This window comes from Chiloscyllium plagiosum, unplaced genomic scaffold, assembly GCF_037043375.1.
Source record: "Chiloscyllium plagiosum isolate Xiang-an unplaced genomic scaffold, Cpla_swu_hap1 HiC_scaffold_9, whole genome shotgun sequence".
Lineage (NCBI taxonomy): Eukaryota > Metazoa > Chordata > Chondrichthyes > Orectolobiformes > Hemiscylliidae > Chiloscyllium > Chiloscyllium plagiosum.
In genome coordinates, this window is record NW_028270147.1 from 6,255,820 (window position 1) to 6,326,960 (window position 71,141).

General features: G+C 44.4%; 1 protein-coding gene and 1 pseudogene across 1 annotated transcript; both read right to left on the reverse strand.

Annotated features, from left to right (window-relative positions):
- The window catches only part of LOC148149080 (di-N-acetylchitobiase-like), a 22,409-nt pseudogene extending 7,523 nt beyond the window's left edge, over positions 1 to 14,886 (reverse strand).
- Positions 14,887 to 26,112: 11,226 nt separating this feature from the next.
- LOC122547557 (di-N-acetylchitobiase-like) lies at positions 26,113 to 54,899 on the reverse strand. The gene is made up of 7 exons (XM_087990307.1): positions 54,702 to 54,899; positions 53,485 to 53,623; positions 41,761 to 41,969; positions 36,765 to 36,933; positions 36,583 to 36,680; positions 30,714 to 30,875; positions 26,113 to 26,298 (listed from the first exon to the last, which is right to left on the reverse strand). Exons 1-7 carry the CDS (start codon positions 54,897 to 54,899, stop codon positions 26,113 to 26,115), a joined length of 1,161 nt encoding a protein of 386 aa, XP_087846433.1.
- Between the last annotated feature and the right edge of the window lie 16,242 nt (positions 54,900 to 71,141).

Sequence of the window (71,141 nt, forward strand, 5' to 3'; positions counted from 1 at the left end):
GTACATGGATGGGTGCTTAAGCTAGGACAAATGTTCGGCACAACATCGTGGGCCGAAGGGCCTGTTATGTGCTGTATTGTTCTATGTTCCTTACCTCATAGAAATGCTCACAAGGATAGTCATAACCATACCACGGGAGTTTAGTACGAGCTTTTTGGGATCAACACCCAGCTTGATATAATAATGCAGACCTAAATGGGAAAGAAATATAATGATTGAGCATTGATTAGCATTGCTATGGAGTGGACACACCTTTCACCAGACGATCATACTTCAGTAAGACACCTCGTCTACCATAATCCTCAACACTGGTGCCCCGCAATGCCGTGTACTCAGCTCTCTACTGTCCTCCTTATACACACACGGCTGTGTGACCAAATTCTGTCCCAACACCATTTACAAGTTTGTTGATGACATCACCATTGTAGGTCAGATCTTAAACGATAAAGAGACAAAAATCAGGAAGGAGATTGAGTGCTCAGTGGCATGGTATAAAGACAACAATTGCTCCATCCACATCAGCAAAACACAAGAGCTAGTCATTGACTTCAGGAAGCACACGGCCCTGTCTGTAACAATGGAGCTGAGGTGGTGATGGTTGAGGTTGCCACGTTCCTGGGAGTGATGATCACCAACAATCTGTCCTGCTTTACCTATGTCAACACGATGGTCAAGAAAGCACAGCAACACCTCTACTTCTGCAGGAGGCTAATGGAATTTGGCCTGTCCACAAGGACTCTGACCAATTTTTATAGATGCACCATAGTTTGCATCCTATGTGGATGCATCACCGTGTGGTATGGCAGGTGTTCTTCCCAAGACTGCAAGAAACAGAGAGTCATAAACACAGCCCAGTCCGTCACGCACACCAGCCTTCCATCCATTGACCCTGTCTGTATTTCTCACTGCCTCAGGAAAGACCTCAGGAATCCTCCCACCCCAGTTATAATCTTGTCCACCCCCCTCCATCAGGCAGAAGATATAAAAGTTTGAATACAGATATGAATAGATTTATGAACAGCTTCCCACCCCCCACCCCCACCCCCACACCCCCTCCCACCCCGATTGGTTATCAGATTTTTGAATGGACCTCTCAAAGATCTTAATTCTGATCTTACTCTCTCTGCACCTTCTCTGTGGCTATCACACTGCATTCTGCACTCTGTTCTGCTGATGTACTTTGTATGGTATGCTCTGTCTGTGAGAGCATGCAAAACAACGCTTTACACTGTCTCTTAGTACATACAACAACAATAAATCAATTATTCAATGTAGTTCATACCTGAGAATGTCTGGTCATAGGGAGCATTTGCTTTTGCAAAGCACTCATCCCACATTTCAAGCTGCATGTCATAGGCCTTCACATATAAAAAGTCACAGGACTGTGCCATTGATGTGTAATCATAGCACTTGCCACCTGGACAGTCTGGACACCAAGGGACACTAACTGAGACCTAAGGAACAAGCAGGAGAAAGTTAATCTTATCTCACAACTTATATCAAGTACGACTAACATTATATGATTTTTTGAAGCACTCCCATTCTGGATGGCGGATGGGGACCTGTGAAATTAACACTTTAGAAGCCCCATGTCTCTTTATCCCTTAGTCCTGTGCTAGCAGTTAGTGAGAACAGCTTTATGCTGTGTACTTATTTATTTTATCTGAACCTGCAACATTCTTCCCCCAGTCTCTGTTGGTCCAACAAGACAACCGTGCTGTTCCAAACAAACCTTACAGTCTTGGACAATTTTGTTAAATTTTCTCTGCACGGTTTCAAGCAAACTCAAACCCTTCCTTCGATGTGATGACAAGTATGCTTTTAATGTATTCATGGATGGGATGTAGGTGTCCACTACCACTACAACAGCACTGCTGATTGACCTGGTCAAGTTCTGAATGACATTGCTGCTAGACTGGGTTTGTGGCAGAACGTTAGGTAACCAAGGAGGGGAAAAACATACTTGATCTCATCCACCTGATTTGCCAGCTGAAGATGCATCTGTTCATGACAGTGTTGGTAAGAGTGACCACTGCACAGTCCTTGTGGAGACAAAATCCCGCCTTTACATTGAGAATAACTTCCATTGTGTTGTAAATCAATGTGATAATTGGGACAGACTTTGAACAGAGCTAGCAACTCAACACTGAGCATTCATGAGGCACTATGATACCTCAACAGCAGTAGAATTGTACTCCAGCAAAATCTGCAAACTCATGGCCAGGCACATACCCCACTCTAGGTAAAAACAATGACTGCAGATGCTGGAAACCAGATTCTGGATCAGTGGTGCTGGAAGAGCACAGCAATTCAGGCAGCATCCGAGGACAGGCAAAATCGACGTTTCGGGCAAAAGCCCTTCATCAGGAATAAAGGCAGAGAGCCTGAAGCGTGGAGAGATAAGCTAGAGGAGGGTGGGGGTGGGGAGAGAGTAGCATAGAGTACAATAGGTCAGTGGGGAAGGAGATGAAGGTGATAGGTCAGGGAGGAGAGGGTGGAGTGGATAGGTGGAAAAGGAGCTGGGCAGGTCGGACAAGTCCGGACAAGTCAGGGGATCGAGTTGCTGGAGGTTAGAAACTAGGATGAGGTGGGGGAAGGGGAAATGAGGAAACTGTTGAAATCCATATTGATGCCCTGGGGTTGAAGTGTTCCGAGGCGGAAGATGAGGCGTTCTTCCTCCAGGCGTCTGGTGGTGAGGGAGCGGCGGTGGAGGAGGCCCAGCACCTCCATATCCTCGGCAGAGTGGGAGGGGGAGTTGAAATGTTGAGCCACGGGGCGATTTGGTTGATTGGTGCGGGTGTCTCGGAGATGTTCCCTAAAGCGCTCTGCTAGGAGGCGCCCAGTCTCCCCAATGTAGAGGAGACCGCATCGGGCTCGGAGATGTTCCCTAAAGCGCTCTGCTAGGAGGTGCCCAGTCTCCCCAATGTAGAGGAGGCCGCATTGGGCTCGGAGATGTTACCTCTTTCTACCAATATTGTTGGTACTTATGTGACCCTCGCACTCCACGTTCCTCTGTAGCCCAATCAGATACCCTGAACCCAGGTGCTAGGCTGGCAACACAGCCTTCAGAACTCACGATCCTGGCCACAGAGAACAGTGTCTATTCCCCGACTGTACTATCCCCAATTACAACTACATTTCTATTTCCTCCCCTCTTTTGAATGACTCCCTTCGCATGATGCTATGGTCAGTTTGCTGATCCTCCCTCAACCCCCACTCTCATTCACACAGGGAGCAAGATTCTCAAAACTGTTAGACAAGCTCAAGGCCTGAGGCTCCTGGAATCCTCTACCTGCCTCACTCGTAGTCACAACCTCCTGTGGGGATAGTACAGTCGGGGAATAGACACTGTTCTCTGTGGCCAGGATCGTGAGTTCTGAAGGCTGTGTTGCCAGCCTAGCACCTGGGTTCAGGGTATCTGATTGGGCTACAGAGGGTCACATAAGTACCAACAATATTGGTAGAAAGAGGAAGGAGGTTCTGCTGAGGGAATATGAGCAGTTAGAGGCGACATTAAAAAGCAGAGCCAAAAAGGTAATAATCTCTGGATTACTATCTGAGCCACGAGCAATTTGGCACGGGATTGACAAGATTATAGCAATAAATGCTCTGGCTCAATGATTGGTGTGGGAGAAATGGCTAAGTCATTGAGTATATTTAAGACAGAGACCAACAGATTCTTGCTTAGTAAGGGGAATAAGGGTTACAGGGGAGGACAATGAGTTGAGAAACAAATTAGCCACGATCGAATGGTAAAGCAGACTCAATGAGCAGAATAGGCTCAACTCTGCTCTTACATTTTATGGTCTTTTGGTCAAATGAGAACTATTTTTTTTTAAATACCCTTCTTACTCAATGTCTAGAAAGCCTGGAAATGTTTTGGAGGCAGATTCAATTGAGACATTGAAGAGGGCACTATAATATTATTCAAATATGGACAATGTGCAGGAGAAAAGGCAGGGGATTGGTAGCAAATTAAAATATCCAGCGGTGCAGACAAATGGCTGAGTCAAAAACTGGGTCCCTTTGGGTCTATAACAATGCAGTAATTCTCCAGCACACACAGTGCCCCCCAACATCCCAGCTCAGAGCGGGTATGATGTGGAGGAGTCGGTGTTGGACTGGGGTGGACAAAATTAAATATCACACAACACCAGGTTATTGCCCAACCGGTTTATTTGGAAGCACCATCTTTCAAAGCGCGTCAGGTACCTGATGAAAGAGCAGCGCTCCAAACACTAGTGCTTCGGCATAAACCTGTTGGACTATAACCAGATCATATGTGTCTGGTACAAGGCAGGATTTGTGAGGTTGACGGAATTGATGCCTTAACTAGCAGACATTTGTGAGTTTGAACTCAAGAACTAAATGAGATTAGTGAGATCTTGTCATGTGAAATAAATTGACAATAATGTTTTCATTACAAACATTACCCAGTAGAAATGGATAGAGTTCTCCCTTCAACATAAAGGCTCCTTAATTTCAGAAGAACCCTCTGTAAATGAATTGTGTAACTCATGGAGGATCATGCAGGGGCTGTAGAAGTAGACTGTTTCCTCTTTTACCAAGAGTCTTCATGGAGTAAATAAGGACAAAACATTTCCTGTGGCTAGAGGGTCAGGAAACAGGATTCACAGATTTCAGAGAAATGTCATAAGCGATGGGAACAATATTTTGCAGAAGGAGTTGAAATGCAGCATGCAAGTTTACCCAACAGCAATTTTCAAAAGGGACTGGATAAACACTTGAGATAAACTGGAGAGCTACAGGGAGAGGGCAGGGAAGTGGGAGTCACTGGGTCCTGCTTTTGAAGAGCAGGCACAGGGCTGATGGGCCAAATGGCCTCCTTCTGTGCAGTATCATTCTAAAACACATATGAAAGTTACAGCTCAAATCTTGCCATTGGTGGGAGCTGTGCCTCTATCCATCGATCTCCTTCAAGGCTCAGTTGCTGCATTATCAGGGTCAGCTGCATCTTCAGCTGAAATTGATTCAACATAAAATATCCTGTGGTAAAAACAAGGACTGCAGATGCTGGAAACCAGAATCTAGATTAGAGTGGTGCTGGAAAAGCACAGCAGGTCAGGCAACATCTGAGGAGCAGGAGAATTGACGTTTCGGGCAAAAGCCCTTCATCAGGAATAGATCACCACCTTGTAACAAGACGATGGACTAGATAACAGCAACTGGAAATCACATCTGCAGAAAAATAGATCCATATTTATTTATAAACACATAATTAGTTAAACAAATGGTTTGTCTCTATTACATTTTTTTAAACAATTATCTTTCACCTGAGATCCAGGTATTTCATTTTGTAAATGTTGCTTAATCTGTGTGACCAGCTGGGGTAGTGCTTGAAAATTTGAAATGTGTTCTAATGGCACCATATGCAGTCCATCCAGAAACTGAAGCTTTACCAAATGCAGAATCGCTTCAATCCATCTCTTTCGTTCAGTTACAAGTATCAAGTGTTTCTTATGCACATTCACTAATGAGGGAGAAAGAAATATCTTATTTTAAAACTTCAGTCAAAGCGCAGATGGTATCACAGCACTTTACCAAACAAACTGCCAACTTCAAGTGGAAAGGAGGAAAGAAAGATTTGTTTCAAACTTATATTTATTTTGTAACTTTTACATCCTCACACTATTCTTGCCATTTATATCAAATCAGTTAGTGGCCACTGTCACTTTCTACTGTTAGGACAATGGGTCAGAATCTCAAAAATGCCACAGGCATTTTAGCCCTTAATTTCAAATGCGTTTCTTGAAAGAAGATTGCTACAGAGACATTGTAACTACAAGTGTAAATTCAGTTGTTTGCTGTGAAACACCTTGTGTAGGACTGATGGAGTGTAATACCTAAAGATGTCAAACTTCTAACAGAGAGAGACACAGAATTCTTAACCAATTCCCAATAGAGAGCAACCTGTTGCTGTTGGTTTATGTGCTTTTCTCTTCCAGGAATATACAGAAAAGAGTTAAAATAGCACATCAACTCTAGTCTATGTGTTGTTATCAGTCTCCTGTGAAATGTCCTGTCTGAAATGTAACTTATATGCAGTGGAAGTCTCAACTTGAGAACTCCTGTAAGCACCCCTCCACCACAGGTAAAACATGGAACACTGTCTCTCGCTCTGAGTGCTACAAACCAGTTAAAAAAGGAATCAAGACAAAGGAATTTGTATAACCAAATTATACAACAAGGAATCTCAAAAATTAACTCTTCACCTGCTGGGTTCCACACTACCAATGCACCTAATACGTCTGCAACATTACCTGAGCTGCTCCTCAAGAACAATTCACAGGGTGATCTGCATATGTTTTCAATATTTTATCTTTTTGATTTGTGTCTTACATCTAATGTGTGTATGTCAGTTGTTTAACATTTCTACATATGTTGTAATCAATAAACTCACTTTCATGTTAATTTAAGAGAGCCTGGTTAAATTGGGCTCCTTTTAAAGCAAATATTAATTTCATTTGAGACACAGACATCCACAAGAAAAGGGAAACTTTTTAAAGTTAACATTGTTGCATCCAACTGAGGGCTGGATGAATAAGTAAAAGGAGCCAGCTCATCCTTTCTCACTTGGGAGATTTACAGATTGGGGTGTCCTATCTGAAACTAGGACAAATTAGGGAATCTCACCCAGTCTGGTCATGACAAACTGGGGGCTCAACCAGAGATTTGAAACCACCGAGACAACAAATGAATGAGAGTAGGAAAATTATTACTTCAAAATGAATTTACATGAAAAAAAAACTGCAAAGATCTTTCATGATTTTGTATTGCTACGGTAGAGAAATGTCTGCACTTGATGTCAGAGTTTTCCCAGCAGACTGAGGTAAGTTACTTTTGAAGATTTAAATGTTCTGTCTCCAAAATGGTTAAAGGATTTAAATGAGAAACTTAGAACTAGAATTTCTTTTGTAAGCCATAAAACCTAGAATTTTAACAAGAATGGCAAGTGGTTTATGGGCAAAAACTGAGGATGGTGAAGCAGACAGAGCAATGAAAGAAATATTAAAATTGGAGCAGTGGAAATTAGAATTTCAAGAATACAAAAATGAACAGAAAAGAAATAGATCCGACAGGAAACAGCAAGATAAACAAGAGAGTTTCAAGAAAAACTGTGGGAGATGGGAGTTGAGGAGGTGGAACCCTACTGTGTCCCATTTAGAGAGGAAAAGATAGATGCCTTCTTTATTTATTTTGAGCAGCAGTTAAAGCAGCCAATCCAACGCTATTCCAGATTGTTGCAGGGTAAGCTTTCAGGGAGAGTACCTGAAGATTATTTCTCTCACCTGAGGAAATTGCCACAGATTACAATGTAGTAAAAGAAATCTTCAATACATACCAGTTAGTGCAGGAGGTGTATCATTAAACATTTTGTAACTCAGGCAACGTCCTGTCCAGACATAACTGGAATTTGAAAGGATTATGCAACTTGCTTTGGAGCATTGGCCCCAGGCAATTAAAATGGAGACACAGAGACACAGAGAAAGAAACTCTCATTCTCCTGAACTCCAGTGAGTACAAGCCTAACCTACTCAATAGCTCCTAAAAATGAAATCCCTCCATACCCGGAATCAACCGACTGAACCTTCTGTGGACTGCCTCAACTGCCAGCATATCTTGGTTGGCTATTAGTCACAGTCTAAAGATATGGGACTGTGATGAGGAGAAATCTCTTCACTCAGGGAGTGGTAAGCCTGTGGAAGTCCCTGCCACAGAAAGCAGTTCAGGCCAAATCACTGAATATTTTCAAGGAGTTAGTTGTAATTCTCAGGGCTAATGGGATCTAGGAGTGTGGGGAGAAAGCAGAAACAGGATATTGAGTTGGTTAATAAGCCATGATCATATTGAATGGTGGAGCAGACCGGAAGGGCTGAACGGCCTACTCCGACTCCTACTTTCTACGGTTCCTTTACTAGGGGTACCAAAGCTGTTCACAGTATACGAGCTGTGGTCTGACCAGTGCCTTGTACAGTTTGAGCAAGACTTCCAAATTTTCCTAATCCATTTCCTTTGAAAATTTAGCCAAAAGTCTGTTTGCCTTCCACATTACCAGCATCAGCTTGGATGCTAGGTTTTTTTTGTGATTCAGGCACAAGGACCCTCAAATCCCTCTGAGCTGTAGCATTCCTCAGTCTCTTTCCTTGAAAATAATATACAGCTCTCCTTTTACTTCTGTCAAAGAGTACAACTTCCCAATTTCCCAATGTGTCTATTTCCCTCCGCAGACTCTTTGGGTCATCTTCACCACTTGCTTTCCCACCGACTTTTTGTGTCATCCACAAACTTGAGTTCTCCCTTGTCTTGTTCCTTCTTCCAAAGTGATCCACCTCACATTTATTAACTTTAACTTCCATCTGCCACTGATCTGTCCATCTGACCAAACTTCCTTCTCATTGTCAACCACCCAGCTAATCTCGGTGTCATCCGCAAACTTACTTATCATCCCTCCCACATCTTGTCTACATCATTTATGAATATCATAAGCATTAAGGGACTAAGCATTGATCCCTGTGGTACGCCACTGCACACCAGGCTCCAGTCACACAAACAACCTTCCCCCACCTCCCTCTATCTCCTGTCACTCAGTCAATTTCAGAAGCACCTTGCCAAGTGACCCAGGAGCTCACCTGTTTTTATATTCTTTATCAGTTTCCAATGGGACCTTGTCAGATGCCTTGCTGACATTTAGATAAACTACATCAACTTCACTACCCTCAATTAATCACCTGGTTACCACGTTGAAAAATCGTTAGACATGCCTGCACTCTAACAAAGCCATGTTGGCCATCCCTGATCAATCTGTGCCTCTCCAAGTGAAGGTAAGACCATAAGATGCAGGAGCAGAAATTAGGCCATTCAGCCCATTGAGTCTGCTCCACTATTCAATCATGGCTGATAAGTTTCTCAACCCCATTCTCCTGCTTTCTCTCCGTAACCCCTGATCCCCTTGGTACTCAAGAACCTATCTATTTCCAACTTTGCTTTCCTAATTGCTTTCTTGAGCTCCCCCTGCACTTTCAATACTCCCCTCAGTCTACTTTGTTCTGCTTCCTTTCTACTATGTTATGTCTCTCTTTTCCTTCTTGTCCAGTCCTGAATATTCCTAGATATTGAGGGTTCTCTGGGTCTGTTGTTCCTACATTCCACCCTAAAAAGAATATATCGCACATAGAACATAGAAAAATACTGCGCAGTACAGGCCCTTTGGCCCTCAATGTTGCGCCGATCCAAGCCCACCTAACCTACCCTAGCCCACTATCCTCCATATGCCTATCCAATGCCCGTTTAAATGCCCATAAAGAGGGAGAGTCCACCACATCTACTGGCAGGGCATTCCATGAACTCACGACTCGCTGAGTAAAGAATCTACCCCTAACATCTGTCCTATACCTACCACCCCTTAATTTAAAGCTATGCCCCCTCGTAATAGTTGACTCCATACTTGGAAAAAGGTTCTGATGGTCAACCCTATCTAAACCTCTAATCATCTTGTACACCTCTATCAAGTCACCCCTAAACCTTCTTTTCTCCAATGAAAACAACCCCAAGTGCCTCAGCCTTTCTTCATACGATCTTTCTACCATACCAGGCAACATCCTGGTAAACCTCCTCTGCACCCGTTCCAGTGCCTCCACATCCTTCCTATAGTATGGCGACCAAAACTGCACACAATACTCCAGATGCGGCCGCACCAGTGTCTTATACAACTGCAACATGACCTCAGGGCTCCGGAACTCAATTCGTCTACCAATAAAAGCCAGTACGCCATATGCCTTCTTCACCGCACTATTTACCTGGGTGGCAACTTTCAGAGATCTGTGTACATGGACACCAAGATCCCTCTGCTTATCCACACTACCAAGTATCCGACCATTAGCCCAGTACCCCATCTTTTTGTTCTCTTACCAAAGTGAATCACCTCACACTTACCTACATTGAAGTCCATTTGCCACCTTTCTGCCCAGCTCTGCAACTTATCTATATCCCGTTGTAACCTGACACATCCTTCCTCACTGTCAACAACTCCACTGACTTTCGTATCATCTGCAAACTTGCCCACCCAACCTTCTAGCCCCTCCTCCAGGTCATTTATAAAAATGACAAACAGCAATGATCCCAAAACAGATCCTTGCAGAACACTGCTAGTAACTGAACTCCAAGATGAACCTTTACCATCAACTACTACCCTCTGTCTTCTTCCAGCCAGCCAATTCCTAATTCAAACCTCCAACTCACCCTCAATGCCATACCTCCATATTTTTTGCAGTAGCCTACCATGGGGAACCTTATCAAACGCCTTACTAAAATCCATATACACCACATCTATCGCTTTACCCTCGTCTACCTCCTTAGTCACCTTCTCAACGAATTCAATAAGGTTTGTGAGGCACGACCTGCCCTTCACAAAACCATGCTGACTATCCTTGATCACATTATTCCTATCCAGATGTTCATAAATCCTATCCCTTACAATTCTCTCTAAGTCTTTTCCCACAACAGAAGTGAGACTCACCGGCCTATAGTTACTAGGGTTATCCATACTCCCCTTCTTGAACAAGGGAACCACATTTGCTATCCTCCAGTCTTCTGGCACTATTCCTGTAGACAACGAGGACATAAAAATCAAGGCCAATGGCTCTGCAATCTCCTCCCTTGCTTCCCAGAGAATCCTAGGATAAATGCCATCAGGCCCAGGGGACTTATCTATTTTCACCCTTTCCAGAATTTCCAACACCACTTCCCTACATACCTCAAAGCCGTCCATTCTACTTAATTGTGACTCAATATTCACATCGGCAACAATGTCCTGTTCCTGAGTGAATACTGACGAAAAGTATTCATTCAGTGTCTCCCCAATCTCTTCAGCCTCCACACGCAACTTCCCGCTTCTATCCTTGACTGGACCTATTCCTACCCTAGTCATTCTTTTATTCCTGACATGTACTCTTCCCAGTACATCTTCAAACATGTGCCACTGTTCTGCTGTACAATTACCCTCTGGTAGCTGTTCCCCATCTATTTTGGCCAAATAATGTTTTATTCTAACAAAATCCACCCTACTCTAATTCAAAACACTTTTTTGATCACCATCTTTTTCCACTGCCCTAACTAAATTAGGACTTAAGGTGGTGTGGTTGTTAAAACTCCATGTAACTACATCTCTGTGATATTGATAAGATCATGCCCTAGGCCCGGCCCAATCATCTTTGGCTGGTTCATCAATTAATTCCCCTCCATCTTAAGGTCAGAAATGGGGATGTTTGCCAATGATTGCACAATATTCAGCACGATTCACGACTCCTCAGAATCTGATGCAGTCCATGTTCATATACAACAAGATCTGCACAATATCCAGGCTTGGGCTGACTAGCAGTAAGTAACATGTGCACTACCCAAGTGCCAGGCAATGGTCATCTCCAATAAGAGTCAATCTCCCCACCGCCCCTTGACATTCAATGGTGTTACTCGACCCAGTTGCCTGGATGGGTGCAGCTCCAACAACACTCAGTCAGCTTTTTCCAAATTCATTCATGGGATGTGAGCATCGCTGGCTAGGACAGCATTTATTGCACATCCCTCATTGCCCAAAGCTAAGTGTCAACCACATTTCTTTGGGTCTGGAGTCACATGTAGGCCAGACCAAGTATGGATGGCAGTTTCCTTCCCTGAAGGATATTAGTGAACCATATGGATTTTTCGAACAATCAGCAGTGGATTTTTGATCATTGTTAGATCCTAATTCCAGATTTTTTGTTATTAAATTCAAATTCCACCATCTACTATGATGAGGTTCAAACCCAGGTCCCTAGAACATCACCTGGGTGTCTGGACTAGCAGTCTAGCGATCATACCACTGGGCCATCACCCCTCCCCCTCCCCCCACCGGGCTTGGATGGCTTGACACCATCCAGGACAAAGCATCCACTCCCTCCACCACCAATGCTCAGGAGCAGCAGTGTGTACGATTTACAAGATACACTGCAGAAATTCACCAAAGATCCTCAGGCAGCACCTTCCAAACCCAAGGCCACTTCCATCTGGAATGACAAGAGCAGCACATACATGGCAACACCATCCCCTGAAAGTTTCCCTCCAAGCACTCACATTCTCATTTGGAAATATTTCATCATTCCTTCAGTGTTGCTGGGTGGACATCCTGCAATTCCAATCTGGATTAGAGTGGTGCTGGAAAAGGACAGCAGGTCAGGCAGCATACGAGGAGCAGGAAAATCGATGTTTTGGGCAAAAGCCCTTCATCAGGAATCTGGAATTCATCCTGGAATTCCAGCCAGTGACACCCACATTCCACAAATGAGTAAAAAATCTCATTCATCTCCAATGGTTAATCACCTTATTCGGTTCTGAATGCCACTTATATCAAAGTAAAAAGACTAACTTAACTCTTTTTTTCCAGCCATTTGACCATGTCTGCTGCTCTCCTATGTCAGTACATTCTGTCTCATCCTGGCCCACTCTGAGGATTGTTATCTAAATGGGTGCAATACCACTTGCTTTGTAAACCTCCTCCAAACCACCCACTCCCCTATTCAGTTTCACACCCTCTCTTCTGTGTTTCTGCATTAGTCTCTTTGCCTCACCTTAACAGAAGTAAATTCAGGGGAATATGCAAATGAAAGTGTGGCTTAGTATCTGGTACATGAGGGAGGGCTATAGATTTCTGGGACATTGGGATTCCTTTGTGGTAATCCTGTGACAACAGCAACACAGCCTGCCAGACGAACTTACTCACAGCTAGAGTTTTGTCTCAAAATTGGGAGAACTGATCATGGAATAGTCAAGCAACAGACAGACAGATCTTTATTCACAGAGCCGTCCTTAGACGCAATGATCCAGACAATATCCCTGGATATGTCCTGTTCCACGGGCAAAAGAGATGTACTAGGGATGGTGGCACATTGGCATACAGTCAATTGGGAGTTTTCCTGGGAGTGCTCAACATTGACTCCGGACCCCATGATGTCTCATGGTTTCAGGTCAAATAAGGGACAAAGCAATCTGCTGCTGATTACCACCTAGTACTCCCTCTTGGCCCATGAATCAGTACACCTCCACACTGACAGTGGCCAAGGCACAGAATATATTCCAGATAGAGGACTTTGATGTCCAACACCCAGGAGTGGTCTGGTCGCACTATTATTGACCAAGCTGGCTTAGTCCTGAAGGACAGAGCTGCTGGATTGGATCAGTGGCAAATGGTGAGAAAAGAGGGAATATAACTACTTGACCTCACATTCACCTATCTACCTGCCACAGATAATCTCCCCAGGCGTTCCTCAGGGTTGTCTCCCAGGGCCAAACATTCTGCCCAACCTATCGATGTCAGCAATTACGTTCCTGTTCAGCCTGAAACCTGTAAACTGTATGTTCCCTTGTGGAATTCTCTATAATACCTCTTGCATTAGGAAGACATATTATTCCATCAAAAAGTGCATGACAATACCTTGCAAGACAATCCGAATGCCGTTTGCATGAGCATGACACAGAAGTTCAGTGGGAAGAGAATGTGTAATCACAATTGTCGTAATCTTTGACCAGTCGTAATGTATCCATTCGGGTCCTTTGTTATCAAAGATAACGACCTGGTGGAGAAACAGAGTAGGTAGTAATTCTGCTTGGACGTGTAGAGAACAGGAGCAGTAGACCATTTGGCCGTTTGAGCATGCTCTAAAATTCTGTATGATCATGGCTGATTCCATTTTTTGCCCCATACTCTTTGATACCTTTTGCCCAAAGAACTGTAAGGTGGCTGCTTCTAGAAAGCATCTGAGGCTGAGGTTATTTGCTGCACCTCCAGTGACCGCACTGTCTACTCAGCAACATTACTCCGAGGTGAATTTAAACCTCAGCTACTGAACAGTTACATTGTCATTTTACACCAAGGATTGTTTCCAGGATCTGGTACATTGTATTCACCTTAATCTGAACCAGATCCTCAGTTTTACAGAGATTGAGCTCAAATCACAATGTACTTCAATATGACCCCAGGACTTTGCCCTGGTGTTTTCTCTCAGGGTCAATATTCTGTGCAAACGGTAATCCTGATCCATGGGATTAAACTGTCAGAATGGATCACACTTCATTCCAGAGGCTGTACATCAGGGACACCGTTTAACAGAAATCTTTTCCTGCTGCTGCTGCCCTTGTTAAATATCTTTGCACTGCTCAGTTTTCCCGAGGCTCCTGTTTCACACAGGCTGGAACTAGCGCAAGTTGCACACTTTCCCATCAGGATTAGAGAGAATTTGATCCTCTCTGCATCCCAACAAGGATCTGAGCTAGTCCAGCTGCCCCTGTCCCTGAGCAGGACTCAGCCCCTCAGCCTGGACCTGACCCTTGGTTTGTGTCAAGGAGCCTTCTCCAGTCTGGATCCCCCAGGGCCCGGAGTGGAGCTGGAGCCTGACTGGGAGGGATACTCTGTTCCCCAGCCGAAGCCAGGCCAGCCCCGGGGAGGGAAAGAACATCCTCCAGAGGAGAATCTCTCCCAACTCACACAACAGAGCGGGGGCTGGGGAGAGGAGCAGCAGCACACGGGGAGAGACAGGAGCTCCCATCCCAATACTCCATTCCAAGTGTTGCTGCTCAATGGCCTTCAAAAGACAACTTCCAGGCAACCAGAGAATTGAATGGTTTGTAAATACCCACCTCGACCTGGTACTGATGGTCGGCGGGCAAAGGCTGGCACAGAGTAGTGGGTGTACATGGGCACAAATGGGCAGGAGAAACAGTGAATTCTGAAAGGATCCCTAGCACCAGCACCGCCAGAAACTGCATCAAAACCAAACTCCAGCGCATCCTCTCGGCCGGAGATGAAGATCCATCAGACACAGTGAGCTGCTTCATTTATACAGAGTGTCATGTGAGTGATGATGCCGCCTCCTGGCTCTCTCTATCTCTATCTCAGTTTGTGTGATAACAGGAAAATGTTGACGCAAACTCCATCCTGGCAAATCTAACTTTGTAAAGAAGTTCGCATCTCCCCCTCCTCCACTCTCTTTGTCTAACAGTTAGCCCTGAACATTCCTGTAGCATTTCCTCCTTGACGTTCTGCTCAGAATCTCTCTCTCTCTTCCTCCCTGCCTTTGCTACAGTTAATCTCAACCTGATTTCTGAAAGTCTGATTTCCTGCGAATAGCCCATGTCTTAGTGTCTCAGTAGAAACATTTGTGGGTGGTCCCTGCCCTCTGCGCATTACTCTCTACCTCGATGTTCAGTCCTGGAACCTCTGCTCCCTCTACGCCATTCCCCTCCCCCATCATTTTCTTCTATCCCTGCAGCAATATCAGCCTCAAATATTTCTCATAGAGTGCTCAGTTTCTTTGAAACATTAATCTTATCTTTTAAGTGACAACTGGCTACATCCTCATTTCATCATCATTGCCAGTCATCAAGTGATAGTCAGCATTGTTGCTTTGTTTAAGAAGAGCATCATAGATCAGCCAGGAAATTTTCGGCCATGTCAAAATATTATTGAACAAGGTGGCACGGTGGGTCAGTGGTTAGCGCTGCTGCCTCGCAGCACCAGGGTCCTAGGTTTGACTCCAACCTTGGGTGACTGTCTGTGTGGAGTTTGCACATTCTCCCCGTGTCTGCATGGGTTTCCTCCGGGTGCTCCAGTTTCCTCCCACAGTCCAAAGATGTGCAGGTTAGGTGAATTGGCCATGAGGGAAAAATGGGTTTGGGTCAGTGTGGACCTGTTGGGCCGAAGGGCCTATTTCCACACTGCAGGGAATCTAATCCATCTAATTTAATCAAGATTCCTCGGGACATGATTTGCTGGCATTTGGAAAAAAAATAGACTTAGAATCATAGAGATGCACATCATGGAAACAAATCTTTTGGTCCAAATCATCCATGTTAATCAGATCCCTAAATTAATCAAACCCCATTTGCCAGCGTTTGACCCACATCCCTCTGTTAGGGTCTTTTTCTTCAGATTCTTACACACTTGATGCAACTGCAAAACACCAACTTTGTGAACAGCCAAAATTTATTAAGCAAGTACAAGCTTTTGGAGGAATCCTTACCAAGATTCTGGGTAATCCAAGATGGAGGATGGCAAACATTTCTGGCTGTAACAGGCTGCTCCTTTTTTGAGGGTCTTTTAAGTGTTGGAGGTGATTTTCTCGAATTCCAGGAGCAGTAATTATTGTTTTATATGCTGTTGCATTGTTTTGGAACTTTGGAGAAAAAGAAAGTCAAAACAACAGCACTTTTAAAAGGGAGAGGTACAGACAAAGGCAGCAAATGGTGAGGTCAGTGTAGGAGAGAGGGAGAGAGAAAGAAACCCACACTGCTAACTGACACAGCAGTGAACCTGCACAGTTACTGTCTTTTCTGTTTGAATTCATGTATGGCTGGACATTGAAGTGCGTCTAGAAAAATTAACAAACCGTAAAATTCACAACTGATCTTGGAGGAATCTGTTTGGGAGAGATCAGAGCACAGAAACAGATAAATGAATAGTTTTAAGTGTGGCCTTGCTGTAGGTCTGCAGGAGTGAGTAGAGTGGGTTGTTTCTTGATTATATGTTTTATTGAGATATGTTTCTTGATTAAACTTAAAAAAAAAAGCCATAAGTATTAAGTTAGCATGGAGCAGTGTTTTGTAGACAATAGACAATAGGTGCAGGAGTAGGCCATTCTGCCCTTCGAGTCAGCACCACCATTCATTATGATCATGGCTGATCATCCTCAATCAGTATCCTGTTCCTGCCTTATCCCCATAACCCTTGATTCCACTATCCTTAAGAGCTCTATCCAAGTCTTTCTTGAAAGTATCCAGAGACTGGCCTCCACAGCCTTCTGGGGCAGAGCATTCCACACACCCACCACTCTTTGAGTGAAGAGGTTTCTCCTCAACTCTGTTCTCAGTGGCCTACCCCTTATATTTAAACTGTGTCCTCTGGTTCGGGACTCACCCATCAGTGGAAACATGTTTCCTGCCTCCAGAGTGTCCAATCCTTTAATAATCTTATATGTCTCAATCAGATCCCCTCTCAGTCTTCTAAATTCAAGTGTATACAAGCGCAGTCACTCCAACCTTTCATTCCGGGAATTGACCTCATGAACCTACGCTGCATTTCCTCAATAGCCAGAATGTCTTTCCTCAAATTTGGAGACCAAAACTGTGCACAATATTTCAGGTGCGGTCTCACCAGGGCCCTGTGCAGCTGCAGAAGGACCTCTTTGCTTCTATACTCAATTCCTCTGATTATGAAGGCCAGTATGCTATTAGCTTTCTTCACTGCCTGCTGTACCTGCATGCTTGCTTTCATTGACTGATGTACAAGAACACCTAGATCTCATTGTACTGCCCCTTTACCTAACGTGACTCCATTTAGGTAGTAATCTGCCTTCCTGTTCTTGCCACCAAAGTGGATAACCACACATTTACCACATTAAACTGCATCTGCCATGCATCTGACCACTCACTGAGCCTGTCAAGGTCACCCTGTATTCTCCTAACATCTTCCTCACATTTCACCCTGCCACCCAGCTTTGTGTCATCAGCAAATTTGCTAATATTACTTTTAATACCTTCATCTATATCATTAATGTACATTGTAAAAAGCTGCAGTCCCAGCACTGATCCCTGCGGCACACCACTGGTCACCGCTTGCCATTCCGAAAGGGAGCTGTTTGTCACTACTCTTTGTTTCCTGTCAGCCAACCAATTTTCAATCCATGTCAGTATTTTGCCCCAATACCATGTGCCCTAATTTTGCTCACTAACCTCCTATGTGGGACTTTATCAAAGGCTTTCTGAAAGTCCAGGTAAACTACATCCACTGGATCTCCCTTGTCCATCTTCAGAGTTACATCCTCAAAAAATCCAGAAGATTAGTCAAGCATGATTTCCCCTTCATAAATCCATGCTGACTCTGACCTATCCTGTTACTGCTATTCAGATGTGTTGTAATTTTGTCATTTATAATTGACTCCAGCATCTCTCCCACCACTGAAGTCAGACTAACTGGTCTATAATTCTCTGTTTTCTCTCTCCCTCCTTTCTTAAAAAGTGGGACAACATTAGCCACCCTCCAATCCACAGGAACTGATCCTGAATCTATAGAACATGGGAAAATGATCACCAACGCATCCATGATTTCTGGAGCCACCTCCTTCAGTATCCTGGGATGTAGACCATCAGGCCCCAGGGACTTATCAGCCTTCAGACCTAACAGTCTCTCCAACACCAATTCCTGGCAAATATAAATTCCCTTCAGTTCAGGTCCTTCAGCCACTGTTACCTCAGGGAGATTGCTCGTGTCTTCCCCAGTGAAGACAGATCTGAAGTACCAATTCAACTCTTCTGCCATTTCTTTGTTCCCTGTAATATATTCACCTGTTTCTGTCTTCAAGGGCCCAATTTTAGTCTTAACCATTTTTTTTCTTTTCACATCCTCCTTTATATTTTTGGCCAGTTTACCTTCAGACCTTATTTTGTTCTTTGCGTATTTCCTTTTTAGTTATCCTCTGTTGTTCTTTAAAAGCTTCCCAGTCCTCTGATTTCCCACTCATCTTTGCTATGTTATACTTTTTCCCTTTTGTCTTTATATGCTCCTTAACTTCCCTCGTCAACCACGGCCACCCCTGCCTCCCCTTAGAATCTTTCTTCCTTTTTGGAATGAACTGATCCTGCATCTTCTACATTATACCCAGAAATACCTGCCATTGTTGCTCCACTGCCATCCCTGCTAAGGTATTGCACCATTGAACTTTGGCCAGCTCCTCCCTCATAGCTCCATAGTTCCCTTTATTCAACTGAAATACTGTCACTTCCGATTCCACCCTCTCCCTTTCAAACTGCAGATTAAAGCTTATTGTATTGTGGTCACTACCTCCTAATGGCTCCTTTACTTCGAGGTTCCTGATCAAATCCGGTTCGTTACACAACACCACATCCAGAATTGCTTTCTCCCTGGTAGGCTCCAGCACCAACTGTTCTAAGAATCCACCTCGGAGGCACTCCACAAACTCCCTTTCTTGGGGTCCAGTACCATCCTGATTCTCCCAGTCTACCTGCCTGTTGAAATCCCCCATAACAACTGTAGTAATATCTTTGCGACAGGCCAATTTCAGCTCCTTATTCAACTTACACACTACATCCAGACTACTGTTTGGGGCCTGTGGATAACTCCCAGTAGGGTCTTTCTACCCTGAGGATTTCTCAGCTCTATCCATACTGACTCTAAATTCCCTGATTCTAGGTTCCCCCGCACAAGGGACTGAATACCATTCCTTACCAACAAGGCCACCCCACCCCCTCTGCCCGTCAGTCTGTCCTTACGATAGCACGTATAGACTTGAATATTCATTTCCCAGGCCCTGTCCACTTGAAGCCACGTCTCAGTTATCCCCACAACATTGTAACTGCCAATTTCCAAATGAGCCTCAAGCTCATCCACCTTATTTCTAATGCTTCATGTATTCATATATAATATTTTTAATTTGTTACTCCCCTCACCCTTCTTATCAATCCCTTACGGCATGATACTTTTTTGAGTTTTCTCCTCCATTGATTCCTTTGTCTTTCTTGACTTCTCTTGTTCTAACTTTCCCTTTAACTTCCTTCTTAAACTTCCTGTTTGACCCCTCCCCCCCCCCCCCCGCCCACAGTTTAGTTTTGTAGAGGAATAAGACAGTGCTATTCCTGGGTCTGCAGATTGCAAGAAGACAAAATGGCCCTTAGTAGAGTGATATGCTATTCTTGTCAGATGTGGGAATTTAGGGAGAGTTTAATGTTACTGAGGATTATAACTGCAATACATGTCATTGGTTGTGAATCCTATCAGATCGAATGGATCAGTTAGAGTGATAGTTAGAGGCAATGAGGAATTTACAAGAGCAAGGGGATGTGATGGATGGCAGTTACAGGAAAGGGGAAAAGTTGCAGATACAGTCACATAGATGGGTTAACTCCAGGATAGGTAAGAGAGGTTGGCAGGTAGTGCAGGAGTCTTCTGTGGCTATCCTATTTCAAACAAGTATGCTGTTTTGAAAAATGTAGGGGGTGATGGATTCTCTGGGGAATGTAGCATGAACAGCCAAGCTTCTGGTATCAAGACTGGCTTTAATGTAATGAGGGGTACATCAGGATTGATTGTGTTAAAGGACTCTCTAGTCTGAGGCACAGACAGACATTTCTGTAGCCAACAGTGAAAAATCAGAATGGTGTGTTGCCTCCCTGGCCTGGTGCCAAGATCAAGGATGACTCAGAGAGGGTGCAGAATATTCTAGGGGGAGAGGGCCCAGCAGGAGGTCATTGTGCACATTGGCACCAACAACTTAAGGGAAAAGAATGAGATTCTGAAGGGAGAATATAGAGAGTCAGGCAGGAATTTAAAAAGGAGGTCTTTGAGAGTAGTACTACCTGGATTACTCCCTGTGCTATGAGCTAGTGATGGTAGGAATAGGAAGATAGATCAGATGAATGCATGGCTGAGGAGGTGGTGTATGGGAGAAGGATTCACATTTTTGGATCATTAGAATCTCTTCTGTGCTAGAAGGACGGATTGCACCCGAATTGGAAGGGGACTAATATATTGTCAGGGAGATTTGCTAGAGCTGCACAGGAGGATTTAAACTAAAAAGGTTGGGGGGTGGGACCCAGAGAGATAGTGAGGGAAAAGATCAATCTGAAATTGGTACAGTTGAGAAAAGAAGCAAGTCAAACAATTAGGGCAGCAGGGACAAAACAGAGAACAAGGTAGGACTGATAAATTAAACTGCATTTATTTCAATGCAAGAGGCCTAACAGGAAAGGCAGATAAACTCAAGGCATGGTTAGGAACATGGGACAGGATATTATCACAATTATGGGTGGAACAGAGAAATATGAAAGGGCTGATCACCTCACTGGAATTGTGTTATAGACGCCCAAATGGTCAGCAGGAAATTGAGAAACAAATTTGTAAGGAGATCTCAGTTATCTGTAAGAACAATAGGATGGTTATAGTAGGGGATTTTAACTTTCCAAACATAGACTGGGACTGCCATAGTGTTAAGGGTTTAGATGGAGTGGAAAATTTTCTGATTCAGTATGTGGTTGTACCCACGAGAGAAGGTGCAAAATTTGACCTGCTGTTGGGAAATAAGACAAGGCAGGTGACTGAGGTGTCAGTGGGAGGAGGACTTTGGGGCCAGCGACCATAATTCTATTAGTTTTAAAATAGTGATGGAAAAGGATAGACCAGACCTAAAGGTTGAAGATCTAAATTGGAGGAAGGCTAATTTTGATGGTATTAGGCAAGAACCTTCAAAAGGGCAAAAGTGAGGACAGCAGATGCTGGAGATCAGAGTCAAGATTAGAGTGGTGCTGGAAAAGCACAGCAGGTCAGACAGCATCCGAGGAGCAGGAAAATCGATGTTTCAGGCAAAAGCCCCAAGCTGATTGGGGGCAGCTGTTTGCAGATAAAGGGATAGCTGGAAAATGGGAAGCCTTCAGAAATTAGATAACGTGAGTCCAGAGACAGATATCCTATTATTGTGAAAGGAAAGGCTGGTAGGTGTAGGGAATGCTGGATGACTAAAGAAATTGAGGGTTTGGTTAAGAAAAAGAAGGAAGCATGTGTCACGTAGAGACATACTGGATTGAGTGAATCCTTAGAAGAGTATAAAGGCAGTCGGAGTATACTTAAGAGGGAAAATCAGGAGGGCAAAAAGGGGGCATGAGGTAGCTTTGGCAAATAGAGTTAAGGAGAATCCAAAGGGTTTTACAAATACATTAAGGACAAAAGGGTAACTTGGGAGAGAATAGGGGCCCCTCAAAGATCAGCAAGGTGGCCTCAGTGTGGAACCGAAGGAGATGGAGGAGACAGTAAACAAGTTTTTTGCATCAGTGTTTACTGTGGAAGAGATGATGGAAGATATAGAATTCAGAGAAACAAATGGTGACAACTTGAAAAATGTCCATATTACAGAGGAGGAAGTGCTGGATGTCTTGAAACATATAAAAGTGGATAAATCCCCAGGACCTGATCAGGTGTACCCTTGAAATCTGTGGGAAGCTAGGGAAGTGATTGCTAGGACCCTTGCTGAGATATTTGTATCATTGAAAGTCACAGGTGAGGTCCCAGAAGACTGGAGGTTGGTTACCTTGGTGCCACTGTTTACAAAATGTGGAAAGGACTACAGACTGGTGAGCCTGATGTTGGTGGTGGGCAAGCCTCCACCATGTATTCTGGCAGTTCATTCCATTCATGTAGTACCCTCTGTGTGAAAAGTTTGTCCCTTAGGTCCCTTTCAAATCTTTCCCCTCTCACCCTAATCCTGTGCTGTCTCGTTCTGGACTCCTCCACCCCAAGGAAAGGATCTTGTATTTTTACCCTAAACATGCCCCTTATGATTTTATAAACCTCTACAAGGTCACCCTTCAGCCTCCAACACTCCAGAGAAAACAGTCCCAGCCCATTTAGCCTCTCTCTGTTGCTCAAGACCTCCAATCCTGGCAACATCCTTGTAAATCTTTTCTGAACCCTTTCAAGTTTCACAACATCCTTCCTATAGGAGGGAGACCAGAATTGCTAGTCAACATGACTTTGTGTGGGAGAGATCTTGACTCATGAATTTGATTGAGATTTTTGAGGAAGTAATGAAGATGGTTGTTGAGGGTTGACACTGAATGTTGTATACATGGACTTTCGTAAAGCATTTGACAAGGTCCCTCATAATAGACTGATTCAGAAGATTAAGCCACATAGTGACAATACATTGATGACAAGCTTGGCTTGGTCATAGAAGACAGAAGGTAGTTGTGGAGGGGTGTTTTTCTGACTGGAGGTCTGTGACCAGTGGTTTTCCACAAGGATCTGTATTGGGACCCCTGTTGTTTGTAACATATGCAAATTATGTGGATGAAAATGTTGGTGGTTTGCTTCGTTAGTTTGCAGATGACACAAAAATTGGTGTATTAAAAGAAAAACAAAATAATTATGATCATCGAATGCCAGATAATCGAGTCTCCTCTGTATACAGTAAATGGCAGGGCCCTCAGGAATATTGATTTACAGGGGGATCTTGAGGTGCAAGTCTATAGCTCCCTGACAGTGACAAAACAAGTGGATAAGGTGGTAAAGAAGGCAGATGACAATCTTGACTTCATTAGTCAGGGCACTGAGTGTAAAGGTTAGTATGTTATGTTGCAGGTATAAGGCTTTGGTCAGACCGCCTTTGGAGTATTGTGTACCATTCTGGTCACCACAATATAGGAAGGATGTGAAGGTTTTGGAGAGGGGGCAGAAGAGATTTACCAGGATGCTGCCACGATTGGAGTGTATTAGCTACAAAGAGAGGTGAGAAAACTTGGATTGGTTTCACTAGAGCATCGCAGGCTGAGCATTGGCCTGACAGAACTGTATAAAATTATGAGAGGTGTGGTTAGGGGGGGATAGTCAGAATCCCTTACCCAGAGTGGAAATGTCAAAAACTAGGGGACATAGGTTTACGGTGAGAGGGGGAAAGTTGAAAGGAAATGTGCGAAGGAAGTTTTTTACATAGAGGGTGGTCGGTGCCTGGAGTCCTGCCATAAAAGGTGGTAGAAACCGATACAACAGCAACATTTAGGAGGCATTTAGACAGAGGTATGGACCGGCAGAGAATAGAGGGATACAGATCACATGCAGGCAGATTGGATTGGTTTAGAAGAGAATCAAGATCGACATAGACGTGGTGGGCCGAAGGGCCTGTTCCGGTGCTGCACTGTTCTATGTTCTATCATGTTGCAGAGCTGCACCAACACCTACTGTCATTTGCATCAACAGCCAGTTTGAATGGCCCCCTATAATTCAGAGTTGTTAAAATCAATTAGGTCATCGGAACAGCTTTCCAGATGTCAAAGGTACCCTGACTTTCCCAAGTCTCTACAACCTTTTTTTTTTAAATAAATTTGTCAAAGGAGCCAGGAAAATTCTGAAGCTCAGTATAAACTTGTAATGAAATCCATTCCTGCCAGCATATCTATTATTTTCACGTTTTGTCTTGGTCAACCTGAAATTGCCCTTACTTTTCTCGCTGTTACTTGTCCTTATCCCACAGTGTAATCCAAATAAGTCACTTTTGCTTCTCAAGTTAACACATAGCCAGATGTATGATTCACACAAAAACAGAAATTACTGGAGAAACTCAACAGGTCAGGTAACATCTGTGAAGAGAAATCACAGTCAGTCGGCATTTGCGGCACAGTGGCTCAGTGGTAAGCACCAATGCCTCACGGCGCCATGGACCCGGGTTTGATTCCATCCTCGGGTAACTGTCTGTGTGTTATTTGTACATTCTCCCCGTGTCTGCAGGGGCTTCCTCTGGATGCTCCGGTTTCCTCCCACAGTCCAAAGCTGCGCAGGTTACGTGAATTGGCCGTGCCAAATTGCCTTTGGTGTTCAAGGATATGTAAGTTTGGTGCATTAGTCGGGGGTAAATATAGGAGAATGGGTCTGGGTGGGCTACTCTTTGGAGGGTTGGTGTCGACTTGTTGGGCTGAAAGGCCTGTTTCCACACTGTAGGAATTCTATAATCTATCCTAAGTCCAGTGACACTTGTTTAGAATGGGTGTGTTCTGTCAGACCTGCTGACTTCCTCCAGCAATTTCCATTTCTGTCTTATATTTCCAACTTCCGCAGTTCCTTCAGATTTACAACCAAGGTGCTCTTTATACTCGAGTCAGGTGGTGTGAATGTTTCCCCAACTTTGAATGAATAAAACTGGGTTGTTGGTATAAACCACACATTTACGAGTCATTCAATGACTTTATGTGATAATTAGTGGTATCCAGGTTTGGTGTTGCAAATCTGGTCACCATCCTCTAGGAAAGATGTGATTTCACTGGAACGGCTACAGAGGAGATTCATCGGGATGTTGCTGGGGACGGAACAGTTCAGCGTTGAAGAAAAGCTTGAGTTGTTTTCTTTGGAGCATAGAATGTAATGGGGGGAGGGAAGGTTATGAATGAACACCGACATGTTCCAGAAATTTAACACATGGGAATTCTATTCCAACTTATTTTATGTTTCCCGATACTTCACTTTCCTCATGCATCACAATCAAACAGTTACCTTGGAATTAGTGTTTTATTTTTATTTTGTAAAATAATACATAGTCACAGAGATGCACAATTTTCCTTTTAGGAATACACAATTCTTCAGTGCTCAGAATTTAAACATCAAACCAGTCCAGTGTTCAAACTCTGACTTTAAGACGCAAGCTGGAAAAAGATAATACTATTCACTGAACCCTTCACAGATTGAAATGGAGGGAATTGCTCATCGCTGAAGTGATAATGCAAATCAAAACTGGGTAAAATATGAATTAGAAACATAGAAAGAGAGGAATAGGCCATTTGCCCCTTTGGGGTCTAGATTAGAGTGGTGCTGGAAAAGCGCTGCAGGTCAGGCAGCATCCGAGGAGCAGGAAAATCAACATTTTGGGCAAAAGCCCTTCATCAGGAATTCCTGATGAAGGGCTTTTGCCCTATACCCTGATTTACCTGCTCCTCAGATGCTGCCTGACCTGCCGTGCTTTTCCAGCACCACTCTAATCTAGACTCTGATCTCCAGCATCTGCAATCCTCACTTTTGCTATTTGGCACTTTGGGCCTGTTCTGCCATTTAATATGATCCTGACTGGTCATCTAACTCAGTCCCCTGTTCCTACTTTCACTACATTCTCTTTGATCTCTCTAGCACTAAGGAAGGTATTTATTTCCTTCTTAAAACCAATTGAGAATTAAAAGAGCATTAAGATTCGAACAGACATGTGTATATCAGATTGGATTATTACCCAACAGGAAAGCAGAATTGTTCTCCGGCTTCTAGTTCCTGCCTGCTGTTAAGTATTGCAACAGTTGATTGAAATTGTGAGCTCATGTAAACAATTTAATATGCTACTTGAAGTGACCAGATCTTGTTTTGCACATCAAATCAGTAGGTTTGCTTTTCATTCATAAATATTCAATCATTACAGAATTATGTTGGGTGAATGGTCTATATTGGAAACTAACTTACACTCTGCTGCATTAAGTAGGAAAACTAATTAGATCGTGTGAAGATTGATAGGATCAAACTCGTCCTTTTCCTCAGAAAGGGCAGAGAGCATTCCACATTTGTTCAGTTTGCATTGCTGTTAATGGATCCGTACTGTAGTTTAGATAATTTCCTGCCGACATACTAATGCCACGGAGTTTTAGCTTCTTCAAGATAGATGATTTTAGTGAAATGCTCTCTGGGTCATCATACCAGACCTCATGGTATTTTTCACCTTCCTGCCATAAAAGCCAAAGAGATTTACATAGATAGGAGATGCTTTTAGGTCAGTACATAGCTCTGGAGACAATACTGAACATCTTAAACAGCACCATCTAACATTCAACACCTGCATTAAAAAGCAAATTTGGGTGGAATTTGAGTTCACATCCTCTGAATTTTTGATTCAGGAACATCACTATAACATCGAAATTTCCCTTGTAAAGTCACAAAGTTACATCAAGTCGATTGCCTCACAGTTTAGAACATAGAACATAGAACATAGAACAATACAGCACAGAACAGGCCCTTCGGCCCACGATGTTGTGCCGAACTTCTAACCTAGATTAAGTACCCATCCATGTACCTATCCAAATGCCCCTTAAAGGTCGCCAATGATTCCGACTCTACCACTCCTACGGGCAGCGCATTCCATGCCCCCACCACTCTCTGGGTAAAGAACCCACCCCTGACATCTCCCCTATACCTTCCACCCTTCACCTTAAATTTATGTCCCCTTGTAACACTCTGTTGTACCTGGGGAAAAAGTTTCTGACTGTCTACTCTATCTATTCCTCTGATCATCTTATAAACCTCTATCAAGTCACCCCTCATCCTTCGCCGTTCCAACGAGAAAAGGCCGAGAACTCTCAACCTATCCTCGTATGACTTCCTCTCCATTCCAGGCAACATCCTGGTAAATCTTCTCTGCACCCTCTCCAAAGCTTCCACATCTTTCCTAAAGTGAGGCGACCAGAACTGCACACAGTACTCCAAATGTGGCCTAACCAAAGTCCTGTACAGCTGCAACATCACTTCACGACTCTTGAATTCAATCCCTCTGCTAATGAACGATAATACTCCATAGGCCTTCTTACAAACTCTATCCACCTGAGTGGCAACCTTCAAAGATCTATGTACATAGACCCCAAGATCCCTCTGTTCCTCCACCTGACTAAGAACCCTACCATTAACCCTGTATTCCGCATTCTTATTTGTTCTTCCAAAATGGACAACCTCACACTTGGCAGGGTTGAACTCCATCTGCCACTCCTCAGCCCAGCTCTGCATCATATCTAAACAATTAAGCTTTGAAAGTGAACAGGAAAACATGAAATAGGAGCTGGAGAAGATCACATGGCCTTGTGAACTTACTTTGCTATTCAGGTAGACCGTGCTTGACCTTTATCCTCAGAACCACCTTCCCACACTATCACCATTTCCTCAATGACCTTGACTCCCGATAATCTGTTCGCCCCTGTCTTAAACATATTCAACAACTGAAAACTTTTAGCTCTTGGGAGAAGAGAATTTCAAAGATTCACAGCCTTTTTTTGTGGAGAAATTTCCCCTTACTTCAGTTCTACAGAACCTAGGCTTTATTCAGTATTGTGTCCTGTGCGCTAGATTCCTTTGCTAATGGCAGTGTTTTCTCAGAATCGTACCTGTCAAGCTGCCAAGAATTTAAAGATTTAAATTAATAATTTCTCATTTGCCTAAATTCCCCATCAAGTAACTATATCAATGTAAGGGAAGTAGATGAAAATTGTGCAGAGAAATTTAAGCATGGCCTCCCCGATGCCCGATAAAACTGTGGGAAGGATTGTTACTCAGATATTGCAATCTCTTAGTAACTGCATTACCTTACCACTGCTCTATGCAATGATCTTAACAGTTCTTTATATATGAATTTTGAAATATGAAAAACTAGTGTAGAACTTTCCTGCCTAATTGGCTATCCTACCTTATCTACTAATTTGTTGTGACGGTCTTATAAGCACACCAAGTTTCTTCTGAAAGTAAACATTTCCAAGTCTCTCATCAGTCAAAAAGTAATTGTTTTCATTTTTTCTTCAAAAGTAGACTACTTCATACCTGGTGTTGGCAATATAAACTTAGACTGATAGAATATCTGATATAGTGGAAATAATGATTAGAAGGGCGTGATTAAAAAAGGACATTTTGCAGATTTTCAATGGAACGCATAAATTTTTTCCAAGATGTGATCAGCAGTTTAATTGACCGAAAACCTACATGCTATTTACAGGAGCTCAAAGAAATTTGGAAAGCAGCCAAGCAGATAAGCAAAATTATTTTTTGCCACTTAACTACGCATCTGAAAGGACTTTTTTTAATACTTAATTTCCAAAGTTATTTTAACGAAGCAGGGTTGAAAGCAGTTTCCAGTTCACTGTATATAACAGCAAATTCATTAAATTCACCGAGACGCTGTGCAATGTATGAATGCAAGGCACATGTTTAAAGACCAAATATATCAGCTCAAACTGACATTCTGAGATGTGGGCTAGTTTAGCTCAATTGGTTTGACAGTTGCTTTGAGAAGCAGAGTGATGCCAGTAGCATCACTAACTGAGGCTCCCATGTTGGATTCTCTTCTCAGTCACTCTCCACATGTGGGACATGGTGACCCTCAGGTTACACCACCACCAGTTGTTGCTCTTTGTCTAATGAAAGGAATACCCTGTGGCTTCATAAGACTATGATGATTTTAACTTTGTACTCTCTGATTATATTATTGCCAATGACAGAGAGTTTGAAAAGAAAACATTTTAAAATCACTCTAAAACAATGATTTCAACTACTTGTATCCTTTTTATTCAAACAAATGTGCATCATGTTTTGTTGCTTTGCTTACCAACTCTCATTTTCTTGTTAAACCTCTAACTATACATGTTCTACTGTACAAGCTGCATGTTCTAAACACTGGTGAAGTATATGCACAGAAAACAATGAATTGTGAACACTGCAATGTTCGCGTTTGACAAAGAACATTACAATGCCCAGGGTCTACTGTACTTTGACTAATATAAATATATCAATATACAAACTGGGAGGATTAGGCCACTCAGCCCCTCAAACTTCTTAATGAGGCAACCTACACCTTCCTCCAAATCATTTATGTATATCACAAACAACAGTGGTCCCAGCACAGATCCCTGTGGGACACCACTGATCATAGGTCTCCATTTTGAGAAACTCCCTTCCACTACTACTCTCTGTCTCCTGCTGCCCAGCCAGTTCTCTATCCATCTAGCTAGAACACCCTGGACCCCATGTAGGATCAGAATTAGGCCATTCGGCCCATTCCAGTTTGTTTCGCCATTTAATCATGGCTGTTATGCTTTTCAACCCTATTAGAGTCACAGAGTCATCGAGATGTACAGCATGGAAACAGACCCTTTGGTCCAACCTGTCCATGCCGACCAGATATCCCAATCCAATCTAGTCCCACGTGCCAGCACCCGGCCCATATCCCTCCAAACCCTTCCTATTCATACACCTATCCAAATGCCTCTTAAATGTTGCAGTTGTACCAGCCTCCACCACATCCTCTGGCAGCTCATTCCATACACGTGCCACCTTGTCCCCATAATCCTCAAGCCCCTTACTAATCAAGAACCTAGCCATCTCTGTTTCAAATACACTCAATGACTTGGCCTCCACAGCCCTCTGTGGCATTGGACTCCACAGATTCACCACCCTCAGGCTGAAGAAATTCCTCCTCATCTCAGTTCTAAAGGGACGACCCTTCAGCATTAGGCTGTGCCCTTGGGTCCCTAGTCTCCCCGACTCGTGGAAACATCTTCTCTATGTCCACTCTATCCAGGCCCCTCAATATTCTGTAAGTTTCTATCAGATCCCCCTCTACCTTCTAAACTGTGTCAAGTACTTTCCCAGAGTCCTCCAACTGCTCTTCATATGATAAGCCCTTCATCCCCAGGATCATTCTTATAAATTTCCTCTCGGCCCGCTCTGATACCAGCACATCCTTCCTTAGGTACAGAGCTGAAAACTGCTCACAACATTCCAAATGTGGTCTGATGAGATCCTTATGCAGCCTCAGCAGTATATCTCGGGTGTTCGAGCCCTCTTGAAATTGATGCTGACATTGCTTTTGCCTTCCTCTCCATCAACTGAACCTGCATGTTAACCTTAAGGGAATCTTGAACTAGGACACCTAAGTCCTTTTGTGCTTCAGATTTGCAAAGCCTTTCCCCATTTAGAAAATAGTCTTCGCCTCCATTCTTCCGACTAAAGTACATTGCTTTCCCACATTGCATTCCTTCTGCCACACCTTTGCTCACTCTCCTACCCAGTCCAGGTCCTTGTGCAGCCTCCCTGCTTCCTCAACACTACCTGTTCCTCCACCTTCTGCCAGTCAGCCGATCCTCTATCCAATTCCCCATACGTGTTCTCTCAGACCAACACTCTTTCCCTTTCTTTTTGAAATATAATTACAAGATCTCACCACCTGCTTCTATATTTCTAGCCACGATTTCCCTCATATCTCATTTTGCCTTCTTTATTAATCTTTTAATTATGTTTTGTTTTCTTAATTTTTTTGGTCTCATCTTCAACTTCCCTCCAGTCTTGCACAACTGTATGCATTTTTCCTTAAGTCTGTCAGCCTTACCTTGTAAACATAATATGGGGCTTTGTGGTTATCATCCCAGTATCTGCCAGTAATAGAGTTGGGCAGCTGCTGTATAATGTCTTTGTATGGGACCACCTTCGCAGTGAGAGAACCACACATACCAACTCCGAGAGGAGGTATTGTCACATAACATCTTCCAGGCTGTAAAATACAAAAAAAGGAAGGGAAGAGAACTTGTGAGCACGGTTATTTTGCAAACATTAAAAAGGCTCTGGCAGAATAAAAGATAGTCCATTTAAGACTGAGATAAACTGGAATTGCACAGCTCAGTGAATCATTGAACTTTTCTACCTATGGAAGATTAGTCACTGAGTATGTCAAAGACAGAAACTGAAAGAGTTTTAGATGCTAAAAACTTTCGGGAAAAGGGGAGCAATACAGAAAAATAATGCTGAGGTGGAAGAATGGCCACGGTTTAAGTTGAATGGTGGAGCAGGCTCGAGGGGCTGAATGGTCTGTTGAGAGAGTCAGATGGATGCAGTCTAGAAGCAGACCTTTCAGCCCACCATGTCTAAGCTGACCAGCAAACCCCAGGCTACATCAATCCCATTTACCTGAACTTGGCCTGTACCTTACTATACCCTGGCATTTTAGGTGCTAATCGAGATGCTTCTTAAATGTTGCAAGAGTACCTGCTTCCACCACCTTCCATATTTCTACCACCCTCTGGGTGAAAATGGTTTTCCTCTGATCTTTTCTTATTCCTCACTATAAACCCATGCCCTCTGGTCTTAGAATCATCTGCCATGGGTGAAAGAGATTCTCGTGATTTACTGTGTCTGTGACTCTCAGAATTGTGTATAACTCAATCTGATCCTCCAGCACCACCCCACCCCCGACATCCTCTGCTCCAGGGAAAACAACCCAGCCTATCCCGTCTCTCTGAAGGTTTACCATTTGTTGTGTAATCATTCTCTTATTAGACCTCCCAAAATGCAATTCCTGCACTTGTTGGAATTGAAGTCCTTCTGCCATTCCTCTGCCCCATTTACCGGCTGATCAATATCAGACTGTAGCCTGAGACCATCCTCCTCAATACCAACAATCCCTGAATTTTCATGTCATATGAAAACTTACTAATTATATCTTCTACATTCATGTCCAAGTCATTAATGTACATAACAAACAGAAAGTCTCCTTGCACCGATCGTTGTGGTACACAGCTAGACATAGGCTTCCAATCACAAAAACATCCCTCCACCATCACACTCTGCCTCCTGTTTGCAATCTAATTTTGGATCCAGTTTGCCTCCTTCCTTGGATCCCAACTTCCTTTTGGACCAACCTTCCAAATGGGACCTTTTCAAATGCCTTGCTGAAGTCTATGTAAACCACAGCAACTGCTTTATCCTGATCAATACATTTAGCCACCTTTTCAAAAGACTTGACTAAATTAGTCACACAGGATCTCCATCTTACAAAGCCATGCTTACTATCTCTGATCGATCTCTGTCTTTCCAAGTATTGCTTAATCATCTCCTTCCAAATTTATTTCCAACATGTCCCGACTATTGACATCAATTTAACTGCTCTTAATTACCTGATCTATCCTGCTGCCTTCCTTCAACAAAGAAACCTCATTAGCTATCCTCCAGTCACTCCTCAGACACAGGACAAGGACAGCTGGGTTACAGTCAGGGGGAGGAAAGGCAATCAATAGATAGGGCAGGGATCCTCTGTGGCCGTTCCCCTCAGCACTAAATATACCATTTTGGATACTGCTGGTGGGGATGGCCGACCAGAGGAAAGCCATAGTTGTCAGGTCTCTGACACTGAACCTGGCACTGCAGCTCAGAAGGGAAAATGAGAGAAAGGGGTAGAGGTAGGGGACTCAATAGTTAGATGGATTGACAGGAGATTTTGTGGTCAGGAACGGGACTCCCGGAAGGTATGTTGCCTCCCCGGTGCCAGGGTCCGGGATGTCACCGATCAGGTTTACAGGATTCTGAAGGGAGAGGGTGAGCAGCCAGAAATCGTGGTACATATTGGCACCAATGATATAGCCAGGAAAGGGATTGAGGATCTGAAAGTGACTACAGAGAACGAGGTTGGAAGCTGAAGAGCAGGACGAGTAGAGTAGTGTTCTCAGGTTTGCTACCGGTGCCACGAGATAGTGAGGTGAGGCACAGTCAGCGAATGCAGCTTAACACGTGGCTGCGAGACTGGTGCAGGAAGGAGGGCTTCAGATACTTAGACCATTGGAATGCTGTCTGGGGAAGGTGGGACCTGTATATGAAGGGTTGCACCTGAACTGGAGGGGCACAAATGTCCTGGGTGAGAGATTTGCTCATGTGGTTCAGGAGGGTTTAAACTAGTTTGGTAGGGGTAGGTGGGAACCAGAGCTATATACCTGAGAGAGGGTAGATGCAGTTGGGGCAGTGACAGGACGCAGTGAATCTATCAGGAAGATTTTTCATGTGATGAAACAAAGGAATCGGTTAAAGTGTGTCTGCTTTAATGCAAGGAGTGTCAGAAATAAGGGTGACAAACTTAGAGCATGGATCAGTACTTGGGAGTCTGATGTTGTGGCCATAACAGAGACGTGAGTTTCACAGGGATATGAATGGTTGCTCGATGTTCCAGGGTTTATAATTTTTAAAAAGAACAGGGAGGGTGGAAAAAGAGGAGGGGTGATAGCATTGCTAACCAGAGAGTGCATCACAGCTACAGACACAAAGTTTGTTGAGGAAGGTTTGACTACCGAGTCAGGATGGGTGGACATTAGGAACAGCAAATAAGCAGCCACCTCATTGGGGGTTTCTACAGACCCCCTAATAGCAGTGGGGAGATCAAAGAACTCACAGGCCGGCAGATTTTGTAAAAATGCAGATGTAGCAGGGTTGTTGTTCTGGGTGACTTCAACTTTCCCAATATCGACTGGAATCTTCTTAGTGCAGATGGTTTGGATGGAGCTGTTTTTGTCAGGTGTGTTCAGGAGGATTTCCTTACTCAGTATGTAGGCAGGCCGACGAGGGGAGAGGCAATTTTGGATTTGGTGTTCGGCAATGAGCCAGGACAGGTGTCAGATCTCATGGCGGGAGAGCACTTTGGTGACAGTGACCATACCTGCCTCACATTTACCATAGCCATGGAGAGGGGAAGGAGCAGTTACCATGGGAAGATATTTAATTGGGGAAAAGGAAATTATGACACTATCAGACAGGAGTTGGGAGGAGCAATTGTTCCACAGAAAGGGCACCACAGACAATGTGGAGATTGTTTAAGGAGCAGTTGTTGTGAGTGATGCACAAATTTGTTCCTCTGAGACAGGCAAGAAGGGGTAAGATTAAGGAGCCTTGGATGACGAGAACTGAGGAACCTCTTGTCAAAAGGAAGAAGGCAGCTTACATAAGGTGAAGGAAGCAAGGGTCCACCATAGCTTTAGAGGATTACAGGCTCACTAGAAAGGAGCTCAGAAATGGACTGGGGAGAACTAGAAGGGGGCACGAGAAAGGCTTGGCAAGAAGGATTAGGGAGAACCCAAAGGCATTTTACTCATACGTGAGGAATAAGAAAATGATCAGGGAGAAAGTAGGGTCAATCAGGGATAGTGTAGGGAACTTGTGCATGGAGTCTGAGCAGATAGGGGAATCCCTAAATGAGTTTTTTGCTTCGGTTTTCATGAAGGAAAGGGACCTTGTTGTGAATGAGAACTTCGGGGAGCTGGGAAACAGGCTTGAACAGATTGAGATTGAGGAAGTTGATGTGCTGGAAACTTTAGCAAACATTAAGATGGATAAGTCCCTAGGGCCAGACCCGTTTTATCCTAGGTTGCTCCAGGAAGCGAGAAAGGAGGTTGCTAAGCTGCTGGCAAAGATCTTTGCTTCCTCAATTTCCACAGCAGTTGTACCAGAGGATTGGAGGGAGGCAAATGTTGTTAGTCTTTTCAAGAAGGGGAGTAGGGAAATCCCTGGCAATTATAGACCAGTCGGTCTTACATCTGTGGTCAGCAAGGTTTTGGAAAGATTTCTGAGGGATAGGATTTATGGCTATTTGGCAAAGCATAGTGTGATTAAAGGCAGTCAGCATGGCTTTGTGAGGGGCAGGTCATGCCTCACAAATCTTATGAAGTTCTTTGAGGAGGTGATGAAATAGGAAGGTCTCTCTTGAGTGCTGAATATAGGATCAAAGACAGGATTCTTGGCAGTTTGGAGGAACTGAGGGATCTTGGTGTTCAAATACATAGATCCCTCAAAGTTGCCACCCAGGTGGATTGGGTTGTTAAGAAAGCACATGGTGTTTTGGCTTTCATTAACAAGGAGTTCGAGTTTAAGAGCCACGAAGTTTTGCTGTAGCTCTACAAAGCCCTGGTGAGACCACACTTGGAATGTTGTGTCCAGTTCTGGTCGCCCAACTATAGGAAAGATATGGAGGCCTCGGAGAGGGTGCAAAGAAGTTTTACCAGGATGTTGCCTGGACTGGAAGGCTTGTCTCACGAAGAGAGTTTGACTAAGCTCGGACTTTTCTCTCTGGAAAGAAGGAGGAAGAGAGGTGACCTGATCGAGGTATACAAGGTAATGAGAGGCATGGATCGAGTTGAGAGCCATAGACTTTTCCCCAGGTCAGGATTGACTGGTACGAGGAGTCATAGTTTTAAGATATTAGGAGGAAGGTGTAGAGGAGACATCAGAGGTAGGTTCTTTACACAGAGTTGTGAATTCATGAAATGCGTTGCCAGGGGTAGTGGTGGAAGCAGAGTCATTAGGGACATTGAAGTGACTGCTGGACATGCACATGGACAGCAAGCGAATTGAGGGATGCGTAGGTTAGGTTATTTTATTTTATCGTCCTTGGCACAACATCGTGGGCTGAAGGGCCTGTTCTGCACTGTACTTTTCTATGTTCTATGTTAATGTTAATACCAGTTGAAGTTGAAATCCTGTATGAGGTTGGCACGGTGGCTCAGTAGTTGCCACTGCTGCCTCACAGCCCTATGGACCTGGGTTCGATTCCCACATCAGGCGACTGTGTGGAGTTTGCACATTCTCCAGTGTCTGCAAGGGGTTTCCTCTGGGTGGTCCAGTTTCCTCTCACAGTCTGAAGATGTGCAGGTTAGGTGAATTGGCCATGCTAAATTGCCCATTGTGTTAGGTGCATTAACAGGGGTAAATGTAGGGAAATGAGTCTGGGTGAGTTACTCTTCGGAGGGTAGGTGTTGGGCTGAAGGGCCTGTTTCCATACTGTAGGGAATATAATCTTTCCTCATAACTAAAACCCTGTTTTTCTCACATCTTTCTGAGATTTGCCGACGCCTGCACCTACGTCCTATGTTCTTACATGGCAGCAGCCTGACTGACCTCCAAATGTACAGGCTATGACAGAAATTTCAGAGAAATGAAGCAACTTAAGATCTCAAAACCAAAACTGACCATTGTTCTTGCCGAGCAAGAACATTAAGCGTTAGTGAACCAAGGAATTCAGACCATTAACTGTCTAATGGGATAGAGGAAGAGGCTCAAAAGGATGGAGACATCTCCTTTCAATCCTCCTCCACAGTTTCTCTGTAAACGGATCTGCTTTGAGAAATGATTTGAAAAGCTTCAGTTTACAGTCTGGAAGGAAGAAGTTGATGGAAAGCTTCAAGGAAACAAAAGATTAAGTGTCTTGGTTAATGTAAACCAAGGTAACAGTCAGTGCTCGCAAATGGAAGTAAGTGAAAAGTTAAGATGTAGGAGGGAAGATACGAACAATATTAATTTACCAAGTTGTAAAGGTTTTGAAAGTGAATGCATTGAGGATATAATTAGTTGCTCTGATTGGACAGTTAATGTACCAATTGGGATGTGCTTTGAATAAACTTACTTCATTTTCATTTCTTATAAAATACAAACTAATTACTTTTCCTTACCTCAAAGAACTGCTCACAGAGATAGTCATAACCAAACCATGGAACTCCCATTATCAGCTTTCTGGAATCAATACCGAGCCTAATATAATTTAACAGACCTAAAGGTAGAAAGAGATTATTGTGTTCGATTAAGAATGATATAGATCAGGCAGAATTTGAACTACATGCTGTGTTGTACATACCTGTAAAAACCTCAGCATAGGGAGCATTTGCTTTTGCAAAGCATTCGTCCATCATGAAGCTCTGCACATCAAAGGATGTCACCATTAAAAGGTCACAGGCATTTGCAATTTCTGCAAAATCATAGCATCGTTTATCCATGCAAGGAGACCAGGGCACGTTAAATGAAATCTGGAACCAAGATATAACACAAAAAGTTAATTTAGCCATGAAATCTGGGTTGGAATTGAGCGGTATTTATAAAACTGGTTTCCTGTAATGTGAACTTAGGGCAATGTCACAGAATGACAGGACCATACAGTACTGAAGAGGCCCTTCAGTCCATTGAGAAAGCACTGACAAAAACTATTCTAAATCTAAAACAGTCCCATTTTCCTGCACTTGGTCAATGGCCGTGCATGTTAGACATTGTTAGTACTTGGATGCCCTCAACTACCCTCTGAAGCATTCCAGATTCCCACCATCCTCTGGGTGAAAACTTTGTTTTCTCAAATCCCCTGGATTTCACCTTAAAATTATGCCCCTTTGTTACTGACCTTCCAACTAAGGGGAACAGCTGATCTTGATTTACCCTGTCCATGCCCCTGATAACCTCATACACCTGTATCAGGACTCTGCCTCAACCTTCTCTACTTTAAAGAAAACAACTTAGGCTTATCCAACTTCTCTTCATCGCTGAAATTCTCCGTTCCAGGCAACATCCTGGTGAATCTCCTCTTCACTGTACTCACATCCTCTCTATAGTGTGATGACCAGAACGGAACATAATACTGCAGCTGTGGCCTAACCAAAGTCCTGTACAGCTGCAGCATGAACACCCTGCTCTTATAATCTATGCCTCAATTGATAAAGGCAAGCATCCCATATATGTCCTTAACTACCCTATTAATCTATCCTGCTGCCTTCAGGGATCAGTGGATAAGCACCACAAGATCTCTCTATTCCTCTGAGCTTCCTGGTGTCCTGCTTTTCAGTGAATACTCCCTTGTCTTGTTAATTCTTCCCAAGTTCATCGCCTCACATTTATCAGGGTTAAATTTCATCTGTTCAGAAATGGAAACTGAACCAATGATACCAGCAAATGAGGAATAACAGTAATCCACGAGCTAGTAGGTCCATCTGATTATTATCTTGAAATTTTATCAGTGGCTCACAAAATTTCAATGGTAGTTCAGGTAGTTTTTCCAGAAAAATTCAGGCTAAAAGAGTAAAATTTCTTTCATTTAAGGATGTGGGGAAATTTTGACAGATGTGCCAGGTAGTGGGGAAACTCCAATTTTCAATTAATTCAGTGCCTTTAATTCCAATACCAGCTTTCAAACAACTGTTTAGCATGACCTCAATTGATTGTGCTGGACCATTACTTAAAACCAGGAGTGAGAATCAGTACCTTTTTATAATTATGCTTAAAGCAATGAAAGGTTTTTTTTAACAACATATGGATTGCTCAAAGAAATACAATCAGATCAAGGATCAAATGTTATGTCCCAAATTTTGAAACTGAGTTAGGGAACTGGAGGTGGAGCTGGATGAACTACAGATCATCAGGGAGGATGAGGGGGAAATTGAGAGGATGTACAGGTAGGTGGTCACTCCCCAGACACAGGTTAAGGACAACTGGGTGACTGTCAGGGAGAGGAAAGGGAACCGATGGTCAGAGCAGGGATCCCCTGTGGCCGTTCCCCTCAGCAGTAAGTATACCATTTTGGATACTGCTGGTGGGAACGGTCTGCCAGGGGAAAGTTATAGTTGTCAGGTCCCTGGCACTGAACCTGGCACTGTGGCTCAAAAGGAAAGGGGGAAAATAGAAAAGCGCTAGTGGTAGGGGACTCAATAGTTAGACGGATTGACAGGAGATATTGTGGTCAGGAAAGGGACTCCCGGAAGGTATGTTGCCAGGGTCCGGGATGTCGCTGATCAGGTTAACAAGATTCCAAAGGGAGAGTGTGAGCAGCCAGAAATCGTGGTTTATATTGACATCAATGATATAGCCAGGAAAGAGACTGAGGATCTGAAAAGTGACTACAGAGAGTGAGGTTGGAAGCTGAAGAGCAGGACGAGTAGAGTAGTGTTCTCAGATTTGCTATCGGTGCCACGAGATAGTGAGATGAGGAACAGTCAGCGAATGCAGCTTAACACGTGGCTGCGAGGCTGGTGCAGGAAGGAGGGCTTCAGATACCTAGACCATTGGGATACCTTCTGGGGAAGGTGGGACCTGTACATGAAGGATGGGTTGCACCTGAACTGGAGGGGCACAAATGTCCTGGGTGAGAGATTTGATTGTGTGATTCAGGAGGGTTTAAACTAGACTGGCAGGGGGGTGGGAATCAGAGCTACATGTCTGCGATTGGGTCAGTTGCAGACGGGACAGCGACAGGATATATTGAATCATCAGGATGGTTTCTCACACAATGAAACAAAGGTTAAAGTGTGTCTGCTTTGAGGCAAGGAGTGTCCGAATTAAGAGTGACGAACTTCGAGCATGGATCAGTACATGAGGCTACGATGTTGTGGCCATAACGGAGACATGGGTTTCACAGGGGGTGGGATGGTAGCTTGATGTTCCAGGGTTTAGAACGTTTAAAAAGAACAGGGAGGGTGGAAAAGAGGAGGGGGTGTAGCATTGCTAATTAGCGAGTGCATTACAGCTATGGAAGTGAAAGTTGTTAAGAAAGGTTTGGCTACTGATTCAGTATGGGTGCAAATTTGGAACACCAAAGGAACAGCCACCGCATTGGGGGTTTTCTACAGACCACCTAATAGCATGGAGAGATTGAAGAGATTGGTGGACAGATTCTGGAAAAATGCAGATGTAGCAGGGTTGTTGTTATGGGTGATTTCAACTTTCCCAATATCGACTGGAACCTTCTAAGTGCAGATGGATTGGATGAAGCCGTTCTTGTCAGGTGTGTTCAGGAGGGTTTCCTTACTCAGTATGTAGACAGGCCGAGGAGGGGAGAGGCCATTTTGGATTTGGTGCTCGGCAATGAGCCAGGACAGGTGTCAGATTTCATGGCGGGAGAGCACTTTGGTGAAAGTGATCACAACTGCCTCACATTTAGCATACCATGGAGAGTGAAAGGAGCAGTTACCGAGGGAAGATATTTAATTGGGGAAAAGGAAATTATGACACTATCAGACAGGAGTTGTGAAGTACAGACTGTGAGCCATTGTTCCACAGAAAGGGCACAGCAGACATGTGGAGACTGTTTAAGGAGCAGTTGTTGCGAGTGATGCACAAATTTGTTCCTCTGAGACAAGTAAGAAGGGGTAAGATTAAGGACCCTTGGATGGTGAGAACAGAGGAACTTCTCGTCAAAAGGAAGAAGGCAGCTTAGGTAAGGTGGAGGAAGCAAGGATCTAGCACAGCATCAGAGGATTACAGGCTTGCTAGAGAGGAACTCAGAAATGAACTGAGGAGAGCCAGGAGGGGGCACGAAAAATGCTTAGGGAGGATTAGGGAGAGCCCAAAGGCATTTTGCTCATACATCAGGAATAAGAGAATGATCAGGGAGAAGGTAGGGCTGATCAGGGATAGCGGAGAGAGCGTGTGTGTGGAGTCTGACCAGGTAGAGAAGCCCGAAAGGAGTTTTTTGCTTTGGTTTTCACAAAGGAAAGGAAAGTTGTTGTAAATAAAAATTTAGAGGAGTTGGGATTCAGTCTTGATCAGGTCAAGATTGATGAAGCTGATGTGCTAGAAATTTTGGCAAACATTACGATTGATAAGTCCCCAGGACCAGATCAGATTTATCCTAGGCTGCTCCGGGAAGCGAGAAAGGAGGTTGCTAAGCCGCTGGCGAGGATCTTTGTCTCCTCACTCTCCACAGGAGTCGTACTAGAGGATTGGAAGGATTCGAATGTTGTTCCTCTTTTCAAGAAGGGTAATAGGGAAATCCCTGGCAATTTCAGACCAGTCAGTCTTATGTCTATGGTCAACAAAGTTTTGGAAAGAATTCTGAGGGATAGGATTTATGAATATTTGGCAAAGCATAGTGTGATTAAAGGCAGTCAGCATGGCTTTGTGAGGGGCAGGTTATGAGTTCTTTGAGGAGGTGTCAAGACCACACCCACCTGATGAAGGAGCAGCGCTCTGAAAGCTAGCACTTCCAATTAAACCTGTTGGACTATAACCTGGTGTTATGTAATTTTTAACTTTGTCCACCCCAGTCCAACACCGGCACCTCCAAATATAGGAATGCAGGTGTTTTAAGTAAAATATAAGCAAATGTGCAAGCAATATTACTTGTGTAGAGTATGGTTTTATAAAAGTCATTATATGTTTCATGTAAACAGATATAGTGATGATGGGAAATTTGATAAAAGAGTAAGTTGCCTCTTTGGGATACCTTTCCACATTTTCCTTCTGGACAATCATGATAAAACTTATACTATCATTTGGAAATTTATTTTGATGACAGAGGTAACGCAGATTTTGCTTTTAGTTCTGTGGAAGTGATTTACTTCACGGGTTATTTTGGAAGAGTTACCTCGATGTATCATTTCCAAGAAAACGTGAGAGTTAACATAAATGACCCAATTTTGGAGTCAATTGATAAAGTGTTTACAATGCTGGGTTTTATGACACACAGAAAAACACTTGGTCAGTGGCCACATGTGGCCTGAGCTCTGTTCAGTTTGGAAGAATACTTTTATCCTAGTAGCAAAGGTAGGCTGTTCCTTGTGTAGGAATCGCACACGAGGAGAGTTGAGATCAGTTTAGACAATTTCCAGATTGTCAGATTTTGGAGAAGTCTCTTGAGTATTAGAATTGAAAAAGAATCCATGCCTTCAACTTGAAAAAATGTTCCTAGGCCAATAAAACTGGACAGATTTAATTAAGTATGGAATTAAGGTAGATGTAGTACTTCAGTGGTTTTGAGTATCTGTGAAGGCTATTGCTGAGAAAATGCCTCAATCTTTGCTTATATTCACGCCTTTATTATTAAGCATAGAAACATAAAATGTCTTGTTAACTTTTTCTTAGTAAAATGCTTTTACCTGGGATCCTGGTATTTCTTCGTGGAATGTTTGTACAATATCCCTAACCATTCTGGTTAGATCATTGTAAAGTTCAGATTCGCTGTCAATCGTGTGCCTCACTTCCAAATTGATGCCATCCATAAAAAAATGTTTTATGCCAAAAGTATAGTAATTGATCCATTTCGTCCTCTGATTTTGATTGGACAATACTTCAAGGCTTATCTTTGCTGAGAAACAAGTTAGAAACAGCAGATAACATCTTCTACATCATTTGCATAGCAAGGTATCCCAAAATACTTTAGAAAACAGAACTACCAACATCAAGTAAGAAGTAGGGACGGTGGCACAGTGGTTAGCACTGCTGCCTCACAGCGCCAGAGACCTGGGTTCAATTCCCGCCTCAGGTGACTGACTGTGTGGAGTTTGCACTTTCTCCCCGTGTCTGCGTGGGTTTCCTCCCACAGTCCAAAGATGTGCAGGGTCAGGTGAATTGGCCATACTAAATTGTCCGTAGTGTTAGGTAAGGGGTAAATGTAGGGGTATGGGTGGGTTTCGCTTCGGCGGGTCGGTGTGGACTTGTTGGGCCGAAGGGCCTGTTTCCACACTGTCATCTAATCTAATAATTTAGCGAGAATATTGGTTTCAAGACCTTTCAATGTCTAGAAGTACTGGGTTGCCCATTAATTGTTGCTGTGGTGCATTCCTTGTTCTGTAAGTGGATATGATTACTGTACAAATAGGAATTTGCAATATGCAGGTAGAGTCAGTTTTAAATACAGCATACAGGTGTGATAATAAGTCTGTAAGTTAGCTCACTGATTTGGAAGGTTTGTTTTCAGACATTTCGTCACCATACTCAGTAACATCATCAGTGAGAGTCTCTGGTGAATTGCTGGTGGTATGTCTCACCTCTCTATTCATAGGTCTTGGTTTCTTAAAGTGGGCGATGTCATTTCCAGTTCTTTGTTTTCAAGGGAACATAGAAAGGCTCCAAATCAGTGTGTTTACTGATGGAGTTCTGATTAGAATGCCATACCTCGAAGAATTCTTGTGCATGTCCTTGTTTCGCCTGTCCGGGGATGGTTGTGTAGTCCCAGTCAAAGTGATGTCCTTCTTTGTCTGTATGTATGGAAATTAGTTGTGTCTTTTGGTGGTGAGTTGGTGTTCATGTATCTTGGTGGTGAGTTGGTGTTCATGTATCTTGGTGGTGAGTTGGTGTTCATGTATCTTGGTGGTGAGTTGGTGTTCATGTGTCTTGGTGGTGAGTTGGTGTTCATGTATCTTGGTGGTGAGTTGGTGTTCATGTATCTTGGTGGTGAGTTGGTGTTCATGTATCTTGGTGGTGAGTTGGTGTTCATGTGTCTTGGTGGTGAGTTGGTGTTCATGTATCTTGGTGGTGAGTTGGTGTTCATGTGTCTTGGTGGTGAGTTGGTGTTCATGTATCTTGGTGGTGAGTTGGTGTTCATGTGTCTTGGTGGTGAGTTGGTGTTCATGTATCTTGGTGGTGAGTTGGTGTTCATGTGTCTTGGTGGTGAGTTGGTGTTCATGTATCTTGGTGGTGAGTTGGTGTTCATGTGTCTTGGTGGTGAGTTGGTGTTCATGTGTCTTGGTGGTGAGTTGGTGTTCATGTATCTTGGTGGTGAGTTGGTGTTCATGTGTCTTGGTGGTGAGTTGGTGTTCATGTGTCTTGGTGGTGAGTTGGTGTTCATGTATCTTGGTGGTGAGTTGGTGTTCATGTATCTTGGTGGTGAGTTGGTGTTCATGTATCTTGGTGGTGAGTTGGTGTTCATGTATCTTGGTGGTGAGTTGGTGTTCATGTGTCTTGGTGGTGAGTTGGTGTTCATGTATCTTGGTGGTGAGTTGGTGTTCATGTATCTTGGTGGTGAGTTGGTGTTCATGTGTCTTGGTGGTGAGTTGGTGTTCATGTGTCTTGGTGGTGAGTTGGTGTTCATGTATCTTGGTGGTGAGTTGGTGTTCATGTATCTTGGTGGTGAGTTGGTGTTCATGTGTCTTGGTGGTGAGTTGGTGTTCATGTGTCTTGGTGGTGAGTTGGTGTTCATGTATCTTGGTGGTGAGTTGGTGTTCATGTGTCTTGGTGGTGAGTTGGTGTTCATGTGTCTTGGTGGTGAGTTGGTGTTCATGTATCTTGGTGGTGAGTTGGTGTTCATGTATCTTGGTGGTGAGTTGGTGTTCATGTGTCTTGGTGGTGAGTTGGTGTTCATGTGTCTTGGTGGTGAGTTGGTGTTCATGTATCTTGGTGGTGAGTTGGTGTTCATGTGTCTTGGTGGTGAGTTGGTGTTCATGTGTCTTGGTGGTGAGTTGGTGTTCATGTATCTTGGTGGTGAGTTGGTGTTCATGTATCTTGGTGGTGAGTTGGTGTTCATGTGTCTTGGTGGTGAGTTGGTGTTCATGTGTCTTGGTGGTGAGTTGGTGTTCATGTATCTTGGTGGTGAGTTGGTGTTCATGTGTCTTGGTGGTGAGTTGGTGTTCATGTGTCTTGGTGGTGAGTTGGTGTTCATGTATCTTGGTGGTGAGTTGGTGTTCATGTGTCTTGGTGGTGAGTTGGTGTTCATGTGTCTTGGTGGTGAGTTGGTGTTCATGTATCTTGGTGGTGAGTTGGTGTTCATGTGTCTTGGTGGTGAGTTGGTGTTCATGTATCTTGGTGGTGAGTTGGTGTTCATGTGTCTTGGTGGTGAGTTTCCTACCGGTTTGTCTGATGTAGGTGAAACAATTAGGAGAAAGTGAGGGCTGCAGATGCTGGAGATCAGAGCTTAAAAATGTTTTGCTGGAAAAGCGCAGCAGGTCAGGCAGCATCAAAGGAACAGGAGAAGGGCTTATGCCCAAAACGTCGATTCTCCTGTTCCTTTGATGCTGCCTGGCCTGCTGCGCTTTCCAGCAACACATTTTTAAGTAGGTGAAACAATGTCCACAAGTGTCAGATTGTTCAAGCAAAGTCTTCTGATGTCATTCAGTCCACATTGTAAATCTTTTGCTAAAAAAAAGTGATATTTTGATCCAATGTTGTCTTAAAATCATGATGTGGAGGTACTTGTGTTGGACTATAACCTGGTGTCATCTGACATCTGACCTTGTTTTAAAATAAGCAATTTCAAGTTGAAACTGCAATACGGGCTGCAGCACCGATACCATTGGTGAGGTCCTCATTACTCTACTGAAAATTTACAAATACAGGTGTCATTGAACTTGCAAACAACATCCATAAATATAAATATCTATACTGATGTTGTGCCTGTAACACAGCAGGATGGCTCCAGACTCTTGTCTGATGTAAGAATATACAGAGGAACCTCAATTATCCGAAAGACACGGGCGGAGAGTATTTCATTCGAATAATCCAATGCCGGATAATTGAATGCTGGATAACATAGTTAGCCAAGCATCAGGACCTTGTGATCTTGTTTGGATAATCCGAAATTCAGATAATCGAATGCCAGATAATCGAGGTTCCTCTATATATTATATATACATGTAATTTATTTTAGAGTTTAGAATTTGAACTAGTGACGTGTGAGTTTGGACTGTGTGTATGAGGGTGTTGAAGGATTGACTAGACAATATTTCAGGATTCATAATTTTTTTAAGACAGTAAGAAAGAAGGAGCCCCTTAGGTAATAATGACAATCTGTTTGCTTTGGAAGAGTCTTACGAGTAAACAAAGTATTCACTGGAAAGCTTTTGTTTTCAGTTCCGAATGGAGGTGCTATGAAAGTTCAATGTTTCATACAGTTGCCCCTGAAGGGAGGAATTAATTTAGTACAGTTAGGAAGCAGGTTACCTTGTGTTAGTGTATTAGTGTGATCATTCCACACCCAGAAGTCAAAAAAATCAAAACTCAGTTGTGTGCTAAATCAAGGAAAACACTACCTGAACATCCAAGACCAGTCCTTGAAAGAAACAGGTAAGTCAAACCTACACAAACCAGAAATTGCTGGAAAAGCTCAATGGGTCTGGCAGTATGTGTGGAGTGAAAGCAGAATTAATGTTTCCAGTCCAGTGACCCTTCCTCAGAGCATGCATAGATGTGTTGAGAATGGACCTCTCTCTTGTAAGGTGATAGTGTGAGGATAAATATTATATTCATGTGTTTTAAAATATTTCAGGCATGGATTATTTTTCCTTTGCATTATTTTAGAGATGAAATCTGCAGTACCATGTGGTTGTGCTTCATTCAGGAGTGGTGCTGGTATATGAGAAATGTCACTGAATTGGAACTCCAGGCCAGTATTGTGGGGACATGGTTTTGAAGCCCATCATGACAGATAGTGAAATGTTCATTCAATAAAAATCTGGCATTTTGGCAACCACGTATCAACTGCCATTGTGGTTAGCACTGCTGCCTCACAGCACCAGGGTCCCAGGTTCGATTCCAGCCTTGGGTGACTATCTTTGTGGAGTTTGCACATTCTCCCTGTGTTTGCATGGGTTTCCTCCGAGTGCTCCGGTTTCCTCCCACAGTCCAAAGATGTGCAGGTCAGATGGGTTGGCCATTTGAAATTGCCCATAGTGTTCGGTGTACTAGTCAGAGGGAAATGGGTGGGTTACTCTTCGGAGGATTGGTGTGGACTTGTTGGGCCGAAAGGACTGTTTCCACACAGTAGGTCATCTAATCTAGTCATTAATATCCTTTAGGGAAGGAATCTGCCATCCTTACCTGGTCTGGCCTACACGTGACTCCAGACCCATATATAGCATTGTGACTGTGTCTTAATAGGCTTCTGGACAATTCAGAATAGACAACAAATGCTTCCCTGGCCAGTTGTGAGAAGCGCTTATGAAGTTTGTTGTTTCTGCAAACATCACAAGGCTGAGTCATGGGGGTGGTATATGTTAAGCACAAAGATATGCTTGCACAAAGAGTTACAAATAGCTGTATTATGAGATTATGAGATATTGTTTGGCCTGCCCTACTTGGGAACAAAAGGGGAACTGCCAATCCCAGAAACTAGAGATTTGTTCTTAAAGAAGTATATACTGGGCTTGTCCTTCTCTTTTTCTTTCCTCAGGAAACAGGGTTTATTGGCACAGACTCCGCCCCTTGAATTCGCCGTTCATCCCATTCAGCCGGGAGATTGGGTCCTAATTAAGTCATGGACAGAAACTAAATTGCAACCGGATTGGGAGGGACCGTATCAGGCTCTTCTGACTCCTGGATTCTGGATTAGTGGCGCTGGAAAAGCACAGCAGTTCAGGCAGCATCCGAGGAGCAGTAAAATCGACGTTTCGGGCAAAAGCCTTTCATCATTCCTCCAAAAAGACCCCACCATCAGGGATATATTTCCCTCCCCACACCTTTCCACCTTCCGCAAAGACCGTTCCCTCCGTGACTACCTGGTCAGGTCCACTTTCCCAAACAACCCACCCTCCCATCCTGGCACCTTCCCCTGCCACCGCAGGAACTGCAAAACCTGCGCCCACACCTCCTCCCTCACCTCCATCCAAGGCCCTAAAGGAGCCTTCCACATCCATCAGTTTTACCTGCACATCCACTAATATCATTTATTGTATCCATTGCTCCCGATGCGGTCTCCTCTACATTGGAGAGACTGGACGCCTCCTAGCAGAGCGCTTTAGGGAACATCTCCGGGACACCCGCACCAATCAACCACACCGCCCTGTGACCCAACATTTCAACTCCTCCTCCCACTCTGCCGAGGACATGGGGGTCCTGGGCCTCCTTCACCGCCGCTCCCTCACCACCAGACGCCTGGAGGAAGAACGCCTCATCTTTCGCTTCGGAACACTTCAACCCCAGGGCATCAATGTGGACTTCAACAGCTTCCTCATTTCCCCTTCCCCCACCTCACCCTAGTTCCAAACTTCCAGCTCAGGACTGTCCCCATGACTTGTCCGGACTTGTCCTACCTGCCTATCTTCTTTTCCACCTATCCACTCCACCCTCCTCCCTGATCTATCACCTTCATCCCCTCCCCCACTCACCTATTGTACTCTATGCTACTTTCTCCCCACCCCCACCCTCCTCTCGCTTATCTCTCCACACTTCAGGCTCTCTGCCTTTATTCCTGATGAAGGGCTTTTGCCCAAAACGTCGATTTTACTGCTCCTCAGATGCTGCCTGAACTGCTGTGCTTTTCCAGCGCCACTAATCCAGAATCTGGTTTCCAGCATCTGCAGTTATTGTTTTTACCTCTTTTGACTACTGAAACAGCGATAAGAACAGCAGAAAAAGTCTGGACTCACTACACTCGGATTAAAGGGCCAGTGGTATCTCCAGTTGAGGAAGAAGTCTGGACAGCTGAATCAATGCAAGAACCACTGAAACTCAGGCTAAAGAGACTTTGAGAAACTGATTATACAGTGGTGACGTGGGATTATTTCTGTAGGATTGTATATTAAGTCTTTTTGGTGCTTCAGCACGATTTTTAGAATGCTGGGGATGCTTAGAGTTATGATACTAGCTCCCTTAGTATTGGGATTTTGTCAAACATCATTTTCATACGTGTTATTAACGATCCCTGAGTCTGATAATCCACAAGTAATAGACACCGATGCATGCAGCTTAGTAAATTGTGGGGATGTAGATAATCAGAGACAGTACCACAGCTCTGAGATACATCTTAAGTCCTACGGGGATGACCTTGGGGATGGTTCTTGGTATAATGGTCTCGTCACAGTACACCGGGCCCTCTTCCAACCAGCTCTCGATTGTCCCGATAAAAAGTGTAACCCAATATACTTAATGATAAAGAAAACCATATGCAAGAAGTGATTCTAGGGGGGGAACCCCAACGGGTACAATTAAATGAAACATTTGGGATAGAAATGAAAACAAACGAGAATTTCTCAAGCTGTTATTTCCGAATTACTGTAGGAAAGGGAAAATGGGCAGAACAACTGGATAATCAGATTCAACCTTTCACCCCTCCCGATGACCCTAAGGTGGTAAAAATAACAGAGGTGGAGGACTTGAAACAGACCATCGAAATAGAAACTGGATATGGGGATGCAAATACCTGGGTTGAATGGGTAAAGTATACTGTAAAAAGGTCTGAACAAAAGCAATTGCTATGCATGTGCCTCCGATAGGCCAGTGGCCCAGGTGGTTCCCTTTCTGCTCGGGTGGAAGCGAGACAGGAAGGGCTTGAAATGTATGATAGCCCTGTACCAGGCTGAGACTGCATGGAATGATAGGAACTGTACCTCCCTATCACTGATGTTCCCTCCCTTGGAGAAGAAAGACTTAAAAGCCCCCCCTATGTTTTCAGAGTGTGTATGTAGGCAAGGTACAAATCGGTCCAGAGACTTGGGGAAGCTGAAATTATGTACAGAAATTGAGAATGTCACCGAAACAGACAAGGGAGGGAACGACTCAGCACTGAAGGTTCCCCGAGAGGATCTGTGGTGGTTCTGTGGAGGCAAAATATTGAGACCCACCCTAACTCCAGATTGGAGAGGGATATGTGCAATTGTACAATTGGCAATCCCATTCACCTTGGCATTTGAAAAGGAGAAGATAGCAACAAAAAGGGGGAGAAGTAAAAAATCATTATTAGACACCTCTTTTGATGATAGGATTTATCTAGACTCTATAGGAGTTCCGAGAGGGGTACCAGATGAGGACAAGGCTTGCAACCAGATTGTAGCAGGTTTTGAATTGGCTCTATTCTGGTGGGCAACGGTCAACAAGAATGTGAACTGGGTAAACTATATTTTCTATAATCAGCAAAGATTCATCAATTACACTAGGGATGCAGTCAAAGACATAACAGAACAGCTTGATGCAACCAGTAGAATGGTCTGGGAAAATAGAATGGCCTTCAATATGATCTTAGCTGAAAAAGGGAGTGTATGCGTGATGTTAGGAGGGAGCTGTTGTACTTTTATTTCAAATAATACAGCACCTGACGGGTCAATCACTCGTGCCTTGCAAGGATTGACCACCTTGGTGGAAGAATTGGCTGACAATTCAGGGGTGGACACATCATTCACGGGATGGCTGGAATCATGGTTTGGAAAATGGAAGGGAGTGGTAGTCTCCATCCTCACCTCCCTGGTAGTGGTAGCAGGGGTACTGGTAGCAATTGGCTGTTGTCTCATACCTTGTGTACGGGGACTAACCCAACAGCTGATTGAGACGGCCTTGGCAAAACAGATGCCCCTAAAAAGTAATCAGGCAGAGGAACTCTACCTCTTGAACAATGAGGGGATGGGTGACCTTGAGGCCAAGATGGATGAAATCTCAGGGATGATGCTTGCAAATTTGTGGGCGATATATGAAAGAAATGCAGAAAACAATTTTTTTTAAAAAAAGGGGGGAATTGTGAGAAGCGCTTGTGAAGTTTGTTGTTTCTGCAAAAATCACAAGGCTGAGTCATGGGGGGCGGTATATGTTAAGCTAGATATGCTTTCACAAAGAGTTACAAGTAGCGGGTATCTCGCTTCTGCAAAAATCGCAAGGCGGAATCACGTGGGTGTATACCAAGAAATAACTAACCGTAAAGGGAGATGGTCAACTGGTAGAAACAGATGTATTGACATGACAGTTGCAATTGTCATGCACATAGGGAGTTAGTATGGACAAGATAACCAAATAAGACCCAGTGTTGCGTCAGCAAAGGTAATAAGACTCAGCTATCAAGGGGGTTGGTTACACGCCAACAACAGGCCACAGACAGATGTGGTAAATCGATTAGATTAGATTACATTACATTACAGTGTGGAAACAGGCCCTTCGGCCCAACAAGTCCACACCAGATTAACAATTACACAGAACAATACAACTATCACGTATGAGGTAACAGGGAAGTGCCGAGAGACTCAATTGAACTGTATAAATTGTAATGTAACCTCCTGATCGGGGTGCCTCCTTTAATGGTCATCCAGCTTGCAAGACCGTATAAATAAAGACTGCTCTAGAATTTGACTCGGACTGAAATTATCGAACACTGAGCTACGTTTCTCACACCAGTGATGCCCACAGGCAGTGAATGAATTTAAAAAGAACTGAAGAAAGAACCAAATATGATTTAAGAATCCAGATTTCAACCTGGGATCTTACTTGTCCTGTCAACAGCTGGGATCATACAGACACTGTGGTGGAGAGATTGACAAATGGAGTAAGTTGGAATGTAAATGGAAAAACATAGCCAAGGCAAAAAAGGCTTTGTAGCAGGAGGTATCTGTAGATGAAGATTTGATTGAACATATCTGCACATGCAGACAACCCATCAGACAGAGTGTGTAAGATGAGAGAGTTCCATCTGACTGAAAATTGCAAAGTTAATCCACACCGAGCAGGGAGCAGGTAACCAGACTACAGCAAGTCCTGACAGCAAGTTTTGAACTTCTGGTAAGATGCAGCACAATCATAACTGTTCTTCAAATGAGTTGGTAAATCAGTGTCTCTGGTGACTGCTAACTTGTCTGGTCATTGTCCAGATTGTCTGACTATTTATCAGCATTTCCTTCATTGAAATCAGGGACTCAAATTTGTAAACAGATTGGAACTGTGGCTGTGTTTCCTGGTATTTTATGAATAGATGAAATGTCATTTGAAAGCTGGTGTGAAGTCCTCGGTGCACAGATCAATAACAGATGCTAATTTTGTGTTGTGTACATAAATTCTATTTTCATATTTCAGAGACAGAATGTAGAATAATCAGTGATCATTGTTCCAGAGTTGCAGGACAGTTTCAGCGCAGCACCTTGACATCATCGAATTACACGGAGCATGCAACACACAAACAGTAGCCCCATGGTAGGCTACTGCAGAAAATACGGAGATATGGCATTGAGGGTGAGTTGGAGGTTTGGATTAGGAATTGGCTGGATGGAAGAAGACAGAGGGAGTAGTTGATGGAAAAGTTTCTTCATGGAGTGCCGTCACTAGCGGTGTTCCGCAAGGATCTGTTTTGGGACCATTGCTGTTTGTCATTTTTATAAATGACCTGGAAGAGGGGTTAGAAGGTTGGGTGAGCAAGTTTGCGGATGATACGAAAGTCGGAGGAGTTGTTGACAGTGAGGAAGGATGCGGCAGGTTACAGCAGGATATAGAGAAGCTGCAGAGCTGGGCAGAAAGGTGGCAAATGGAATTCAATGTAGCTAAGTGTGAGGTGATTCACTTTGGGAAGAATAACAAAAAGATGGGGTACTGGGCTAATGGTCGGATACTTGGTAGTGTGGATGAGCAGAGGGATCTTGGTGTCCATGTACACAGATTCTGAAAGTTGCCACCCAGGTAAATAGTGCGGTGAGGAAGGCATATGGCGTACTGGCTTTTATTGGTAGAGGAATTGAGTTCCGGAGTCCTGAGGTCATGATGCAGTTGTATAAGACTCTGGTGCGGCCGCATCTGGAATATTGTGTGCAGTTTTGGTCGCCATACTATAGGAAGGATGTGGAGGCACTGGAACGGGTGCAGAGGAGGTTTACCAGGATGTTGCCTGGTATGGAAGGAAGATCGTATGAGGAAAGACTGAGACACTTGGGGCTGTTTTCATTAGAGAAAAGAAGGTTTAGGGGTGACTTGATTGAGGTGTACAAGATGATTAGGGGGTTAGATAGGGTTGATAGTGTGAACCTTTTCCCGCGTATGGAGTCGGGTATTACAAGGGGGCATAGCTTTAAATTAAGGGGGGGTAGATATAGGACTGAAGTTAGGGGTAGGTTCTTCACTCAGCGAGTCGTAAGTTCATGGAATACCCTGCCAGTAGCAGTGGTGGACTCTCCCTCTTTATGGGCATTTAAGCGGGCATTGGATAGGTATATGGAGGATAGTGGGTTAGTATAGGTTAGGTGGGCTTGGATCGGCGCAACATCGAGGGCCAAAGGGCCTGTACTGCGCTGTATTCTTCTATGTTCTATGTTCTATGTTCTAGGACATTCAGTCCACCATGTTCATGACAGTGATTTGTCTCCATTAAGCCTCAGTTCTATAAACTGAATGTTCCTTTATGCCACTGTCACTAACACTACTTATGTTCAGAGGCAAGAAGAGATTTGTGTTGCATTGTTAAAATAACTTATTTAGTGATACAGTCCTTGAGGATTGCTGATAAAAAGACACACTTTGTTGAAGATTTTCATCTTATACTCACCAGGACAATTTACAAGAATTCCAATTTAAAGGGAACACCAACATTGATACAGTATAAGAAGCTGGTTGGTTTGCAATTGGTCTCATACAAGCACAACAAAATCGATGACAGCCATTTACTTGTTCATGTCACAGGGCATTGCCTTAACCACACAGAGGGAAATGGTCTGGTTCAAAGTTTTAACGGAGGCAGGGGGTTAACTGTCAACTCTGTGTAAATGTTTCCATCATTCCACTTCTTAACAAATCATCCTGCTTCTCTAAAAGGGTATAAATTGGTATATTTATGAATTGTCCTGATCAGTGCAAAATAAAAGATTAGATTACTTAGTGTGGAAACAGGCCCTTCGGCCCAACAAGTCCACACCGACCTTCGAAGAGCCACCCACCCAGACCCATTCCCCTACCTTTAACCTCTTCACCTAACACTACGGCAATTTATCACAGCCAATTCACCTAACCGACACACCTTTGGACTGTGGGAGGAAACTGGAGCACCTGGAGGAAACCCATGCAGACACGGGGAGAATGTGCAAACTCCACACAGACAGTTGCCTGAGGAGGGAATTGAACCGGAGGCTCTGGTACTGAGAGGCAGCAGTGCTAACCAATGAGCCATCATGCCACCCACGGCTTGACACATTGTGTCTTTTGATAAAATTAGTTACCTTGTAGGATCACTCGAGCCTTATTTTTATGAGCTCCACATACAATCTTTGGATCAAACATGTCATTGACTACAACTGTGGTGATCTTCGACCAATCATAATGTTGCCAATTCATTCCTCCTTGATCAAACATGATCACCTAGTACAGAAATCAGGCTGTCAGCAATTTGATCAAGCAAGTTCATCTGGTTATGAATTATGTTATTGGGTTGTAACAGTATAGAAACATGAGTTACTCACTGAGGGTTCGGAAATCAGAGGAAGGAAAAAGTGAACAATATGAAACTGGCAATAAATATCTGCATTCCCCATCACTGTGTCTGTTGTCAGGGAACAAGATTAGGAATGGGATCGTGAACAGAACAAATCTGGAGATTATTTGCTGACTCTCCTATGATCGTCACTGAGATGAATACAAACCGGAGCAGCTACTGAACAGTTACATTGTCATTTTACACCAAGGATTGTTTCCAGGATCTGGTACATTGTAATCACCTTAATCTGAACCAGTTTTACAGAGATTGAGCTCAAATCACAATGTACTTCAATATGACCCCAGGACTTTGCCCTGGTGTTTTCTCTCAGGGTCAATATTCTGTGCAAACGGTAATCCTGATCCATGGGATTAAACTGTCAGAATGGATCACACTTCATTCCAGAGGCTGTACATCAGGGACACCGTTTATCAGAAATCTTTTCCTGCTGCTGCTGCCCTTGTTAAAATATCTTTGCACTGCTCAGTTTTCCCGAGGCTCCTGTTTCACACAGGCTGGAACTAGAGCAAGTTGCACACTTTCCCATCTGGATTGGAGAGAATTTGATCCTCTCTGCATCCCAACAAGGATCTGAGCTGGTCCAGCTCCCCCTGTCCCTGAGCAGGACTCAGCCTCTCAGCCTGGACCTGACCCTTGGTTTGTGTCAAGGAGCCTTCTCCAGTCTGGATCCCCCAGGGCCCGGAATGGAGCTGAGGCCTGACTGGGAGGGACACTCTGTTCCCCAGCCGAAGCCAGGCCAGCCCCGGGGAGGGAAAGAACATCCTCCAGAGGAGAATCTCTCCCAACTCACACAACAGAGCGGGGGCTGGGGAGAGGAGCAGCAGCACACAGGGAGAGACAGGAGCTCCCATCCCAATACTCCATTCCAAGTGTTGCTGTTCAATGGCCTTCAAAAGACAACTTCCAGGCAACCAGAGAATTGAATGGTTTGCAAATACCCACCTCAACTTGGTACTGATGGTCGGCGGGCAGAGGCTGGCACAGATTCAGGGATGGACACGGACACCTGGTCAAGGAACCAGCCCCGGAGCTTGGGCGGATCCCCAGCGCCAGCACCGCCAGAAACTGCACCAAAACCAAACTCCAGCGCATCCTCTCGGCCGGAGATGAAGATCCATCAGACACAGTGAGCTGCTTCATTTATACCGAGTGTCATGTGAGTGATGATGCCGCCTCCTGGCTCTCTCTATCTCTATCTCGGTTTGTGTGATAACAGGAAAATGTTGATGCAAACTCCATCCTGGCAAATGTAACTTTGTAAAGAAGTTTGCATCTCCCCCTCCTCCACTCTCCTTGTCTAACAGTTAGCCCTGAACATTCCTGTAGCATTTCCTCTCTGACTTTGTGCGCTGAATCTTTCGCCCCCAACTTTGCTGCAATTAATGTGAAATTGATCTTTGAAAGTCTGATTTAATGGCACCTAACTCTAACTACTGTCTGCAGAAACTTTCCCTCATGATCCTACCTGCCCCCAGTCCTCTGTTTCCCCAAAGTTAACTTCCCCACACCAACTCCCATCACTTCTTCCATCGCTCAGCAATATCAGTAGAAGTGAGGCTGGAAAAGTGCAGCAGGCCAGACAGTATCCCAGGAGCAGGAAAGTCAATGTTTCAGCCCAAAAGAAATGTTGACTTGCCTTCCCCTCAGATGCTTTTGACCTGCTTTGCTTTTCCTCCTCACTTCTATTGACTCTGCCTTCCAGCATCTACAGTCCTTTGTCTGCATCAATATCAACCCCTCTCACAATCGCAACAACCACCTCCCTCCCCCACCCTTTTCATCTAGGACCTGACCCTCATCCCTTCTTTACAATCACTCTGTTGGCCTCCCAAGTTTGGTCAAGATTTGCCCCCAAATATTCTGGACACATCCTGATTGGACATTCATCTCTCACTTACTTCACCTCCTCTCCTGTGAACATGTGAACTAGGAGCTGAAGCAGGCTATTCAGCCCCTCCTTTACAATCCTTCCTGGTTTCTTTGTAGTACAAGTTCCAGATTCGCAGCAAATTCCAATCAACACAATAGCCTAGTGGTATTGTTGCTGGACTGTTCATCCAAAGACCTATGTAATACCCTGGGGACCAAGATTCAGATCCTGCCGTGCCCGAGGGTGGAACTTGAATTCAGTTTAAAAAATCTGGAATTAAAAGTCTAATGGTGACCATGTAATCATTGTCAGTTGTCAGGAAACATCCATCTGCTTCACTAATGTTCTTCAGGGAGGAAATCTACAATCTTACCTGGTCTGGCTGATATAGGACTCCAGATCCAAATCAATGTGGTTGACTCTTAACTGCCCTCTGAACAACTAGAGATAGGCAGTAAATGCTGGACTGGCCAGTGTTTCCCCCTCATCCCATGAATGAAAAAAAATCCCATCTATTCTGATACCGTGGATCCCCTGCTTAGGAAGAATTTGTCAATATATGTGACTTGAAAATATTCAGTCACCCTGCCTTCCAACACAGAGTTTCACAGTCACACAATCCAAAGAGAGAAAACTTTTCTGCTCATCTCTCTGTTAATTTTAGTTTTAAAACAGTGCCTCTTAGTTCTTAGGAACAAGTTATTGCAGATGCTGGAATCTGTACTAGAAATGTGGGCGGCACGGTGGCACAGTGGTTAGCACTGCTGCCTCACAGCGCCAGAGACCCGGGTTCACTTCCCGCCTCAGGCGACTGACTGTGTGGAGTTTGCACATTCTCCCCGTGTCTGTGTGGGTTGCCTCCGGGTGCTCCGGTTTCCTCCCACAGTCCAAAGATGTGCAGGTTAGGTGAATTGGCCATGCTAAATTGCCCGTAGTGTTAGGTAAGGGGTAAATGTAGGGGTATGGGTGGGTTGCACTTCGGCGGGTCGGTGTGGACTTGTTGGGCCGAAGGGCCTGTTTCCACACTGTAATGTAATCTAAATGCTGGAGATCACAATGGGTTAGACAGAACCCATGTAGAGAGAGCAAGCTAACGTTTTGAGTCTTGATGACTCTTCACCAAAGCTGAAATGAAGTGTGGAGGGAACAGGATTTATTGAATAATTAGGGGGCAGGGGGTGTAGTTAGTGAATGTAGGGACCTGATGGTGAAAAGACGGTGATAGTTTAGGGTAAAGTGATCAAAATGTGAGAATGGCAGAACAATGGTGTATCTAACTGACAGATGTGACAGTCCCACTGGGATGGGAGATGGGAGAGAGGACATTTCACATCAGCTTTGATGAAGAGCCATTTAGACTTGAAACATTAGCTGGCCCACTCCCCATAGAAGCTGCCTGACCCACTGTGATCACCAGCATTTGTTGTTTTCAGCCCCTTAGCTCTTGTCTCTCCAGTCTAACCAAATGTGTCTTGGGCTGGATCCGAGTGGGGCTGGAAAAGCACTGCAGGTCAGGCAGCATCCGAGGAGCAGGAACATCGACATTTCAGGCAAAAGCCCTTCATCAGGAATGGAGGCAGGGAGCTTTCCAGGTGGAGAGATAAATGGGAGGGGGTGGGATGGGGAGAAGGTAGCAGAGTATAATAGGTGAATCGGGGTGGGGATGGAGCTGATAGGTCAGAGAGGAGGGTGGGGGAAGGTAGCAAAGAGTACAATGGGTGGATGGAGGTGGGGATGGAGGTGATAGGTCAGAGAGGAGGGTGGAGTGGATAGGTAGGAAGGAAGATTAGCAGGTAGGACAAGTCATGAGGATGGTGCTGAGCTGGAAGTTTGGAACTGGGGAAAGGTGGGGGGAGGGGAAATGAGGAAACTGGTGAAGTCCACATTGAGGCAATGGGGTTGAAGTGTTCCAAGGCGGAAGATGAGGCGTTCATCCTCCAGGCGTCGGGTGGTGAGGGAGTGATGGTGGAGGAGGCCCAGGACCTGCATTACATTGATGACTGCATCGGTGCCACCTCGTGCTCCCACATGGAGAATGAGCAGTTCATCAACTTCACCAACACATTCCACCCTGGCCTTAAATTCATCTGGACCATCTCTGACACCTCCTTCTCCTTCCTGGACCCCTCCATCTTCATTAATGATGATCGACTGGACGTCCAATCCTTCTACGCCCTCGTCAAGGTCATTTATAAACATGACAAACAGCAGTGACCCCAAAACAGATTTATGTGGTACACCACTAGTAACTGAACTCCAGGATGAACATTTCCCATTAACCACCACCCTCTGTCCTCTTTCAGTGAGCCAATTTCTGATCCAAACTGCTAAAGCACGCTCAATCCCGTGCCTCCGTATTTTCTGCAATAGTCCACTGTGGGGAATCTTATCAAATGCCTTTCTGAAATCCATATACTCCACATCAATTGCTTTAACCTCATCCACCTGTTTGGTCACCTTCTCAAAGAACTCAATAAGGTTTGTGAGGCACGACCTACCCTTTACAAACAGTGTTGACTATCCCAAATCAAATTATTCCTTTCTAAATGATTGTAAGTCCTATTCCTTACAATTCTTTTCAATATTTTGCCCACAACCAAAGTAAGGCTCACTGGTTTATAATTACCAGGGTTATCTCTATACCCCTTCTTGAATAAGGGAACAACATTTGCTAACCTCCCCTTCTGGCACTATTCCTGTAGACAATGACAATATAAAAATCAAAGCCAAAGGCTTTTAAATCTCCTCCCTGGCTTCCCTGAGAATCCTAGGATAAATCCCATCCGGTCCAGGGGACTTATCTATTTTCACACTTTCCAGAATTGCTAACACCTCCTCCTTGTGAACCTCAATCCCATCTAGTCTAGCAGCCTGCATCTCAGTATTCTTTTATTCCTGGCATACCAATAGAAAGCTTTTGAATTATCCTTGATCCTATGTGCCAACGCCTTCTCATGTCCCCTCCTGGCTCTTCTTAGTTCTCTCTTTAGGTCTTTCCTGGCTAACTTGTAACTCTCAAGCACCCTAACTGAGCCTTCACGTCTCATCCTTATATAAACCTCCTTCTTCCTCTTGACAAGAGATTCAACTTCATTAGTAAACCAATGCTCCCTCGCTTGACCACTTCCTCCCTGTCTGACAGGTGCACACTTATCGAGGACCCGCAGTAGCTGGTCCTTGAACAAGCTCCACACTTCAATTATGCCCATCCCCTGCAGTTTCCTTCCCGGTCCTATGCATCCTAAATCTTGCTGAATTGCATCATAATTGTCTTTCTCCCAGCTATAGCTCTTGTCTTGCGGCATATACCATCCCTTTCCATTGCTAAAGTAAACATAATCAAATTATCCTCACTATCACCAAAGTACTCACCTACCTCCAAATCTAACACCTGGCCAGATTCATTACCTAGTACCAAATCCAAAGGGGCCTCATCCTTTGTTGCCCTGTCTACATATTGTGTCAGAAAACCCCCCTGCGCACATTGGACAAAAACTGACCATCTAAAGTATTCGAACAATAGTATTTCCAGTCAATATTTGGAAAGTTAAAGTCCCCCATAACAACTACTCTGTCACTCTCACTCCTATCGAAAAACATCTTTGCTATCCTTTCCTCTACATCTCTGGAACTTTTCAGAGGCTGACAGAAAACTCCCAACAGGGTGACCTCTCCTATCCTGTTTCTAACCACAGCCATACTATCTCAGTAGATGGGTCCTCAAATGTCCTTTCTGCCACCGTAAGACTGTCCTTGACTAACAATGCCATATTAGATTAAATCAAGCATATACAGATGAGTTACTCACTAATGGACTCCAAGAAAGGTCAGAGGCTAGGAATACTACAGCAAGTAACTCACCTCCTGACTCCCCAAAGACTGTCCACCACCCACAAGGCACCAGTCAGGAGTGTGATGGAATACTCCCCATTTGCCTGGATGGGTCCACCTCCAACAACACTCAAGAAGCTTGATACCATCCAGGATGAAGCAGCCTAGTTGATTGGCATCACATCCACAAACATCCACGACCTCCACCACTGTCTCTCAGATCAGCAGTGTGTACCATTCACAACTGAACATGTGTTGCTGGAACAGCGCAGCAGGTCAGGCAGCATCCAGGGAACAGGAGAATCGACGTTTCGGGCATAAGCCCTTCTTCAGGAATATGCCTGAAGAAAGTTAAAACAGAAAGTTCGGGCTTATGCCCGAAACGTCAATTCTCCTGTTCCCTGGATGCTGCCTGACCTGCTGCGCTGTTCCAGCAACACATGTTCAGCTTGGATCTCCAGCATCTGCAGACCCACTTTCTCCTGTACCATTCACAAGTTGCATTCACCAAAGATTCTTAGAAAGCACCTTACAAACCCACAATCATTTCAATCTAGAAGGCTAAGGGCAGCAGATAGATAGGAACACCACCATCTGCAAGTTCCCCTCCAAACCACTCACCATCCTGACTTGGAAATATATTGCCATTCCTTCTGTGTTGCTGGGTCGAAATTCTGGAATCCCCTCATTGTGGGTCTACCTACAGCACATGGACTGCAGTGTTTCAAGAAGGCAGCAAACTCCCACCATCTCAAGGAACAGCTGGAGTCTGGCAATAAATGCTGGCCAGCGATACCCATATTCCACTAGTGAATTAAAGAAAGAGAAGTCTCAGTTTCTAAACGTCAAAGTTCATTTCAAAGTGGACAATGTTTGAATTCCTCCACCATATATATCCATTCCTCTTACTCCTTCAAGGGTTTGTGCTATTCTTAAAGCATCTACTTATTAATCAGATATGATCTGTTTGATTTTCTTAAGTTCCAGTTATGCAGAACATTGGCGAGACGATGTCCGTGAAGATGTGCACACTTTTCACTGAAGGAAGATTGTAAACACATTGGAAGCAGTTCACAGAACGTTTGCAAGACTAATATCAGGAATAAACAGGTTGGAACTCACAGACATTTAGAATACAGAAGGAGGCCATTCAGCCCTTTATTTCTGCACGGCAACTATACAATCCTATTTTCTAGCTCTTGAAAGGTTCCTGGAGGCCATGACAATGGAAGCCAACATCTAATCATTGTTAAAATGCTGTGAGAGTTTCTGACTGAATCACCTTGTCAGGCAGTGGGTACCAGCCTTCCACCACCCTCTGTGAAAATGACTCTGCTGAACTCCCCTGTTAACCTTTTACCTCTTATACTAAATTTATTGCACCCAGGTTATTGACTCTTCTGTTAATGGGAAAAAAAGGCTTCCCATCCACCCTATCTCTGCCTCTCATTATCGTATACACCTCTATCATGGACCCTCTCAATCTTCGCTGCTCCAGGGAAAACAAACCCAATCTATCCAGTGTTTCCTCATATCTCAATCTCTCCAGCCCTGACAGCATCCTGGTAAATCTTCCTCTGCACCATCGACAGTGCAATCAGATCCTTCCTATAAGGTTGGTGACCAGAACTGCATGCTGTACTCCAATTATGGCCTAACCAGTGTTTATTATAGTTCCAGCAGAACCTCCCTGCTCTTGTATTCTGTGCCTCTTCAACTAAAGGAAGTGACCCATATGACTTCTTAACCACCTTATCTACTTGCCCTGCTATCTTCAGGAATTTGTGGATATACTCACTAAGACCCCTCTGATCTTTCCAGGGTCTTACCGTTCACAGTGTAATCCTTTGCATTGTTAGTCCTGCCCCAGTGCATTACCTCAAACTTTCCCGGGTTGAATTTGAGTTGTCTGTGTGCTTCCCAGCTGACCATTGTGTTGATATTCTCCCGCAGATTATTTTATGAGGAAAGGTTGGACAGACAGGCCTTGCATCCACTGGAGTTTATGGAAGTAAGAGGTGACTTGGGTGGAATATATCGGATAGAAACAGAGAAAATCAGTACAGGAGTAGGCCATTCAGCCCTTCAAGCCTGCATCACCATTCAGTATGATCATGGATGATCATGCAATCTCAGTATCCCACTCGCACTTTTTCCCCAAAACCCTTTGATCCTTTTAGCCACAAGGGCCACATCTAGCTCCCTCTTGAATACATCTAATAAACTGGCCCCAACAGCTTCCTGTGGGAGAGAATTCCACGGGTTCACAGCTCTCTGAGTCAAGAAATTCTTCCTCATTTCAGTCCCGAATGGCTTACCCCTTATTATTAGACTGTGATGCCTAGTTCTGGATTTGCTCAAAATTAGGAACATTCTTCTCACATCTAGCCTGTTCATTGAAGCATGGGTTTGGTGCAGACAGGAAGTTCCCTCCAGAGGGAGAATGTAGGAGTCACTATTTCAGATGAAGGGTCTGACTACGGAAGAAGTAAGGAGAATTTCACAGAGGGAACTTCCTGTCTGAAAGGAACCTCTAATTGTCGCGTGTACTGCAATACAGTGAAAAGCTTTGCTTCTGAGCAGCACAGGCAGATCATAGTAAGCAGGGAGGTACAGAACAAAGGTTGTGAAAAAAACGTAGACAAAGGCATACAACATAAGTTGTGAAAGGCATGTGCTAGGTGACATCAACATTAGCAAGATCAGCATTATTTGAGGCTAGACAGTCCAGTCAGCAGTCTAATAAAGACTGGGAAAAAGCTGTTCGTGAACCTGCTGCAGTGTGTGTTCAAGTATCTCCTGCCTGACAGAAGAGGTTGTGGGAGAGCATTATTGGGGTAAGAGGAATCTTTGAAGATGTTGGCAGCCTTTCCACAGCAGCAAGCCATGTAAATGGAGACCATGGATAGAAGGTTGGCTTCCATGATGGTCTGGGCTGTGCAGAGCAACTTTGGAGTTTCTTATGGTCCTGGGCAGAGCAGTTGCCATACCAGGTCATTATGCACCCAGATGTTACGCTTTCAATGGTGAAAATGGTGCAGATAATACAAAGATAAATGGAGAGGCAGATAGTATTGAAGAGGTGGGGAGGCTGCAGAAAGACTTAGGTAGGTTAGGAAAGTGAGAGCAAAGAAGTGGCAAATGGAATACAATGTGCAGAAGTGCAAGGTCACACACTTTGGTAGGAAGAATAGAGGCATGGATTACTTTCAAAATGGTGAGAAAATTCAGAAATCTGAAGTGCAGAGAGATTTGGGAGTCCTAGTCCAGGTTTTTCTGAAGATACATTTGCAGGTTGTGTTAGTCGTTAGGAAGACAAATACAATGTTGTCATTCATCCCCAAAGGATTGGAATATAAAAGTAGGGATGTACTTCTGAGGCTTTATAAGGCTCTGGTCAGACCATGTTTACAGTATTGTGACCAATTTTGGGTCCCCTTGCTCAGGAAAGATATTTTGGCCGTGGAGCAACTTCACAGAAAGTTCATGAAAATGATCCCAGGGATGAAAAGCCTAACATATGACGAGCGTTTGAGCACTCTGGGACTATACTTGATGGGGTTTAGAAGGATGAGGAGGGATCTGATTGAAACTTACAGAACAGCCTGGACAGAGTGGGAAGATATTTCCATTCGCAGGAGAAATGCGAACCTGAGGGTAGAGCCTGAGATTAAAGGGAAGATCTTTTACAACGGAGCTAAGGAGAAACCTCTTTAGCCAGAGAGTGATGAAGCTGTGGAATTCATTTCCACAGAAGGCTGTGGAGGCGGTCATTGTGCGTATTGAAGACTGAGATAGATAGGTTCCTGAAAAACCAATTAGCCATGTTTGAATCATGGAGCAGTCTCAATTGGCTGAATGGCCTAATTTCGGCTCCTATGTTTTATGGTATTATCTCTAGAAGTTGGTTAGGACCATTAAGACATGCCAAATGTCCTGAGCCACCTCAGAGAGAAGAGGTGAGGTTGTGGGTGTTGGAACTCTTGCTTTGAAAGGTGTTGGAACCAAAGTTCTTGATTATTTAAATGGCAGAGGTAGGTTGAGTCTTGATAAGGAAAGTGAGGAGTAAAAGGTTATTCGAGATGGATAGCAATGTGGAGTAATCAGATCAGCCAGCCTCTTTTTAATGCCAGAACAGGGTCAAATGACTGAGTGGCCTCCCCTTGCTCCTCATTCATATGTTTGAATCTCTAGATATATTGTATGCATTGCTTATGTGAAGATTGGAAGTGCTGACAATGCTGGCACTAATGAGAAAGAGTTCATTTTAGTTTGTTTGTAATCAGCAGTCACATTTTGAGATGTCTAGGGCTTTCATCAACCCTGGATCATTAGTGACCACAGCTTCTGTGCTGGATGTGGCTGATCGGCCACTTTTTGGAATTTACATATTCTTTTTTGAAGTTGTCAACAAATCTGGGGATGTTTATGGTTTCGTGTTATGCTGTCATTTATTGTTTTTAGGGTCAAGGGTGTGGTGCTGGAAAAGCACAGCAGGTCAGGCAACGTCCAAGGAGCAGGAGAATTGACGTTTTGGGCCTGAGCCCTTCACCAGGAATGTGGGCCGGGGGGCACTGCGAGATAAATGGGTGGGGGTGGGGCAGATGGGAAAGTAGCTGAGAATGTAACAGGTAGATGGAGGTGGGGGAGAAGATGATCAGTCAGAGAGGAGGGTGGAGCGGACAGATGGGAAAGATGATGGACAGGCCAAGAAGGCGGTGCCGAGTTGTATCTGTTGCACCCGGTGTTGTCTCCTCTACATGGGGGAGACAGGACGCCTTCTTGCGGATCATTTCAGAGAACATATCTGGGATACCCGCACCCAACAACCCAACGCCCTGTGGCTGAACACTTCAACTGCCCCTCCCACTTCATTAAGGACATGCAGGTCCTGGGCCTCCTTCATCACCAAACCATTACCACCCAACGCCTGGAGGAACAGCACCTCATCTTCTGCCTTGGGACCCTGCAACCACACGGGATCAACGTGGATATCACCAGTTTCCTAATTTCCCCTCTCCCACCTTATCCCACTCCCAAGCCTCCAACTTGGCACTACCCTCTTGACCCGTCCATCGTCTTTCGCATCTATCTGCTCCACCCTCCTTTCTGACCTATCACCTTCTTTCCCACCTTCATCTACCTATCATATTCTCAGCTACCTTCCCCCCAGCCCCACCCCCATCCCATTTATCTCTCAACTCCCCCGGCCCACACAAGCCTCATTCCTGATAAAGGGCTTATGTCTGTAACATCGACTCTCCTACTCTTCGGATACTGCCTGGCCTGCTGTGTTTTTCCAGCACCACACACTTTGATGTGATCTCCAGCATCTGCAGTCCTCACTTTCTCCCAGTTACTGTTATTAGGCAGAGTCAGATTTATCTGAGCAGCTTCAGTCTGCCTGAGGGTTCTGTGTCTCTGTGCTTGGAACCCCAACCTCAACCTCCCCTGTTAGAAATCCCTATCCTTCTCTATCTCCTTGTTGGCTAGTCTAGTCTGACTAGCCTTTCTCATGGTTTTTAAGTTCAAAGGCAAACAACTGCAGATGCTGGAGATCAGAAACAAAAACACAAAGTGCTGGGGAAACTCAACAAGTCTGGCAGATATCTGCAGAGAGTGCAATAGAGTTAACGCTTCAATTCCAGTTTGACTTCTTTGGCACTGTTCCAAATGTTGAGTTTTTCCGAGCCTTAAACTCTCGCTCAATTTCCAATTCTTTTTTAACACTGTTTTACTAATGTTGATCTTACTTTGTGGATCTCCTGTGCAGCCATAACCTTTTGCGCCTCACTCTGTCTAAGCACCCAATGATCTGTCCTTCCGTGTTTGCTATGATCTGCCTGTACTGTTTACAAAGCAATGTTTTTCATTGTACTTAGGTACACATGACTGCAACCAATCATACCAAACCAAATCACTAGTGGGGCTAAAGTCACCCAGTCTGGCTGCAATTCCCCTGTCCTGTCTCTGGACAGAGATCCGAACACCACGCCTGCCTTCTCAAGGTTTCTGGCATTTAGTTTTATTGGGGTCTAAAGTTGTAACTGTTTAGCAATGGCTTTGAAATGTTCTACGTCCTGCCTAATCTTGCACACTAAAGGTTGTTTTCCGAAGTTATTGTTCGTAACATCTCTGTAATGTGAAGGGAAAAGGGATCGTAAAACTCCAATGGGAAACAAAGCAGCAGGTTAACATCTGTTGGGGTGGATTCAACTGCATGGAAAAGTATTTAAAAATGAGAGGAATGGACAGCTCTGGAGAGGTTATGAAAGCCTCCAGAACACAAAATAGAACAGAGTATTTGGAAAGGGTTAGAAATAAAACTTCAAGCACTCTGGTTAAAGGGATGACAATGAAAAGAGAAACGATAAATATGGGACAGAAGGGGCTGTATCTGACTGCACGTGGTCTGCAAAATAAGGTAAATGAGCTTGGGGCACAGTTTGAAATTGGCAGGTATGATGTGGTGGGCATTATGGAGCCATGGCTGCAAGGGGATGAGGGCTGGGAGTTACATATCCAAGGATATACATCCTATCGGAAAGGATAGACAGGTGGGCAGAGAGAGTGGGATTGCCTGATTGGGAAGAAATGAAATCCAATCAATAGCAAGAAACTACATTGGGTCAGGTGATGTGGAATACGTGTGGGTAGAGGTGAGGAACCGCAACGGTAAAAGAAGCCATAATGGGAGTTATGTACAGGCTTCCAACCAGCAGTCAGGGTGTGAGACACAAGGTGTACAGGAGCTAGAAAAGGCAAGGTTATAGTGATCATGGGGGATTTCAATATGCAGGTGGATCAGGAAAATCAGGTTGATAGTGGATCGCAAGAAAAGGAATTTGTGAAATATCTATGAGATGGCTTTTTGGAGCAGCTTGTGGACCCACTAGAGAACAGGCAATTCTGAATTTAGTGTCGAGAGTGTGGTGCTGGAAAAACACAGCAGGTCAGGCAGCATCCGAGGAACAGGAGGACTGACATTTTGGGCAAAAGCCCTTCATCAGGAATGCCCAAAATGTCGATTCTCCCGCTCCTCGGATGCTGCCTGACTTGCTGAGCATTTCCAGCACCACACTCTCAACGCTGATCTCCAGCATCTGCAGTCCTCACTTGTGCCTAATTCTGGATTGAGTGTTGTGCAATGAGACAGACTTGAAAAGAGAGCTTAAGGTGAAGGACCCCTCAGGAGGCAGTGACATAATATGATAGAATTTACTCTGCAATTTGAGAGAGAGAGCAGGTGGAATCAGATGTCACAGTATTAAAGTTGAATAAAGGCAACTACAGAGGTATGAGGGAGGAGCTGGGTAGAATCGACTGGGAGAGGAGCCCAGCAGGAAAGACAGTAGAACAGTAATGGCAGGGGTTTCTGGGAATAATTCAGGAGACACAGTAGGGATTCATCGCGAGGAAAAAGAAGCATGGTACAGGAAGGATGAGGGAAGTCAGGGATAACATAAAAGCAAAAGAGAAAGCATGTAATGTAGCGAAAAGCAGTGGGAAACCAGAGGATTGGGAAGCTTACAAAGACCAACAGAGGTGAAGTAAAAAAGAAATAAGGAGGGAGAAGATTAAATATGAGGGTAAGCTGGCTAGTAATATAAAAGAAGATTGCAAGAGTTTGTTTAGGTATCTAAGGAGTAAAACAGAGGCAAAAATTGACATTGGGACATTAGAAAATGATGCTGGAGAAGTAGTAATGGGGAACAAAGTAATGGCTGAGGAACTGAACAAGTGCTTTGCGTTGGTCTTCATGGTTGAAGATGCAAGTAATATCCCAAAGATTCAAGAGTGGTTATCACCAAGGAGAAAAACTGTAAGGTCTGAAGGTGGACCAAATGGACGACACCCCAGAGCTCTGAAGAAGATAGCAGAAGAGATAGCTGAAGCAGGAAGTGCAGCCAGCTCCAGATTCTCACAGACTGCGTTAGGGAACTGGAGCTGGAGTTGGATGAACTGAGGATTATTCCAGAGGCTGAGAGGGTGATAGATAGAAGCTACAGGAACATAGTTACGCCAGAGAACAGAGGTAGCTGGGTAACAGTTAGAGGTGGGAAGGGGAGGAAGCAGGCAGTGCAGGGATCCCCTGTGGTCGTTCCCCTAAACAATAAGTATACCGCTTTGGATACTGTTAGGGGAGACAGCCTAGCAGGGGAAAGCTGCAGTGACCGGGTCTCTGGCACGAGATCCGGCTCTGAGGCTCAGAAGGGAAAGGGGGAGAGGAGGAGAGCGCTAGTTATAGGAGACTCTATAGTTAGAGGGACAGACAGGCAGTTCTGTGGACATGGGCAAGACTCTCGGATGGTTTGTTGCCTCCCGGGTGCCAGAGTCCGAGACATCTCAGACCGTGTCTTCAGAATTCTTACGGGGGAGGGTGTGCAGCCAGAGGTCGTGTGCACGTTGGCACCAACGACTTAGGTAGGAAGAGGGGTGGGGAGGTCATTCAGGAGCTCAGGGAATTAGGCTGGAAGCTAAAAGCTAGGACGGACAGAGTCGCCATCTCTGGGTTGTTGCCGGTGCCACGTGACAGTGAGGCAAGGAATAGGGAGAGAGTGCAGTTGAACACGTGGCTGCAAGGATGGTGTAGGAGGGAGGGCTTCAGGTATTTGGACAATTGGACTGCATTCTGTGGAAGGTGGGACCGGTACAAGCAGGACGGGTTGCACCTGAACCAGAAGGGCACCAATATCCTGGGAGGAAGGTTTGCTAGCACTCTTCGGGGGGGTTTAAACTAATTTGGCAGGGGGATGGGATCTGGACTTGTAGTCCAGCAAGTAGGTTAGCTGTTTGTCAGGATGCCCAAGAATGTAGGGAGGCTGTGGAGAAGGTAGCACTGACAGGGAGTACTTGCGGACACAGAGATGGGCTCAAGTGCGTATACATCAACGCAAGGAGTATCAGAAATAAGGTGGGTGAACTTAAGGCGTGGATCTGTACCTGTGACTACGATGTTGTGGCCATCACGGAAACGTGGATAGACGAGGGACAGGAATGGTTGTTGGAGGTTCCTGGTTACAGATGTTTCAGTAAGATTAGGGAGGGTGGTAAAAAAGGAGGGGGTGTGGCGCTGCTAATTAGAAATGGTATAATGGCTGCAGAAAGGCAGTTCGAGGGGGATCTGCCTTTGGAGGTAGTATGGGCTGAAGTCAGAAATAGGAAAGGGAGCAGTCACCTTGTTGGGTGTTTACTATAGGCCCCCCGATAGCAGCAGAGATGTGGAGAAACAGATTGGGAAACAGATTTTGGAAAGGTGCAGAAGCCACAGGGTAGTAGTCATGGGCGATTTCAACTTCCCAAATATTGATTGGAACCTCTTTAGATCAAGTAGATTGGACGGGCGGTGTTTGTGCAGTGTGTCCAGGAAGCTTTTCTAACTCAGTATGTAGATTGTCCGACCAGAGGGGAGGCCACATTGGATTTGGTACTTGGTAACGAACCGGGACAAGTGATGGGCTTGTTAGTGGGTGAGCATTTTGGTGATGGTGACCACAATTTTGTGACTTTCACCTTGGTTATGGAGAGAGATAGGTGCGTGCAACAGGGTAGGTTTTACAATTGGGGGAAGGGTAAATACGATGCTGCAAGACAGGATCTGAGGAGCATAAGTTGGGAGCATAGGCTGTCAGGGAAGGATGTCACGGAAATGTGGAACTTTTTCAAGGAACAGATACGACGTGTCCTTGATATGTATGTACCTGTCAGGCAGGAAAGAGATGGTTGTGTGAGGGAACCTTGGTTGACGAGGGAGGTTGAATGTCTAGTAAAGAGGAAGAAAGAGGCTTACATAAGGCTGAGGAAACAAGGTTCAGACAGAGCATTGGAGGGATACAGGATAGCCAGGAGGGAGCTGAAGAAAGGGATTAGGAGAGCTAAGAAAGGGCATGAAAAATCTTTGGCGGGTAGGATCAAGGATAACCCCAAGGCCTTTTATGCGTATGTGAGAAACATGAGAATGACGAGAACGAGAGTAGGTCCGATCAAGGACAGTAGTGGGACACTGTGTATTGAGTCGGAAGAGATAGGAGAGGTCTTGAATGAGTACTTTTCTTCAGTATTTACAAATGAGAGGGACCGTATTGTTGAAGAGGAGAGTATGAAACGGACTGGTAAGCTAGAGGAGATACTTGTTAGGAAGGAAGATGTGTTGGGCATTTTGAAAAACTTGAGGATAGACAAGTCCCCTGGGCTGGACGGGATATATCCTAGGATTATGTGGGAAGCAAGAGAGGAAATTGCAGAGCCATTGGCAATGATCTTTTCATCTTCAGTGTCAACGGGGGTGGTACCAGGGGATTGGAGAGTGGCGAATGTTGTTCCCCTGTTCAAAAAAGGGAATAGGGATAACCCCGGGAATTATAGGCCAGTTAGTCTTACTTCAGTGGTAGGCAAAGTAATGGAAAGGGTACTGAGGGATAGGAATTATGAGTATCTGGAAAGACACTGCTTGATTAGGGATAGCCAGCACGGACTTGTGAGGGGTAGGTCTTGCCTTACAAGTCTTATTGAATTCTTTGAGGAGGTGACCAAGCATGTGGATGAGGGTAGAGCAGTGGATGTAGTATACATGGATTTTAGTAAGGCATTTGATAAGGTTCCCCATGGTAGGCTTATGCGGAAAGTCAGGAGGCATGGGATAGAGGGAAATTTGGCCAGTTGGATAGAGAACTGGCTAACCGGTCGAAGTCAGAGTGGTGGTAGATGGTAAATATTCAGCCTGGAGCCCAGTTACAAGTGGAGTTCCACAGGGATCAGTTCTGGGTCCTCTGCTGTTTGTAATTTTATTAATGACTTGGAAGAGGGAGTCGAAGGGTGGGTGAGTAAATTTGCAGATGATACGAAGATTGGTGGAGTTGTGGATAGTGAGGAGGGCTGTTGTCAGCTGCAAAGGGATTTAGATATGATGCAGAGCTGGGCTGAGGAGTGGCAGATGGAGTTCAACCCTGTCAAGTGTGAGGTTGTCCATTTTGGAAGGACAAATAAGAATGCGGAATACAGGGTTAACGGTAGAGTTCTTAGTAAGGTAGAGGAGCAGAGGGATCTTGGGGTCTTCTGTTCATAGATCTTTGAAAGTTGCCACTCAGGTGGATAGAGCTTGTAAGAAGGCCTATGGTGTATTAGCGTTCATTAGCAGAGGGATTGAATTCAAGAGTCGTGAGGTGATGTTGCAGCTGTACAGGACCTTGGTAAGGCCACATTTGGAGTACTGTGTGCAGTTCTGGTCGCCTCACTTTAGGAAAGATGTGGAAGCTTTGGAGAGGGTGCAGAGGAGATTTACCAGGATGTTGCCTGGAATGGAGAATAGGTCGTACGAGGATAGGTTGAGAGTGCTAGGCCTTTTCTCATTGGAACGGCGAAGGCTGAGGGGTGACTTGATAGAGGTTTAGAAGATGATCAGGGGAATAGATAGAGTAGACAGTCAGAGACTTTTTCCCCGTGTACAACAGAGTGTTACAAGGGGACATAAATTTAAGGTGAAGGGTGGAAGGTATAGGAGAGATGTCAGGGGTAGGTTCTTTACCCAGCGAGTGGTGGGGGCATGGAATGCGCTGCCTGTGGGAGTGGCAGAGTCAGAATCATTGGTGACCTTTAAGCGGCAATTGGATAGGTACATGGATGGGTGCTTAAGCTAGGACAAATGTTCGGCACAACATCGTGGGCCGAAGGGCCTGTTCTGT

What these genes read in the sequence shown, in the direction of transcription:
- LOC122547557 (XM_087990307.1), bottom strand. Translation starts at nt 54,899, where the DNA reads ATGAAGCAGCTCACTGTGTCTGATGGATCTTCATCTCCGGCCGAGAGG. An exon ending in ACCATCAGTACCAAGTTGAG is followed by an intron (nt 53,624 to 54,701) that starts GTGGGTATTTGC and finishes TTTCTGTACTAG; the next exon opens with GTGATCATGTTTGATCAAGG. An exon ending in GGCTCGAGTGATCCTACAAG is followed by an intron (nt 41,970 to 53,484) that starts GTAACTAATTTT and finishes CTTGTTTCTCAG; the next exon opens with CAAAGATAAGCCTTGAAGTA.